The sequence below is a fragment of the Cupressus sempervirens genome, chromosome 7, assembly GCF_028749045.1.
Source record: "Cupressus sempervirens isolate cs-2001-9-10 chromosome 7, ASM2874904v1, whole genome shotgun sequence".
Lineage (NCBI taxonomy): Eukaryota > Viridiplantae > Streptophyta > Pinopsida > Cupressales > Cupressaceae > Cupressus > Cupressus sempervirens.
Genome location: NC_143124.1, coordinates 927,133,892 through 927,205,980, shown reverse-complemented (window position 1 = coordinate 927,205,980; position 72,089 = coordinate 927,133,892). Strand labels below are relative to the sequence as shown.

At 34.6% G+C, this 72,089-nt stretch overlaps 1 protein-coding gene across 3 annotated transcripts; it reads right to left on the bottom strand.

Moving 5' to 3' along the window:
* Positions 1–16,133: 16,133 nt before the first annotated feature.
* Positions 16,134–51,474, bottom strand: LOC149550595 (dual specificity protein phosphatase-like protein). 3 transcript variants are annotated; one of them, XM_089793584.1, is made up of 3 exons: positions 51,329–51,474; positions 16,827–17,133; positions 16,134–16,706 (listed from the first exon to the last, which is right to left on the bottom strand). In XM_089793584.1, the coding sequence occupies exons 2-3, from the start codon at positions 17,062–17,064 to the stop codon at positions 16,552–16,554; spliced, it is 393 nt and encodes a 130-aa protein (XP_089649710.1). In that variant the 5' UTR covers positions 17,065–17,133; positions 51,329–51,474; the 3' UTR covers positions 16,134–16,551. The 3 variants fall into 3 exon arrangements, with proteins under 3 accessions (XP_089649710.1, XP_089649712.1, XP_089649711.1); XM_089793586.1 differs by lacking the exon at positions 51,329–51,474 and adding an exon at positions 51,290–51,313; XM_089793585.1 differs by lacking the exon at positions 51,329–51,474 and adding an exon at positions 51,173–51,310.
* Positions 51,475–72,089: the final 20,615 nt, after the last annotated feature.

The window sequence follows — 72,089 nt, the reverse complement described above, 5'->3', positions numbered from 1 at the left end:
TCTTAGAGACAAGTCATACTAACAAGGTAAGGTTGCAACCAAACATCCTCTCTACTCCCATCCTAGCCTGTACTAGCAGTCAAGGCATAAGCAATGTAAGAAACTGACTCCTTTTAATTCATTTTAATCCCATTGTTATCACTTATTAATACAACTTACAATGGGTTACCAAGGCAACCTCTTTAGGGATCCAACCTCTATTGCGAACTACTTCCCAACAAACACATAGATAACCTACCCTAACTCATAAAAATATATCTTATACAATCACAATAGCCACATTAGTCCCATATGAGCAACTGGAAAGCACTGACAAATAAATAATTGAAAAATCTTAGGTTATATTAAGAAAATCACAACACATGAGCTTAGAAAGAAGAAGTGGATCTCATCACAGAAACATGTGAGTATAGAACATTGGTTGGGAATGAGATAATTGTGGCCAAACAACATCACATAAAAAGCCATCATAAGGAAACAACTATTTCTCAAGCCTTTGGTAAACATTCCTATTTGGCCTACTACTGGGTTTCCCCAAAACCCATCACAAGATAAAACATAACATCATAACCAACATTAAAACAAGTTCATTTATTCAACCATTTTAGTTTTCAATAATATTTCACAAAGATCGATTTAGAATATAGTTCAAGTTTTCATTTGTTAAAGTTTCCTAGTAGATACAATTCAAAGTTTAATTCGATCATAAAACCCTTCCTAGTTTTCGTAGTTTAAAATAATCCATTTCTAGTAATACTATATTTTATATTTAATTCATGATAACAATCATTATTATTTACTTTTAAAAAAATGATATTAAAAATTGATGTTATAGAAAATTCCCATTTACAAAATAATACTTAATAAATACTTTGTAAACTATGATAATATTTAACTAATAACTAAATTTAACAAATTAAATCTTCTTTAATACTAGACTAAATTTCATTACTAATTAACATCTAAATTAATTTACAATAAAAAAACATTTAATAAATTTTTTAAAATTTAAAATATATTAAATTTAATAAAACAAAACTTAAAATTTTTTTTTATAAAAATACCCCTAAATAAGGGGAGGTTGTTGTGTGTGACCTTTAAAACCACCGCAACGGTTAGGCTTCCTTGGTAGCCTCTATTGCTCGTGGTAGCTTCAACTACCACGAAAACCTTTAATTGCCATGTGCGAAAAAGGAAGGAGTGGGTGGGGGGGTGATGACCCCCGCCCCCAATAAAAATACATTTGATTATTATTTTAAGTTTATAAAAAAAAATTCCCCAAACCAAAATACAAACCCCTCAACAAAGTTACCAAAATACTCTTTTATTACTGTGGTAACACACACACACACACACACACACACACACGTGCGTGCGTGCGTGTGTGTGTGTATAAAAATCAACCAATCGAATTTATTAAATAATAATATTTTCTCGATTTAAATGCTACCCACGAATTGAATCCTAAATTCAAGCTTTTCGATTAAGGGTTTCAATTTCATTAGGGTTTTATATTCGAATACATTTTCAATAAGCAAAATTGATATAACAGACACAAAGAAGACATAAGTTTTCGAAAGATTTCCTACGATGGTTCTACAAAACCCTACCTCAATCTGATGCTATAAATCTGGTGATTACTCTATGCTTGCGAGATTCATGCCTCTGATAAACATGGAAAATTCTCGTCTTTCAATTCTAAAATTGCTCCTCCAAACCCGTGTGTCTAGAAATGAGCTCTAATATCTTAATAAAGAGTCTAACCCTACCTAGGGTTTTTGGTTTCACAAACATACAAAAGCCTCTCATTAAAATAATCTTTTACTACTTTAATTTATTTAATTTTTTTGTGCCAATTTTGTGCTTTTAATTAGAATAAACTTTATTTAAATTATTCTCACTTCGTTTTTAATTAGTAAGATGTTTTTAGAAAAGTATATTTATTATTTTAACTAATAATAATATTAAAAGCTCATTACTTAAATGGAACTTCTAAATTTATTATTGTTCAATTAAATAAATACAATTACACCAAATATGGTTTTTAATAATTTTAAATGTTTTAGTTATCAAGATTATACTTTTAATTAAATCTTTTAAATTTAACTCTTTTATTTAATTAATTTATCAATTAACTAAATATAATAAAAGTGAGTTTCCTCCTATAATTTTTTTGTTTAATTAAATCATTTTAATAATAATTTTGGATGATTTAATTACACTTTAAAATCACAAAAGACCCACATATTAAAATAAGAAACTCGACTAAAAGGCAAAGTAAGAAATCAAACTCAAAGGTCAAGATCTCGAATTCACGTCACTTTGATGAATTCAGAAAGGTAAAGAAATTAGATACATGCCCTTTATCTTAGAACAATTAGGCTCAGATTTAGGATTTGGACTTGAGAACTATCTCCCCTCTTTTAACATTGAGATATTGTGATAGTGCACGTTCATTTTGACAATTGGGAAGACGGTGCTCGGTACTTGTAATTTGCATAAAAGCCAAACATCTACATATGCGTGCGTGCGCACACACACATAAAAACTTAACATGAAATGACGTAGAGTGGTACATCATGTAGATCCCGACTAGCAGGTGACTACGAATCCCTCTCTCAACCACATTCGACATGTCAATCATAAAGTAAAACATACATGTACACCATACAAATGTTAGTATGGGGTAAGTAACCAAAATCTATAAATAATCATCATCGTGAACCTACTGTAATAATTTTATGAAAGCATTTAAAACAACATCATTAAAAAATAATCATGATCAATGATAACACATGAAATATCTAAGTAAGAAGTAGCTCATCAAATATATAAATCAAAACATATAAATAGTAACAACAAATTAGGTAACCAAGTACCACTAAATCAAATCACAATATCATGAAAATTGGCCTAAAAGAATTCAACAAATATAACATAAAGCAAACTAGGGGTAGGCACTACACTTTAGCACTACTTATAGACAATCTAGATGGTGATTTACCAGTACTCATGTTGACAAAATTATTGTATGCAAATTCTTTCTGTGGTAAAATCATATCCCAATCTTTCAGTTGATCTCCAACCAAGCATCTTAGTGAATTTTCCAAACTCCGATTCACAACTTCTATTTCTCCATCAGTCTATGGATGATGGGATGAATTGAACTTCAAGTTTGTCTTCAATTTCTTCCATAATGTATGCCATAAATACCCAAAAAACTTGGTATCTCGATCATAAACTATGCTCTTTGGAAGATCATGTAGTCTTATCACTTCTTTGAAAAACAAATCTGCCACATGAACAACATCACTAGTCTTCTTGCAAGGAATTAAATGTGTTAGTTTTGAAAATATGTCAACCACCACAAATATTGAATCATGCCCTTACTGTGTCCTTGGTAAACCAGGAATGAAATCCATGCTAACATCTTCCTATGGCTTCTTAGGTTCAAGTAATGGCTGGTATAACCTGCTATTTTGCTTCACTCCTTTCGTCATTTGACATACTCTTCAACATAGTACAAACTTCTTCACATCTTGTTGCAACTGTAGCCAATAATAATTTTCAGTGACTAAAGCAAGATTTTATCTCTACCAAGGTGTCTAGCCAATCCTCCACTATGCTTCTCCTTGATGAAATTCTTTCTCATGGAACTTCTATGAATTCACAACTGACTTCCCTTGAACAACATAACATCTTGGATTATGAAATCCAACCATTTTGTCTTGTCAAGTGTAACATGTTCTGTGCAAGATTTCCAAGCTCAACCAATATCAGGATCCTCCATATACAAATTCTTGAGTTCCTTGAACCCAACCACCTCAATTTGCATTTTGGTCAGAAAAACTAGTCTTCTACTAAGAGCATATGCAACTCTATTAGACTTCCCATTCCTATGTTTCAAAATAAATGTATAATTATGCAAAAACTCAACCCATTTCAAATGCCTTTGATTCAATTTTCCTTGACTATTCAAATATTGCAAAGCTTGATGATTAGTATATAAAATAAACTCCTTAGGAAGAAGATGGTGTCTCCACTTCTTCAATACCTAAACTATAGCATAAAATTCTTGATCATAAACATAATAATTCCTTTTGGCATCATTTTATTTCTCACTGAAATAAGCAATAGGTCTACCTTCTTGGCTCAAAACAATTCCTATTGCAGTATCACTAGCATCACAATCTACTTGAAACACCTTATTAAAATCTGGAAGTGCTAAAACAAACTACTCTATAACTTCTTGTTTCAACAGATTAAAACTCTTATCTACTCCTACAGTCCACTTGGATTCTTTCCTATCTCCTCTCATTGTTCCAGTTAAAGGTTCACAAATACTACTAAAACCTCTTTTAAACTTTCTATAAAAACTAGCTAGTCCATGAAAATATCTTACCTCTGTTGCACTCCTTGGAGTAGGCCATTCGAGGATAGCCTTCACTTTTTTAGGATCCATTTTTAGACCTTTTGTTGATACCAATAATCCCAAGTACACCAACTCCTTCACAAAACTACACTTCAAATTCATCAAAAAATTTTGCTCCCTCAACTTGTCAAACACCTTACAAATGTGCATCAAATGCTCTTCTAATGTCTTACTAAAAATTGAAATATCATCTAGGTAAACAATGACAAATTTACCTAGAAACTCCTTCATTGCCTCATTCATGAGCCTCATGAAAGTGTTCGGTGCATTGGTTATCCCAAAAGGCATGACTAACCACTCGTACAATCCTTTCATTTCTTGAACCCAGTATTCCACTCATCTCCTTCTTTGATACAAATATGATGGTACCCACTCTTTAGATCTATATTTGTGAAATATATAGCTCTGCTTAAACAGTTCATAATATCATCCATTTGTGGCAATGGAAATCTATACTCAATTGTGATCTTGTTGATAGCTTGAGAATATGTACACATCCTCCATTATCCATTCTTCTTGGGTTCTAATACTACGGGTACAACACATGGACTTAGACTCTCTTGAATTAACCCCTTCTACTAATCTTATGTATTCAACTCTTCACTTTCTGCTGGTGTCATTCCGTGCGATGCCTTATTGGGCAAACTAGCTTTTGAAATCAAGCCCATCTGGTGATTGATCTTCCTCATCGATGGTAATCCATTAAGTACATTATCTAGCACAATATTTGAAAATTATTCCAACGAATTTGCAAGTACCTCATTTACTTCTTCTTCACCATCTTTTGGGATTACAAAAAAACACATATGATCACACCTCATATCCTCGAGGAACTCCTTTTCATCAACAAAATATATTCTAGCAACACTACATACCTTTTCTTCCTTCTCCTTTAATAACTTCAACTTATGTTTCACTCCATCCTTTGTTGGAGTATAGGTATTTGTACGCCCATCATGTACAACATGTATGTCAAACAGCCACAACCTACCTAATAACATATGAAATATGTCCATAGGTATGATATCACAAAACCCATCATCCCGGTAGCTTCCAATCTTGAACTTCACTAGGTATTGCTCATTGACCATGACCTTGTAGTCATCCTGAACCTAGGCAATACTGTATTGACACAAGTGTTTCTGTCTCTTGAGCTTTAACTTTGTGACCATATTTCTAACACCATATTGTTAGTAATTCCACCATCAATGATCATATCACAACACTTATCTTCACATTTGCACCTTGTGCAAAACAGACTCCTCCTTTGATCAAGCTCATTCTCACTACTTAGCAAGACTCTTCTGTTAACTATGACTTCTCCTCTTTCCACATCTTCATCATGTGAGGATTTGACATCTTCATCAATATGCACTACTTTGGTCTGATCTTCAGTTCTTCTATTAGTCCTTCCTTGGCATTGGGAACACTCAAATGCTCTATGCCCTTCTTCTCCACAGTAAAAACATTTTCCATGTAAAGCCCCTCTTCCAGATCCTTTGCCTCTTCCTCTTCCTCTTTGATCTCTATTGTTATGATCATGGAAACGATTGGAATTATTTCCCCTCTAGTTCTGACTACTACTACTAGCCTCATCCTTTTTTTTTTTTTGATCATCATTTGATCTCCATAAGATTGTCCGCCATATCTTCCACCACGACCTCTTCCACTATTCTTGTTATCAAACTTCTTATTCAACTTTTCCTCAACTCTTAGAGCAAACTGGTATGCCTCCTCAATAATGGTCATTTAAACCAGACTCATCTCCTCCTGAATGCTTGGCCTCAACCTATTAAGATAACGAGAAACTTTCTCCTTATCAGCTTCCAAATGGTTGGTTCTCATGAGAACTCAGTAGAACTCTGTAGTATACTCTTGAACAGATCTTCCTGCTTGCTTTAAACTTTGCATTTTCTCCAGTAGATCAAGCTCATAATCCATGAGAATGAATTACCGATTCAATTTAGCTATGATTCGGTGCCATCTTGTGATTTTTTCCTCCCCTCTTCTATCTCACTCCAACTGAATCTCCTACCACTAGATCTTCACATGACCCTTCAGTTTGGCCTGTGCAAATTTGACCCTATCTAGATCTTCAATATTTCCATACTCAAAGTATTCCTCCAATTCATTGATCCAATCGATCAATTCCTCTGGGTTAAGATTTTCCAAAAATGTGGGAATCTCAAACTTAGGTTTTTTTTCCAATCTTGGAAATGACCCTAAAAAGCCTCTCTTCTTCTAGGTTTAGAATTGCCTCTTCTTCAACATGTGCTTCTTCTTCTCCTTCATCCTCACTTTCATCTCTTATGATAATATTTATTCCTCTACGCATTTTTTCTTCTAGTGCTTGCATCTATCTTTGGAGGGCTCTAAAACTCTCAGGCATAACATCTATGACTCTTCAACCATGCTCTCTTTATGGAGGCATTTTTTCACTTTTGCTAAAACCCTAGTTAAAATTGCCTCACAATTGGTGATCTATCCACATGCTTAGCCCAAAACACGGTCTTGATGCAAACTGCCTCCCAGTCAGTGATCTATTTACACACTCAGGAACTCTCGCTCTGATACACTAAGCCCTAACCCTTGAGGCCAACCAAACTCTTATTATATCATTTCATTACACTTTATTACATAAGATTGGTTTAAGCCAATTTACAACTTACATTTTAAAATGGGTCCACTTCTAGAGACCATAACTAGCAAACCGTTGGCCCGATGGGCTATTATAGCCCCATTCTGAAATCCTTGGCTAGCGATCTATAGTGATAGGTCAAATAAGTTATTCATTAATCTATCTTTCACCTCGTTTAGGAGCCATTTAGGCCTTCATCGTTCTACTTGAAGTTTGGATAACCAAAATTCATACCAAGAATCTACAATAACTGCACCAATACATATGATATGACAATAAGACGCATCTGGCAGACTGGTATGTCAATGATGAACCTCCACATATGAGATTAGAACAATTTGAGCACATAATACCAACTTACTAAAATTAGCAAGCTCCCACAAATAAAAAATTTGTATAGGAATAACCCTTATTAAAAATACAGAAACTAGAAAACTGGAAATATAAATATGATACAAGATTGCCCTTACACCCAGGATGTTCCTGCATCACATCTCTACCATAATGATAAAAAAAACATAGGGAGATGAGATCTCTCTTCCTTAACACTTTGATGCTTGGAGAAATCCTCTTGGCTTCCATTTACTAGAATTGAGAAACAAGGGCCATCATACAAAAATTTAACCCACAAGATCCTATTTTGATAATATCCAAAGCAATCCATTGACTTCAGTATAAATTCTTGTCAACTTGATCATAAGCTTTCCTTATGTCAAGATTCTTAGAAATCTTCTATGTTCTAGCATTCCTTACTAAGTAAATAGCTTCATGTGTAATGATAACTCCCATCACACAAAAAATTATTAGGGGAAAAGCCATTTTGTTCTTTCAAAATAACATTATCTAAAACCTTTTTTAGTCTATTGGTCAACATTGCACAAAGAAATTGGTCTAAAGTCTTCAAATGTATATACCTCTTATTTTTTTGGTATTATAGTTATTGCAATATTGTTCAAGTCTTTTAACTTTTCACACTCTTGCATTGGCTCTTCCATACATCCTAGATCTCGTTCCTAAATAAGTCTTTAGTGGCGCTTAAAAAAGATAGCATGAAATTCGTGCAAATCTTGTTCCTTTCTCCTTCCATAAAAAATAGAGCCGCTATCCTTTCTCTTGACTCATTGCAACCTACAATATATGGTTTTTCTCTATATTGATGATTCTTGGAATCACAAAGAGGGTCATATCTTCTTTGACAAAATGATTGATTTTTGTTGTCAATACATTCTTGAAATATCCTTCCACCTCCTTGTCATTTTTTGATTCATACCTAACCCATAGCCCATCACTCTTCTTGATTGCATTAATTAGACTAATTGATCTCCTTGTCTTGACAAAATTATGAAAGAAAATTGTATTACAATCATTGTCTTTAAGCCAACATCCTTTTGATTTATGCCTTCAATATGTTTTTATCCTTGGTTAACACCTTTGAATATCGAGAATAGAAAACCTTTTCTCCTTGAAATCAAACTCCATACATTGTTGGATAACCTTACAATAAATTTCTAGTTTCCTTTCCACTTGATTTTTTTCTTCAAGAATTTTTTAAATTTTTTTAAAAATTCCTTCATTTAAAATTTCAAGAATTGTAAGTACTTTAAGGATACATAGACCTTCATTCCTTTTTAGTTAGGTGCCATCTTCTATCACTGTGCAATTAGATCTCTGAAGCTTTCATCTTGAACCACATTTTTTCAAATTTGAAATCTTATGAGAATAGTATTATTTTATAGAATCAATGAGATGTGATGTTGATTTGAACTTGTAATAGTGAGAACCTTAGCTTTAAAAAGACTCATAAATCTACCCATTTTCCATCTAGAAAGAGCAGGTCTACTTTTTTCGCAATATTGAGGAAACCATGTTTCTTGTAAATGTTCCATTACTATAGTGAATATCAAAAAGTCTCTTCCTGTCACATAATTTTGAGTTTGTTTGGATTGTTCCATAAATTCCAGATACATTATTTTTAACAATTACAATGAGGGTTGCATTCTAATCTCCTTCCAAAATAACCAATTCATTACCGAATTCTTTTAGTTTTGCAAAGGCATCTTACTAGACTCTTTGTTTCTATACAATAATAGTCAACCCATAGATAGTGAAAATGTAGAGTTTTTTTGCAAGGCAAGCGAAAGAAACTTGAGAAATTATAATTTTTTAACAAAAGACTAGCTTCACTTTCATTGTGTTTAAGTTCTAGACCACCCCCAACTCTCCTAAAGCACCTTCAACATCTACAAAGGGGCATTTCCAAAGTTTCTAGTTTTTCATCACTCTCTAGTTTGGTTTAATTTATTTATCAGAGTAATACCACCTATTATTGCACCTAATTGAAATCTTACTTGATCAAAATCCTCTTGTAAAGGGCATTGTTGCCCATGATGTTCATGAAAGAATTTTTGTGGTGTCTAGACAAGGGAAAAATCCTCCTTTCATCTCAGTTTATTATGACCTTTAGCTCTTCCAACCATCTCCAGTTTCAGTCTAGTCGACTCTAGATCCCACTTTTTCTTTTCTTTGTTTGTAACCTTCAAGGAAAAGGCTTTAGTTTGGTAGATGGTTTAGGTTTGCAAGCTACCTTCTAAATCTTTTAATCCCAGAAAGTTATCATCATTTAAAAGGGAGTCTGAGATCCCTCTAGATCTAGCTATCAAAAAAGAGGTCTCATTTCCAATTTCTTGTACAATGGTATTCTCTTTAACCAAAGAGACATGTATGCCTTTGAACCACACCTTTAATTAGCCCTCTTCCTCTAAAGCATCTATATTTTTTTACAATTCTAAGGCTTCCAATTTCTCGAAGGCTCATGTTTTATTTAGTTCTTTCATAAAGACCTTGTCCCATATCTCCTCTAGTAGTTTACTATTATTCTAAACTTGGGCTCCCTCATTCATATTTCCTAAGCTCCCTATAAGGTTCTTCACTTTTGTTCAATCTTTCTTTAACATGGGGGCATATTTAAAATCTCTTTTGTTGTTCTCCACTACCTCCAACTTGAGCTCATCATTAATCTCAATGACCAAATCATTTCTATGCTAAACTATTTTCTTTTTAACTCAACCAATTTAACCCTCACACATATGACCCTTTTGGATAGTGTTAGAAATTGAGTCATTATGGGTTGTTTGTATCTCCCATTACCAGCTCTTGAGTTACTTCTATCTCCATTGTCTTTGGTATTGTGTTGGCCTAACTTTTAAAATCACTTCCTTAGACAATTAATCAATTTTCCTCATTAGCTTTTTCATTTTTCAAAATTTTAGCCTTATCTTTCAGGAAGTCCTCCTTTGAATGACCCACTTCTTTGCACACTTTGCAAATTTCAACAATATTTTCTTCTTCAATCTCTTGCCACCTAATTCCTCTAGGGAATTTCAACAACATGAGGAAGAGGGGGTAGGGTTTCAAGTAAACACAAATTCTAGCAAACACACTATGATTTTTCTATTCAATTGCCTTATTTACTAAATTTTCCCTACTTATTATATATACTTTCAAGGATTTTGATTGTTATAGAGCCGAATCCACACATACACTTCCTTTCTTGTTGTCTTTATTGGGTCAAAATTTGGAGCCCAATCTTTAATTTAAAAACCCATCCCACCTATATAAAATGGCCCATTATGCAAAATCCATTTTTTTCACAAGTATTTTCACAAATAACTAAGTAGAACCATTTGGAAGATTGTTGAGAATGAAGTTCTTACGCCACTAATCATCGCATCATTTCCAAGCCCTTGAGAATGCCAAAAAATCTCTTGCCCATTTCATAACCACTGATTTTTCGCCTCATCTTCTCTTTGCAAAGTGACCACTTTGTCATGGACTATGTTTGTTTTTTACTATTCATCCATGGTTGTGGTTTTCCACATCTTTGATTTCCATAATTTACCTTCTAGTCCCTTGGAGTCACCACTTGATCCTTAGAAAATCTTAGATAATTCTTTACTAATTTTGAGGGGGTTGCTCATGCCCTAGGCTTTCTTATCTCCCAAGTTACCTTCTACCATTTATTTTTTTCTCCCACTTTACAAATCCTTCCAAGCCCAACCAAGTGGACACAAAAACTATTCCTAAACCTCTTCTCCTCCTAAAATACTTGAGATCGATATGCTAAACTATATCATGGTATGCCATATATTTCTAGTTCTAAATAGTGTATAATCTTCTTGTTAACGTTTCGAGTCACACTACATAAACCATCACTGAAACAAGAGAGCTCGAGGGGATGATTTCTAACATCAACACAAAAGAATATACATAATCAAGATTCATAAACATATGAAAAATTGTTATGGATTGCAAAAATTTGCTATCACATATATCATGGTTGTTGAAATCCTAATCTTCTCCCTCGCTCCACCATATTTTATATTTACTATTACTATTTTAATAAATTCTATAGTGGTAATAGTAATTATAATTATCATAGTAGTATTATAATTAATAATACTAATAATAATTATTATAGTAATAATAGTAATATCACTATTACTATTCCCATTTCTAATAATAATAATAATAAAAGAAAAAAAAGAAATTTATTTATTTTCAAATTGTAAATATTCAATACAAGGTATAATTACACAAATTTATGCAAGCACTAGAATTTTGAATTAATGAGCTTCATGTAAACATTTTAGAATAGTTGTATAATGCATTATAAAATGTCAAAGTTAGAAAGGTGCAATTCACATAAAAAACAAGACAAGCTCTTTTATTAGATTATGCATTGAATTTAAAGTTACAATAAGTTTTAAAAATTTCTTTGGTAATAGAACTATAAGTCTTGTTAGGCGCTTTTATTTGAAGATAAGTGAATATTGTCATTTTTTTAAAGCAATATTTAAATTCAATTTTATTAAAAATACACTTTCAAGTTAAAAATTATATTTAAATTTCAAATTAAAATTACTTAAATCTTTTATAATAAAATAAATAAATAAAAGAGAAATTTAGTTAACAGTTCCTGAGTTGGGATATATATATATATATATATATATATATATATATATATATATATATATATATATATATATATATATATATATATATATATATATATATATATATATATTATTTTTATTACTGTCTATTAGAAATATAAAAGTTGTGAATGATATTTTTATTTTTTAAATATTCAAAAAATATTTATTTTTATTAATGTTATTAGAAATATTAAAAATATAAAAATTGTTCTTGTTGATTGACATTCTTTTATTTTATAAACAAGAGCTCTTTGCAAGTGGGAGTCCCTGCCTTTTAGGGTTATAGTGGGGGTTGTAGTTGTTAGTGATGAGTTTGATGCAACCTCCCCAAAGTTAACTCTAATAATAATTTTATATTTTGGTGACCACAATAAAGCCAACTACAAGTATACAATTATTCTTAGAGTGAACAAATTTAATAATACTAATACATTTGAAACTTCATTAGTTGTATGAAGCCTCCACAACTTTGTTCATTGTAGAGAATAATAATTACAACCTCTTTGCATAAAAGAGCAAGGTCATATACAACTACTAATAATAAACAAACATCATAATGCACTTATTTTGTCAAATACATTTGATATTTATTAAACCTCAATACACTAATTTAGAAATAAAATATTATAATTTTTTTATTAGACTGTAGGAATCGGGTGCAGCACGACCCCCCCTATAAACGACAGTGCGCCGAGTAAACTTTTTAACGTGACCGGTAGCGTTGGTGCGACATGCCCACTAGTACCACGGGGACGGGGGAGACTAGAACCCGTGACCAACCCCCTGCAATAGGGAAGATTTAGCCAACTGAGCTAGGGCCCCCGCCCAATATTATAATTTTTTAATTAGCTATATCAAATTATTTAAAATTCGTTAAATTAATCAACATTGAAAACGAAATAGCTAGAGGCCAAACACGTATAATGGAATGTAATTTTTTTATTAATAATTCTTAGATTCTAATAAAACATGAAAAAAGATAGGCTAGACCACTAACTTTCGCTTGAAATTTTTTTTTAGACCAATTAGGGTTGTTAGTGCAATTGGCTAGGTCTAGCTTTGCTCCTGAACTAGCAAATCACCTCAAAATTTTGGGGTACGCAATTTGAACAAACTATAAGGTAAAGTACAAAGTCCTATACTTGGCAACTTCAACGAGGTTTTCTTGAATATCGACACTCTGACTTGGCAACGATCGGAAAATTCAAAATTTACGTTTCCATTCATTTAACATGTCCAATTTGATGAAAAATCTTTAACAATGAAGGTGTGGAATTCAATATCTTCCCCTGAAAATGCATTCTATGATTGTGAAGCTTTGAGTGCCGTTATTTGTGGCAGAAGACATTGAGTCACTGCCTGCAACTAGGGATACAACAAATCAAACCTATTCCAACATTAGCTACCATTTCGAAAATGTGTAGAATCTATTTCATGAAGACCCCTTCCTATTTATTTAACAACAAATTCTGAACAAAAGCAACGAGTGAATAGCAATGAGCATTATGTGCGGAACAATAGAGAGAATTATGCAGTGCCTCCTCCGTGAGAACAAAAGATTAGAATTTGCGAGCCCATTACAATTTCTAACTCAATTAGGATTTCCACTAAATATAAGGATGAAGGAACAAGTTGAAAAAAATTAATGACAATAAATAATTATATAATTCAAGAAATCTTTATATGTTTTTGTTTCAATCATATTGATATTAAATGGTTGAATTCTTTTTTATTTCTTATATTATATTATCTTTTGATTATTAAATTACAATTAGATTATGCATATAATGTCACTTTTAACACTTGGTAGGTTTTTTTAATCTAATATCACATACATTTAATTGAAACTTTTATTTATTTAAAATACTTCATATTTTTATATAACACCAAAGAGATTTATATTAAATAGAATTTATATCTCATAATTGATTTTTATAATTTTTAAAATCAATTATATGCTATTTTTCTTATTCTTTATTCAACAAATATCAAAATAATTAATTTTTTTTAGATTTCAAAACCATATAAAATTTAAAATTAGAAAACAAACCTAAATATTTAAAAATAGTAATATATTTTTTAATTTAATTAATAATTAGAAGAATCTAAATTAATTTTAAAAATATCAAAATTTTAACATAGTTGGAAAATTTAAACTATTATTCTTCATTTAAGACTTTCTTTAAATTTTACTTTAAAACTATTCATTCTCGTAAATAATAATTTTGCCAATATATGGACTCCCGCTCTTGCTTGGCTGTAGTATTGAAAATGACTATTTGAAGAAGATGCAATGGCTATATAGGGCTCCCTGCTGGGCAAAAGGCAAACGCTTGCAGTACATCCCAACAGACGCCTAACGCCAGAAAGCAAGGGCCATTTACTCCAAATTGGCTGAACACCTTGTTCAATTCAAATGGGGATTCGTACATTAAAAAAAAATGCAATATGATTCAATGCATATGATGCTCGGCCACGTTGCAACGATTTTGGGGTTGGGTTCAACTTCCGGTGGCTGAAGTTTCCAGTAGTGCGATATCTCATTGACGACAAACTTCTACAAACATCTGTGAAATTGACAGACGACATGTGGCGGAAGTTTGTAGAAAATATTAAATAAATTCTGACAACAATATTAATTGCATTCTTATCCTTTACATGTTTTTTGTTCAGATTTTTCAATTCAGAAAAATAGGACTTATACCCCATGAAATTTAAAAATAATCAATCTAAAACTTTAGACATATGATACTTGCTGAAAAAAAAGAAATTAAGAGGGGTCAAACAAAAACATTAGTTCCTAGAGGGGTCAAACAAAAACATTAGTTCCTTGCCTAGGACTAATAAACAAATAAACAAAATCATTGATCAAATCGCTCGTCATGTAAGGTTTGCATTGTAGTGTAGCCGATACCAGACATCTCTCCATTTTTCTTAATAAAAGTGGATAGCAAGGCACAACTACCAATTGGATGTAAGAGGTCACTTCATATTATTATATTCATTTCCCTTTTGCACATGATAACACATGGGAAAGTTTCTAGAAAATATCAAATAAATTCTAATAAGAATATTAATTACTTTTTTATCGTTTAGATTTTTTCTATAATTTTCAATTGGAAAAAATATGATATATGCTGAGGAAAATAGCCTTTGACCAATCGGAAAAAAAAAAGATTTTGACTCTGATAAATGAATAAAAAAATATATAGCTCAAACTTTAAGGGGGTGGTCAAACAAAAACATTAGTTCTCTCGACTAACAATTAGAACATGGGTCAATAAGTTTGACTCAAAAATCAGACAATTAAATTCTAATAGCAATATCACTATATAAATATTGTCAATTTTAAATGTGAACCTTGTCTATCTTTCCTCAGGGAAACCCGCACAATGCACAAGTACACATCAACACACCCAAGCACATGCATGTTTGCATGTACCTGCACACCCCACACACATCTACATACTCATACATGTACATGCAAGTGCAGTCAACGTGAACAAAAAATACTAATTTGACATTTATAGTCAAAATGATAAAGTCCATAATAAAAAGTCCTTCAAATCTTTAAAAAAGAAAGTACCTAGCAATCATATATTTACTTATTTTCAATTAACTTATACATTATTAATAAAATATAATAATTAAAATTCTTTTAAGAAAAAAATTATATTTTCAAAATGATAATTCCCTTATAAACTTAATCGAGTGTCAAATTCACTTATAATTATATCTTTGTAATCTTATATACACCATCATGTAATCTCACACTCAGAAATAATCTACATCTCATAATTCAATGAATACATTAAACTTAAATTCAATAAACTAATATTATTAACATTTTTTAAATAACACCATTAAAAATTGTCAGGTGAGCTTATTTATATGTGGGATAACTCACTTAGTCAAACAAATAAGACTACAGAAGCCTTTTTTTCTTTTTGCATGATTTCGTACGAGTTAATAGCACAAGGAAATGCCTTCAAACTAAAAGCAGAGTATTATCACCGAATAAATACGCTTTTTTGGTTTTCGGAAAAAAAATAGTAAGCCTCATGCCAAATAAAACAAGGCAACTCTTCTCATGTCCTTAGCTGTGTTTGAACTTTACAGGAAATGATAGTACAGAAATTGCAGAATTGGTCCACAATCTGTTTATCCAGTAACGAGTTAAATGTGACTCCAGAAAATTAGACTCGGCCACATAGCTTACCAATGCATGGCATGCGTACACAAACTTGATCACCTAAAATAACACGAGATTTCAAGAAGAGCAGAAAAATGGGCCTTTTTCCTTCGGGCATTTTTCATGATTTTAAGCACTTATAGTCTTATAACCACAGTTATAAACATCCAAGCAACCTTAAAACAGCCTTAGTCATGCTCTATAGCTTTTTTTCAGTTTATTTTGACACAGGACTATATCTCAGGATTTTAAGCTATATAACAATTGCATGAATCGAAGTATGCAAACAAAATAACTAGACTGTACAAGCATCCAATCGGCTCTTATGTAGCTGAAAAGCAGGGTTTACCCAAGTTCCACAGCTACACTGCATCCCTGCCCAATTGAAATAGCCTAAACGGGCATTACAACCCTTACACGTAAGTTTGCCTTCAGTAGCTCCTTCTTGGACTGTTCAAAGCATTATCAACTTTTTACCAACTCGAACTAGAGCATCAAAGATAAAAATGGCTACATGGCAGAAACTTATAGAATGTATTCGTCAAGGTCTAGCAACTCAAGGATAAATACCTGCCTCCATCCATTGCATTGGTTCAACAAACACTGACGAGCACGCTGGTTTACTCTCTACATCAATCAAATCTCTATCTCTAGCACTCCTGTTTTTCTTCTTGAAGCACTTTTGGCCCTCCCCTGGGATATGAGGAACTTCATTTTTCTGAGATGCCACAATTCTTCTACACTTCTTGCAACGATGTAATATACTTGCCTTCTGTTCTACCTCCACTTGGGACTTGTCTAATTCCATGGCAACAAGTAAACTATCTGCAGAAGCTTCTAGCTCTCGACTCTACGTCCCTTGCTGCACAGGTGTTTCCTGCAATCAAGAGGTTAAAATTAAAAATACGTTTAAGAATGTGGCATCACATAAAGTAACAGATTGGTTTTTAAACCTTGATTAAGAAGACTACAGTTACACTTTGTTTGGAGCAACCGCTGGTCTTGGCATTAAAAATGGATCAAAGCAAGGAATCAAGAGCCATAAAATGATGATGGCAACAAAGAATGCTTGCATAATCTAAAAGGTGGTCAGGCTCTTGTCGCTATCTCATAAAATACTTAGCATAGCAGCCTGAATTTAAAAAATAATTGAAAACAAAGACACTTGTATCCCCAACTTCAACAAATTTTTCCCGATAGCTTAATCGACTATATCTAGTTTCTTTACTATTGTTTCAAACAAGATATGAAACATTGAGATAACACATGTCATGTCCCTTCCAGTTGCATAATAGACGTTACCCATACTTAGGCAGGGGTTCTATGGGAGGGGCTTGGGCTCTATTTTTGTGGAGTGGGTGGCTTCTTGATAATTTTTTAAGAGGGATAAAAGTTTATTTGGAATCTTTTCCTATAAAATAGGAAGCTCCGACATTTTAGCCCTCTCAATTTAAACGGGTGCAAATGAGGTGGGGCTGCAAATAGCCTTACCAGCTTAGGGAAGAATCTTACCATTTGTCAACAACCTACTCTTCATTTTTCCACCCAAATGAAATAATCCCACCAAACAAATTTATGAATTTTTATTTTTAAAATTAAAGAGACAACCAAATTCCTTGAGTTTAAGAGTCAATTTTTTAAAAAACAGATTCACATACAAAATTTATAAAACCACTTCTCTTTAAATATTCTTAAAAAATTTAAAAAAATATCCGCTCTATTTTTAAGGAAGCGGGTGCCCGTGAGACCCCAGCCTTAGCCTATTCTTTCATGCATTCCGATAGGTTAAGGGGTCCTTTTGATTAAAAGGGGTGATACGTTGAGTTGGAAATTAAAATTTCATTGTGCGTGGTCAAACTTTCCCCTCAATGGCCCACGTGTGCTTTGTGGTGGCATTCCTAATTTAAATGTCTATCCTACTTGGCGCCATGTCGGATGTCAGCTTGTCTTGGCTTGGTTGGCATACCACGTCTAGCATTTGGAATCTGTAATGCTTGCATGTCTGAAGCTGCTCTGCCTGTGCCGTTATGCACTGAGTGGATCGCTCTGCCATGTAACATGAGCTGGAAATGGAAGATGAATATATAGGTGGGGGAAAGGTAGTTCATTTGGGGAGAAGAAAAAATCACTTCCAGAATTTGCAAAGAAATAGGCAACTGTAATCGTTTGCTAGCACAGGACGACAACCCTGTGAAGTGTTTGGAAGTAGCCCCAAACCTTTTTCATTTAATTCTCGGCAGAATCATTGACGGACGAACTCCTCCTGCTATTCACATAACTTTAAGGTGATCGGATGTGGTCTTTTAGTTACAGAAGAATGGAGTGCAGGTATTAAGCATTTCACGGAAGCGATTGCGTTGGCATTGGAGGAGCACAGTTCAAATACAAACTGTGAAATATACAACCACAAGATGCCTTGCCAGGTGACGGTGTTATCAGTGTTGGGAGTTGGGTTTGAACAAGGATTGATTGTTTGCAAACACGGTGAATGCTCAGGTCGCCGCTGGACTGTCCAGCTGTAGAACTGGGTGATGGGAAGTAGCAGGAGTCTATTCCTCATGCTTACATATGCTTAGGTGATCGGGATTGTCACCACAGAGATGTTTGTGGCCTGGAAATTCCATACATTAGGTGATTGGACAAACCTTCCGTGCTTGTCGAGGCTTACTGTGCTGTTGTATACAGTGGGTCAAGTGTGTCCCAATGTGGGCATCAATCTGGATTTGATATTGAAGTGTTGCTACAGGTGCCATTGTTTTTAAGATTTTTACTCAACTCATATTCTGCAGCTTCTGCTTTGATATAAGTTTAATCATTGTCAGTGAACCCATGTTAGCTTGTAACCTTGGAATTCTGAATAATATATCTGAACAGTGCATGGTAGTCATATCATTTGATAGTCTTTAAACTGCAAATATATTTGAGTATATATATCTTGTAACAACTACCCACAACGAGGCAACCAGACATCTCCAAGCAGCTTGGCAGTGACTGCAATTAAATTCATCAGAGGTCTGGCTTGAACTAGATAACAGGAGGTTATTATCAGGGGCAGTTCACTCATATACTATACCGAGGTTTAAAAATTATTCAGGGGATATCACAACACAGGTGTATCAGTTAGTATTAGTTATGGCAGGCTATAGCACCCACTAGAAAAATATGAATAGATCAATGTATTAAAATTCCTGTATATCAAATGATGACACAAGCCAAGATGAGCATGACATTCCAGACCATAAGTTTCTAATGGATAGGGTGTTGCCCTGTTTTTATTTTATATTAAAAAAATACTATATAACTATAATTTCTTCTTTGTATCACTTATAGTTAATTTTATTTAATGTAATTATTAAACTTGGTCAATAATCATTATTATATTACATATTTTATTGTAATGGGGAAATTTGCATACCCATACAATTTTCCATTCAGTTTTGTGCCCACTTTAGGAGTATGTTTGTTGTATTATGATGTGTAAGAATATCTAATGACACGTAAGATGTGTCATAGCATCTATGCAAATGTAAAAGGCGTCGAGACTCTATTACCCATGTTTTGGTCTCAACCTTTCGCCCTTATGTTTTTATTTTGTTATTTTTCTTTTCATGATGTTCTCCATCCTGATCTGAACCTTGAACATGAACTCTTGAACCAATTGGTTCGAAGTTCAAGGTTCTAAGGTTCAAGTCACCTTGGTCTTGTCGAGACACCTATGGTTGCACATTATTCTGCATTATTTTCCCTTGAACCTGAATTGATTGGTTCAAAGTTCAAAGTTCATTGGTTAAACCCGCATATTGTTTAAATTCCGACAGCACCTAAGGTATCATTGGATTTCAGTGCTCTCCTTGAAGTTGAACTTTGAACCGTCAAGTGGTTCAAGTTCAGGGTTCACCGATCTGAAAGGTTTGCACACAATGACAAGTGACAATACGGAGATCGTCAAATCTTTCCCAAGAAGGCAGAAAAGATGTGCGTTAATTACTAATTGGTGTGAAAGGTGGTAGAGTGATTTGGTATGTGGGAAGCCAAGCAGTGATCATTAATGATTAAGAACCCCTGTCAAATCGGTACTTTCCATCGCCAGATGAGGTAAGAGTTCTGATTTTTCTTGGAGACACAAGGAGCTGCAACATAATCTTTCATCACGAGATTTGTTGTGTATTCCTCCTGATGAGTTTCATTTCCTTCCTCATTAGCTATTGTTTTATTCCAGCTTAAAGGTAAAGATAAAATCTGCTGGTCCTCTTTTATTTTGTCTTTTCCTTGCGGATAAAATCGAACTCTTTCACTCTGTCATGGCTACTTTCCACCCTAAATTACCTAAAGAAAAGACGATCACCACCCTTACCAGTTTCTTACCTGAATTGGCAGATATTTTCCTTGCTAATGAGGATATTGGGAAACTAATGGTGAGGTTCTCAAAACCTAAGCCTAGGTCAATTGCACAGAAGGTAGCCGTGAGTGGATTATTGCAGGCTGGAGTTTTTCCTGAGGCAGTTCCTTGTTCAGAACTGGTTTTGGAATGTAGAAACAAGTATGATGCCACCGAAAGGTGCATTAGAAAGCATACAGGGGAAGTGTTGGTGTATGTAAACAGAGTTGTGGTCATGGGTGCACTTTGAATCCCTCCACATGAGGACTATGAAGTTTGGGCCATCAGCCTGTATGATTCCCAGTTTGCCACTGATACCAGCAAATTCAATAATGCCATTGCTAAAAATTGGTTGCTCAAGCCTGAAAAAGGAGGTTCTCGTCTTCCCCGCCTCCTGATGCGAGAACATATGATTCCCGAGGTTAAAGACATAATTACTCTCCTAAATAGAGTCAAGGGAAACAAGAATGCATTTTTCTAGGAAAATTGGATGTATTTCTTTGTTCAAACCATCCTAAGTGAAGGGAAATATATTGACTAGGCTGAGATTATAGCAGATAAATTACACGAGGAGCTTTCACAAGTGTCCGAGGTTTTTGGTTTTTATATGGCTTCTTACCTGTTTTATATTCTAGCATGGTGCAAAGAGTGGGAGGGTGTAATGTCCCCATTTTAGTAGTTGACCAAGTGTGTGTGCGTTAGCCTTGTTCTACATGGTCCCAAGGGCTAACGAAGGGTTTAATGGGATCCTGGAGTGTTTTGGCCTAGTCATTTCCAATTTGGGCCAAAACGAAGTTGATTTACTCAGTTTCAGACATACTTACTATTTTTAGTAAGTCGGCAGGACACAGTGCAGGTCAATTTTGGTAATTGGATTTGATACTCCTCGGTGAGAGCTTTCCGATGAGCTATCACTCGCATTATTCAGAGTCCGATTGCTAATACATTTTAATGCCTGAAGTTTTATTAAAGTAACGTCCAATTTAATTGTAAAATATTAAAGTGTTACTTTAATATTTATTTTATGGGGATGTGTACCCAAGGGAGACATAAGGGGTATTTTAATATATGTTTTATATATTACACATCTTTTATCCCACATTGTCCATATGAGTTGAGCAGACCCTTGGAAATAGAATAAAAGGAAGCATTTGTGGCTTCATTAGACAGGTCGAATATGAGAAGAAATTGGTGTGTGAGTTGCAACTCCGTTCTTGGCATTTGAGGACGTTTATCCTCTCTTGTAACATTCTAGACATCATTCCCTTGGGGTTTGGCCTTTCGAATTCTTTGTTATCGGCTTCATTATCAGGCAGTTTAGTTGCATTTCCAGCTACAGGCAAATTTGGTATTTTGCTCATATCTTCTTCACTACTTGTTCAACGCTTATGCCGCTTTGAGGGAATGATATTACGAAAGTAGTGGACTGATTGAAAGACAAAGTACTGTAGCAGCAAGTTCGAAAGCATGGGCTGGAGTATTATGTCAATAATGCTGAAGTAATTAGTGAGTTGATAAATCCGCCATCTATTTGGTTTTATGAATTTTGAAAATAACATTTTATTGGCAGCAGTTCATTTCCACTTTGCATATTATTGTAGTTTCTTTCTCGTTTATGTTGTATGATACCAATTCCATGCACAAAACACAACAAACAAATAAACGTTTGATTTCCGGAGTTATAAGGGGTTTAAAACATTAAACGGAGAAATAAGAGGTTGAATGCAAACTGTTTGACATAATTCCTTTCAGCAATTTGGTTTAGTTTTTGGGACATTCAGGGGTGCCCATTACAGTGGTATCAGAGCTATAAGTCCTGCCATCCTGTGGAGGTCTTATAGGGAATTTGGAACAGCCGGATAGAGGGAAAAGTGTTTGACAAAATGTCAAAACACTAAAATCAGAAATAAATAAATAAAAACACAGGCTAAGCATTTATGTTTGAGCATGCGACAGGGGCCTTATAATTTCCGCGATACTAGAGCAAGACAAAATAGGATTTTCGACTTGCAAAGCAAACAGTCTAGTACATTCGTGCAGGTGGACATTGAATCCAGCCATACAGACACAGAGGAGATATTCTTTGATCAGGACAACAATATGGGTGATCGAGATGACAGGAATACAGGATTAGACGGAGGCGGGAATGCCGGTCCAGATCAGGGGGAGGTAATGTTCAGACAGTTACTGGATACATTAGAGTAGGGGCAGCATATGCAGCAAGAGCAAAATAGGTGAATGGACATGATGTTGCAGCTCATGGCTAGACAAATGGGTGTCAATATTAATCTAGGTGATGCCAACAACAGAAACAATAACAATGGGGTAAACAATAACCATGGAGGCCAAGGCAACAACAATGGTCTTGAGAATAACATTAATGGTAATAATGGACACGGCAACAATGGGAATGAGGCTGATAACTTTAGACACGTTGCACGCCCAACGTGGACTGCGAGCTCGAGACCTCTTCTACCCACTTTCCCACCTAGAGATCCGGTTCAACCAGTAAACAAACCGCAGATTACCGAGTTACAGGATCAGTTCAGGAGGGACTGGGAGGCTAGTGGATCGGAGTTTCAGGCGGATATTTCCCTCAGAGATTATATGGACTTGAGGATGAGACACATGCCTAGAGCAGGAGGGAGGAATCAAAACTTTGAGTTGAGAAAGAAAATTGAAAAACTTTCTTTACCTTATTATGATGCTTCAGGGAAGATGACTGCACGAGCTTGGGTGCAGAAGGTAGATACATACTTGCAGCTAAATCCTATGCCTGAGGAGGAGGCTATCAAGTATGCGGCTATGCACTTGGATGGCGTTGCACATGAATGGTGGCATCATGGCATGGTGACTTTGGGGCATAATCAGATTACATCTTATGAAGAATTCACCGAAACATTGATTGAGAGATTTGACACTAGGGATCCCGAGTTACATTTCAAGGAGCTAGCACAGTTAAAACAGACAGGTTCTGTGGATGCTTACATTGCTGAGTTTCAGCGCTTGTCTGTACTTGTTACTGATATCTCTCCTAGGAGATTGGTGGTGTTATTTTGTGATGGTCTTGCTGATCCATTACGAGGTTGGGTGAAGGGACATGATCCACTCACCTTAGCTGAAGCAACTAAAAAGGCACGAGATTTAGCCCCTTCGGTATACAAAGGAAAAAACCATTCAACAGATTCTTCCTACCGCAAGGACAAAGACAAAAAACCATTTCAGAAAGAGTATAGCAAACCCAAAGAAGGATCAAAAGGACTAGACAATGAAACCTTGAATGAACTTCGAAAGAAGAAGCTGTGCTTCCATTGTAGAGAGCCTTGGGACTTATCTCATAAATGTTCTCTCAAGGCTAAGGCAAATCAAATGGAGTATTTTTCAGTAGAAGAGTCAGAGTCAGAGGGGGAGGATCAGCACTCCAATTCAGATGAGGGTGACACTATAGAGGAGAGCAGCATTCCTAAGGATGATAGATCGTTGGCACACTTGACAGGGGCCCAAAAGGCAATCACATTTAAGGTCAGGGGTACTATCCAGGGGCAAAAAGTGATATCTCTTATTGACACTAGGGCTACACATAACTTCATAGATGCACAGTTGGTAGCCAGGAGAGGGTTACAGACAGAGGAGCATGATGGGTTTAGAGTCATGGTGGCTAACGGTGATAAATTATTATGCACTTGGAAGATATCTAATCTTCGCATTAGGTTTGGAGATGGCTACGAGTTGGAGGATGAGTTCTATGTTGTGGACATGGGAGATTATGATGTCATCCTCGGCATGACATGGATGGCTTCACTAGTTGAGTTCACACTCAACCTAGCAAAATTGAAGATGAGATTCCAGCATGAGGGCAGAACTGTGGTACTTAGAGGACTTTCAGATGGAGGTTGCAGAGTAGTGTCCTTGAGGAGAATGCAGAGACTTTTTCATCATGATGACATAGAGTGGGTGGCAGAGTGCTACATTATGCCAACTTCACCAGAGCCACAAGAAAAGAGTCATCCACTAGATATCCAGAAGATACTTGATAGACACGCTAAAGTATTTAGCGATATTCCTCATGGGGTTCCTCCTGACAGAGGGATGGAACATGTTATTGAGCTCGAGGAGGGAGCCAAACCAGTTATGATTACTCCCTATCGTCATCCTAAGAAACACAAGGATGAGATAGAGAAGGCGATTAAGGATTTGTTGGAGATGGGGCATATCAGGCCCAGTAAGAGCCCCTTTGCTTCAGCAGTAGTATTGGTAAAGAAGAAGGATGGGACGATGCGCATGTGCATCGATTACAGGGCACTGAATAAGAAAACAATTAAAAACAGGTATCCCATTCCTAGGATTGATGAGCTGATTGATGAGTTGCATGGGGCATGCTTCTTCACCAAAATTGATTTGCGATCCGGATACCATCAGATCAGGATGAGAGCAAAGGACATTGAGAAAATAGCCTTCCGATGTCACTATGGCCACTTTGAGTTCATGGTTATGCCATTTGGTCTAACCAATGCACCCGCTACATTTCAGAGTTGTATGAACTAGGTATTCAGGAAGCAGCTGAGGAGATTTGTCTTGATCTTCTTTGACGACATCTTCGTCTTCAGTAAGACTTGGTAGGAGCACTTACATCATCTGGAGGAGGTGTTATCTATTCTGGAGAGAGAGAGTCATTGTATGCCAAGGAATCTAAATGTGAGTTTGGCATGACTGAGCTCCTTTACCTTGGGCATATCATTAGTGCAGATGGCGTTCGGGTTGATCCCGAAAAGATTAGAGCTATTGTAGAGTGGCCTACTCCCACAAACCTTACGCAACTTAAGGGATTCTTTGGTTTATGTGGTTTTTATAGGAGGTTTGTTAAGGGATTCTCACAGATTGCTACACCCTTGACAGATCTTACCAAGAAAGAAGCCTTCGTGTGGACAGGGGCAGCACAGAGGTGTTTTGAGCATTTCAAGCAGGTAATGTCTTCATGTCCAGTTCTAGCTCTACCGGATTTCACGAAGCCTTTTGAGCTTAATTGTGATGCGTCAGGTGATGGGATTGGAGCAGTATTGATGCAGGAGAAGCATCCCATTGCATTCGAGAGTAGGAAGCTCCGAGGAGTTGAGAAGAGTTGTTCTATCTATGACCGGGAGATGTTGGCCATAATGCATGCATTGGCCAAATTTCAATCATATTTGGCAGGTGGACGTTTTGTGATCAAGACTGATCACAACAGTATTAAATACTTCATGAGCCAGTGTGATCTCAATGACCGGCAACAGAAATGGGTGACTAAATTGCAGGCTTATGACTTTGACCTAGAGTTTGTCAAAGGTAAGAAAAATGTGGTGGCTGATGCCTTATCTCGGAGACCTCACTTATGTGCTCTGGCAGAGATTTCAGGAGATTGGAGAGATCGGATTATAGCAGAGTATGTCAGAGATGCTTGGGCTTCTGGATTGATTTCAGGTACCATACAGGATGATTGCTATGAGGTGATAGATGGATTGATCAGAGTTCAGAACAGGGTTTATTTGATTCCGTCATCACATTTGAGAGAGGCGATACTGAAGGCATTTCATGATGCACCCACAGCTGGACATCCGAGGGTCTTCAAGACCTACAGGCAACTCCGAGAGCGGTTTTTATGGAAAGGGCTCAAGGATGATGTTCAGAAGTATGTCAGGGAGTGTGTGGTTTGTCAACAGAATAAGGGAGAGCACACATTTCTTGCAGGTTTATTACAGCCCTTGCCCATTCCTGATAGGAAATGGGAAAGTATTTCGATGGACTTCATCACTAGTTTACCACGAGTGCAGGGAAGGGATTGCATCTATGTGGTGGTGGACCGCTTGACGAAGTTTGCTCACTTCTTTGCTATTCCGTCCACTTACACAGCAACACAGGTGGTAGATCTTTTCTTTAGAGAGATATTCAGGTTACATGGGCTGCCCAGATTCATTGTCAGCGACCGGGATAGTAAGTTTATGAGTGTTTTTTGGCAAGAGTTGTTTAGGTTGTGTGGTACAAATCTTACACCTAGCACTAGTCATCATCCGCAAACAAATGGGCAAATAGAGATTGTGAATAAATGGGTGGAAGGATATTTGAGGAACTATGTAACTGCACAACAAAAGGCTTGGATCAAATGCTTGCATATGGGAGAGTATTGTTATAACACCACTTATCATATGTCCATCAAGATGACTCCTTTCATGGCACTCTATGGTTATGAAGCACCTAGCTTCATGGATTTAGTTTTGGGGGACAATAGAGTGCCCAAAGCCAAAAACTTATTGCAGGATAGTCAGGACATCCTGAAAGTGCTCAAAGAGAATATACAACAGGCCCAAAATCAACAGAAATTGTATGCTGATCAACACCGAATAGAGCGTAGCTTCGAGGTAGGGGATATGGTTTACTTGAGGCTACAACCATATAGACAGTCATCACTCAAGAAGAGCGGAGCTGAAAAGTTGAAACCTGGATTTTATGGTCCCTACAGGGTGATTCACGAAGTGGGCAAAGTCGCCTATGAGCTTGAGCTTCCAGAGGGCAATCGAGTGCACAATGTGTTTCATGTGTCTAGGCTTAAGAAAGCCATTGGTCAGAGTGTAGTGCCTTCTGCAGATTTACCCCCTTTGGATGAGGAGGGGAAGCTTGTGTTAGTACCCGAGGCTATTCTGGACACCAGAGAGAGGAAGCTTAGAAACAAGATAGTGAAGGAGTATTTGGTTAGATGGAAAGACTTGCCGGAGGAAGATTCTACATGGGAGAGTGAGCAGGTTATTCAGCAGGCTGGACTAAGATTGCTTGAGGACAAGCAATTTCAAGGGGGGCGGAAGAAAGCCATTGGTCAGAGTGTCGTGCCTTCTGCAGATTTACCCCCTTTGGATGAGGAGGGGAAGCTTGTGTTAATACCCGAGGCTATTTTGGACACCAGAGAGAGGAAGCTTAGAAACAGGATAGTGAAGGAGTATTTGGTTAGATGGAAAGACTTGCCGGAGGAAGATTCTACATGGGAGAGTGAGCAGGTTATTCAGCAGGCTGGACTGAGATTGCTTGAGGACAAGCAATTTCAAGGGGGGCGGACTGTAATGTCCCCATTTTAGCAGTTGACCAAGTGTGTGTGCGTTAGCCTTGTTCTACATGGTTCCGAGGGCTAACGAAGGGTTTAATGGGATCCTGGAGTGTTTTGGCCTAGTCATTTCCAATTTGGGCCAAAACGAAGTTGATTTACTCAGTTTCAGGCATACTTACTATTTTTAGTAGGTTGGCAGGACACAGTGCAGGCCAATTTTGGTGATTGGATTTGATACTCCTCGGTGAGAGCTTTCTGATGAGCTATCACTCGCATTATTTGGAGTCCGATTGCTAATACATTTTAATGCCTGAAGTTTTATTAAAGTAACATCTAATTTAATTGTAAAATATTAAAGTGTTACTTTAATATTTATTTTATGGGGATGTGTACCCAAGGGAGACATAAGGGGTATTTTAATATATGTTTTATATATTACACATCTTTTATCCCACATTGTCCATATGAGTTGAGCAGACCCTTGGAAATAGAATAAAAGGAAGCATTTGTGGCTTCATTAGACAAGTTGAATATGAGAAGAAATTGATGTGTGAGTTGCAGCTCCGTTCTTGGCATTTGAGGACGTTTATCCTCTCTTGTAACATTCTAGACGTCATTCCCTTGGGGTTTGGCCTTTCGAACTCTTTGTTATCGGCTTCATTATCAGGCAGTTTAGTTGCATTTCCAGCTACAGGCAGATTTGGTATTTTGCTCATATCTTCTTCACTACTTGTCCAACGCTTATGCCGCTTTGAGAGAATCATATTACGAAGGTAGCGGACTGATTGAAGGACAAAGTACTGTAGCAGCAAGTTCGAAAGCATGGGCTGGAGTATTATGTCAATAATGCTGAAGTAATTAGTGAGTTGATAAATTTGCCATGTATTTGGTTTTATGAATTCTGAAAATAACATTTTATTGGCAGCAGTTCATTTCCACTTTGCATATTATTGTAGTTTCTTTCTCGTTTATGTTGTATGATACCAATTCCATGCACAAAACACAACAAACAAATAAACGTTTGATTTTCGGAGTTATAAAGGGTTTAAAACATTAAACAGAGAAATATGAAGTTGAATGGAAATTGTTTGACATAATTCCTTTCAGCAATTTGGTTTACTTTTTGGGACATTCAAGGGTGCCCATTACAGAGGGCTTACTCCACCAAGATTGGGTAAATAACATGGCTATATATGATTATTTCCCTTTGCTACAGAAGGAGAACCCCAGAGACTTCAAAAGGGTACAAGATGCTTTTCTTGCTAAATTGGTTTTTGAACTCCAAGGTAAAGAGCAAAGGAGGTTGACTGAAGAGGCGGCCCAATTCATTACTGTTTATTGTGGCTTTTTCACCCAGTTCCCCAAATTCACATATATAAGAGTTGGTGGCTATGAAGGTAAACCCCTAAAGCTACCCAGATACTGTTTGGACCGCTATGTTCTGATTGAAGTTTGCAGACAAGTGGATAAAAGTTGCAAAGCTAGGAGAGGTTCTGGTTTCACCTTCCCCGTTGAACTTGGCCATTATCAGTGCAAAAGCATTCATGATGCTTTTGAGTTAGAGCTTGAATTGAAGACCATGAGCTTAGCTTCCTACCCTGCTCGCTCTAGATTTGATAGCAAAGGATTTGCGCAAGCTCAATTGAATTGCGCCCATCTTTTGTTCACATCCCTCAAATGGAAGATTTTGTGCAGATTGTGAAGAAGATTATGAAGTGAGGAAAAGGTGGTGGTCTAGGTTTACTTTGAAGCAAATCAAAGAACTCAAATTGCCGCTCAAGTTGAAGAAGATGAAAATGAGGAGGTAGTAGATCCTTTCTATGCCACTCAAGTTGAGGCTTTTCCCTTGCTTGAAGTAGGCTGGGATTTGCCCGAAGAAGATGATCTTCAAGCTAGAACTATCCCTATCATCGAAAGAACTAAGAACTGGCTGGCAAATAAAAGGAAGTCCGAGTTAGGATAGGTTGAGTTAGACCTCCAAATCTACTAGTTCCAAGTCAGCATTGCCTATTCAGTGTATTGATAAAGTTGTCACATGGTCCTTTGTAGGTGCCTTGAACCCTGAACCTGAAATTTAATCTATCGTTTGGAATTTAGTTCAACCTTCACCCTCAGCTAGGTGGACCCATTCACGCACTCAAAGGAAAAGAGCCCAACAAGCTACAGTGGTTAATGCTAGTATAGAACCAATTGATATTGAAGTCATGGCTGAATCTGTTGTTAATCTGATTGAAACCATGGAGCAAAGCAACCAGTAAGCCGTGGATGGAGCTAACATCTTGAACTCTTTGGCTATTGGAACTTCCCCTATTCTTCAAACTCCACCCAAGAGTGGTTCTTCCACACCAAATGGGTTTGACCTCTTAGTAAGCACGAAAAAAAGCATAGTTCTTGTAAATGTTTCGGTCGAAGACATGGTTGGAAAATGTCTAGGCAGAATACCTAAGAGCAAAAGGCCCAAGATAGAAACCTTGTTAGAAGTGGACGAGAAATCAAGAAATTGGGTGGCTGATGTGTACAAACCATTTGCGGATAAAAGCCTTGATGATATTACACCCCAGGATTATACTGTGGAAAAGACTGTTCTTGGACCAACATCTAGAGCTGCTGATATGAAAATCCTTGATGTCGGTCATGCAAGAGTCACTAGCCGAATTTGTAAAGATTGGAAAGACAAAAAATCGCTGAAACAGTTTATCCAGTTGTTAGTAGAATACATCCATACAATGTAGAACGCCGAAGTTGAAGCACAATCCAATGCCATTTCTATGGTTGACGTCACTTCCCTTGCAAATCAACAACTCAACGACCAAGTAAAGAGAGATAGGTTAGTCTCTCGTGCATTTGATGAATGGATTGAATCAATTATCTCTCGTGAAGTCAACTACATCTCCCACCTTGCTAAGACAAAGACAAAAGCTAATCAGATGATGATAGATCTAGAATCAAAGTTGAGTGCCTGGGAAGTAGAAAAAGAGAAATGGGATGAAGTTATCATCCATATGACTGAAGTTCAGGAGTATGGAACAGATAAGTTTCTGGCAGAGAAACCAAATCCCAGCATAGATGTTGATTTCCTGTACGTATCCAGGACTAATCTAGAATGGAAGAATATGGTAATTGAACAGTGCCTGCATGAGTATTTGGAGCTAGTTAAAGAATTAGAGTGTCTAAAACAAATTCTAGATAACGACATCAAGTGTATCGATGCCGAGATCATGGAGAATAAGGATCAGCCAGATAAAGTTTTGAAAGATATAGGTTTTGTCTGCCAAGATAAGTTGAAGGCCATGAAAGAAGCCAAGGAGGTCTCTATTGTGAATTTCGTTATCACAGCTCGGGCAGATTCCATGATGATAATCTATGATGATCACCTGACAGTTCAAGACAAGAAGCTAGAGCATGCTCGTAGGGTGATCACTGCTTGGCAATTAAGAACAGGGCAACTAAGCGTCCCACAACAGAAGGAGACCATCGAGTTTGAAGTCGTCTACAAGGAATGTAAAGGAGGGCATGAAAATGCACCCACAGACAAAGGACATCAAACCGATGCAAGCATCATTGTTGGTAGTTAGATCAAAATTAGGGGCCCTTGGCTAGTAGTTGTTTCTAATTTTTGATTAGCTATGTTTAGGCTTTAAGTTTTAAAACTTTTTTTTAGTTAATAGCTCCATACAAAGTTAGTTTTAAAAACTACTTTCAAAAGCCCTGCAAGGCTATATATGTTGTTTTATTTGATAAACTGAGGGTCGATCCTCTAGACATAATTTTTGAAGACAGGTAGTTATGATACTTTGTTGAAGAAGATACCTTGATAGTGTTATTTTCATATGAATTAAAAGGAAGATAGTGATGAATATATTGGTTCCTTATGTGGTGTTATCAATGACTTGAAATCTTATGGTTTTTGGTAATCTGGATTGATTTCATAAGTAATACAGTCTTGATTGTGGTAATTGATTTCTTATTATCTCTATGAATGGCATTTGAATTAGTTATCTTTAGTGAATGATCAGCTTATGTGATCCATCATTCTATGAGTCTTAAGGTTCATTCGTGAAAATCATCTCATCTTTAGCGATGCTTTTACATGTTTATGGAAAAGTATATTGAAGGCCTTTAGTTCTTTCTCGAAAAAAAAAGCAGATTCCATTTTATTCTTTTAAAATAAAAGAACTTGTTGCAAAACCTATTTTGGAGGGAGTTGTGTCTCTAAACACAGAGAGTTAAAATTAGAGAACTCATTTGTTGTAAAGTGGTTTTTCTTGTTGTTAGAAAATACATCAGTGAACAGGAAAAATTGTTCATTAACAGACTCAATCCTAAATGTCAAATTTTGCAAGAATATCCCCTCTTGTGTTTTGAGCCTATTTGGCCCAACCATTAATAACCAGTTTGAGAAATCTCTTTGTGGATCCTTAGTCATGAAAATTGCATAACTATTGTCTCCTATCATTCTCCACATGCCTATAATGTCACACAGATGCTAAAATCCCAAAATATTTCGAAATGTTAGATTGTAGGTTTAAGTCTCTGGAAATGATTAGAGTTTCCCTGCCACACATCTTTTTGTACACCTTCACTTCCCTTTGTTCCTGTCAAGCTAGCAAATTTCCCCTTCCCCACATGCTTTCCCCATAAACCCGAAGGTTTGATCTTCCATTGGTTCCGCTGGACTTTCAGACTTACCTCTCTGGTGCAGGGGCACCTCAAACAAATGTAATCAACTTTGTGTTTTAGTCTTGTTTCAGTATGGTTGACCTAAATAAGGTCATTTGAGACCATGGAATGCCATCTAGGACCATTTTTGGTGTTTTGGTGCAATTGAAGCAAAAGATGTAAAAGTTGCTCAAATGTTGTCAAAATCATCAATATTCTAATGACAACATTTTTCAAATGTTGTTAAAGGATAGTTGTGGATTGGCTTAATCTAAGGAACTGATTGAAATAGCATAAATAGGCCTTGTAAACACAACCCTAGGGGTTGGTGAACATTGAGATGAAGATTTTCAATCATTTTGGAGCAATTTTCTTGCATTTTCCCATAATAGTCCTGCTCTTTCATGTTGTACAATTCAATTAATGTCCTGAAACCTATTGGAATTGATTTTTCATGCAAATCTACTCTTTTTTGCTTTTGGTTTTATCCAATAGTTTGAAAGATATTGCATTTTTCTTGAAGACTGGTAAAAACCCTACCTAGGGTAACCAGTGAGAAGAATTTATTTTTTGTAGCCCGATCTTCCACCAAATTCCCATAATGGGTGGGAAGGCATGTACTATACGTATTTTCATATCCTGATTTTGCAGGGCTCCGATTTGAGGTTTCCACATGCTCTTGAAGGACTATATGTGACAGTTATAACTAGTCAATGATCAGTCAAAATTGCATCAAGTGTTGTTTGTCATCACAAAACACACTTGAATACAAACTGTAGGAGTTCCTCAAGTCATTGGTTGAGGTTGACTCCATTTGGTCTTTGTTTGGCCTTGTTACCATTAAGTTGTCATTCCAAGTCTTAATAAGACAATAGAAGTAAAACCTAAGTATTAATGCATGGTTGAAAGCCTTCATGAGGAAGTTGTACACTGGCCATTATGCCATATTATAAGGCCCGTCCAATGTCATTGCAAAGCAAGTAAAGTAGGTTCAAATGTCACATAGTGAGTCGCAAGACAAGGGTCTAGAGGGAAGCTCTGAGAGTCAAGTTCTTGTTTTAATGGAAGAAGCCCTTACCATTTGATTTGAGAAGCCAAAGTGAGCCCTTCCTCTGCATCACCCTCTCAGTATGCCTTCCACCTAGAGTCCAACTTTCCCTTCATACCTATTGGCCTGTCAGACTTCTACCTCCCCAACATCCTTTCCTTGATTCCCCCCAATCCCAATTCCCCAACCATTTGCACTACAACTACCTTTGTTGGAGTTGGTCCTTTGAACTTCCCTTTCAAAGGGATAGCATGTTCCTCACTTGTATTTCCAAACATTTCAAAACCTATAGCATTTTTGTTGAGATTGCTCACTTGGACTTTTAACATTCCATGTACCTCAATGACAATAGTCCCCTACCATTACAAACTCCTCAACCAAAGGTAAGCGGTATCAGTATTCCCAACCCCCAACAATTCAATACTGGTGTTTTTTGCCATTTGACATCACCTACCTCTCTGTTTGCTTAGAAGACCACTTTTTGACAAGGGCTGATGTTATAATCGTAATTTGCAAACTCTCTGAGTACTCTCCGGGTTGCTGAGTACTCTCTATACTTTTTGTTGGGCGAGTACTCACAAGCTTAACTTTCGTGATTTTATAGACACAAAAAAATCATGGGTAAAAATGTTGATGCAGGTAAAATACTTGATAAAATATGTTTTAAATGTGTTATTTTTGCTATAAAACCATGCATTTTCTCTTTCAAGATGTCAATTTTTAATTTAATACATTTTGTAATTGAATTTTACAAAAAAAATACATCTCTGTAAAAGATTTTAATTTGCAGTTCTTTCTAAATTGCCGAGTTGAAACTTTTGTGCTTGCCAAGTACTCTCTAAGTTTGAGTCTGTGACCTATGGTTATAATGCTTTGGATTAGTGTTTCTCCCACCAAAAACCTTTGTTCATAAAAAGGGCACAAATTTTGCATGCCAATTGCAACAACAAAGCCTGAAAATCTTTGCAAACATTGGCTCGAATCAGATAATACTCAAAGATCATTGTTTAATCGAAAAAGTGCAGATTTCAAGAAAATAAAAGATACTAAATAGTTTGTATTACATTTAATATGGCAGATAAAGTTTTTTGAACTTGCTTTCTCCAGACCATCCCACAACATCTGTATTGGATTTCCAAGAGTATCCCGCACAGTTTTACTCCAGATCCAGAGGCATCCCTAATGTTGCAGCAATCTGCAAGTCAGAGCAGAGTTCCTCTGTGATACCCATGCAAATTTAGAACATTTTCCAGCAACTTTCACGTGATTCAAACTCGAACTGCGAGGCATTAATGTTGGTGGGCAGTGGATGAGTTTTCACATGCCATCTAAGTTTTTGCCATCGCAAAGTTGACTACCAAAACATCAAGTCTACATGTACTAGTTGGTTGCTCATGCAAAGTATGGGTCATGAACCAAATTTCTAGTCTAGTAAAGTCTATATATAAATGTCCCAAGAATCCAAGATATCAAGCATTGTATGCTTTATTTGCAAATGATGCAATGCATCTTATAGAGTGTAAAAAGGATCTGCATATGCACATCTTTATAGTGGTAACTGGTATGTCTCCATGGTTGTTGCAATGATTTGGGGGTATATTGTAATCGCAGTTCTATACTTCCTCTTGCAACATTAGTTGGCATGAATGTACTTAAGATTTGGACTGTGCATGACAGAACTTAATCTATGGCAAATTTTTTCTAAACATCATTCATTTATTATTTCATGCAAGTCTAATTCTGGTTATGGCTCATTAAGTATGTCAATTATATAAAAGATAATCTCTAATTTAACTCATGGTGTTTCTTTCATCTTTGCTGTTATGACTTTGTTGCCCACAGTTGCTGACACCAATCGTAATTGGCTCGAGATCAAACAATCTCGTTTAAACATCTACGTGTTAAAGTGTAGCTTCAGTAGAAGTGAAGTACACAATGTTTAAGTATTTAAATCTGTGATTTCATCACATTCATATATATAGTTGACTACGGTTATGTGCTTACTAATTGTCATGTAATTACATTGCAATATTGTATTGCAAGCGATTGTATTACTTATCGGTTTAACAAACCGTCGGCACTATTATATGAGTTCATGGACCCGTAGGGCCATGACTCTACTTAGCCTTTGGCCACATAGAGTCATGTCCCTATGGGCACATGACTCCCCACCATTATACATATTGCCGATCGCCAGTGGTTGAGTAATCATCAATCACATTGATGCAAGAGCATCTTAGGCTTGCTTGCAATCCTGCATATTTGGAGGGATTTTGGTTCACTGTTGAGGAGCATCGAGCTTGGATTTCGGTGGAGTTATGTTTTCATGTTTAGGGATGTATTGGAGACACATTGGAGAACCTTTCCTCATGATTGCATAGAGATTGGATGGATTGAGTTGAAGTTTGAGCAGTTTTTACCTTGCTGTTGGAACTGTGTTTTTTCTAGTTTCTGGGTGCCTGTTTCAAGCTGTATAACTAATTATCCTTAATGAATGAGAGGTTGCGCACTTCAGTGATTGAAGAGGGCCTAGAGTACTTCCTTGTGTCAAGAGCGCAAGTCCTAATTCATTATAGGTTGGGAGATATGGCAATTCTCCCAAAGTATCAATTTCTGGCAGTTTCGTGCGACAGTTTGTTGTATGTGGCTTTCGGGATGGATGCGCACTTTTCCCTGAGGAATCAACCTTTGCACATTTAAGGGGTTGTAGAGGACCTAAATTACTAACTACGGTTCAAAGCACGAGTTCTAATTCAATCGGAGCTAGGAGATATCACGATTTTACTCGGATATCGAATTCTGGACATTTAATAGTTATTGCAGGCCGACTTGTGGCATTTAATTTATGTATTTGTATTTAATTTGTGTTCTGGGCCGATTTGTGGCTTAGATTGGTATAAGTAGGGGTCTTGTGGAGTCTTTTAGTCATTATTGAGTAGATGCAAATTTGAAGAGTTAAAGTTGCGGCTTAGAACCTAGAGGATCTCTTGGTGGACCTGAGGGTACAAGTGTGGATTCTTCTTGGTGTTCTTATCCAGTTGTGTATCTAGACTAAATGAGATTGGTTGTAAGTTGGATCTTGTTGGATCTTGCAGAATTGATTTTGTAATTGCTATTTGTATTTGGCCCTAACCCAAAAGGCCTTACAGCCGGGCATATTGCATGTAATTAGTTATGTTTATGAACAAATTATTGTGAGTTGGTATCAGATCTTGCATTATTGTTTCTTGCTATTGTGTTTCCGTTGTGTGGTTATATTGTTGGGGGCTAGGACATCTCCTTTGGGGCTACTCCTGCCTTGCGTTGCATCAGGTGGTGTCAGAGCGAAGGTTGTTCCTGAGTGTGTTGATAGATCATCGAAGCTCAGGCAATTTACACTAGGATTTGCAAAGAAGGTTGATCTTATTGCTGATTGATCTTCTAGATTGGTGGATTTGTTGCTTAGGGTTTGATAAAATTTTGGAAGATGCCTCCAAGAAGATTGGACCCTAGGGCAATCAATGATTTTAGTGATGTTGTAAAAGAATGGATCTTAGAGAAGATGAGAGCAGAGTTCAGATCTGAGATTGCATTGATGATGAGTGACATGATTGTTGAAATTGTAAGTGCTTTGGGTGGTGTACCTAGACATGTGGGTACTGAAGATGGTTATGAGGAAGCTGCTGAAGACATTGAATTTGCTGAATCAAGTGGTGAGGCCAAAACTGATCGTGTGGAGAGACCTATTAGAATTAGGGTTGGTTAGTTTTCTAGAGTTGGATCTCAGTTGAAGCTGAAGTATAAGATGAAGGTTTCTAATTTTTCAAGTATTTTGAATCTTGAAGGCCTGATTGATTGGATTAGTGAATTGGAAGACTACTTTGAGCTTGAGGATATTGAGGATCCACTCAGAGTGAGGTTGGCACAAACTAAGTTGAATGGACATGCTGCTCTTTGGTGGAAAGAACTACAAAAAGATAGAAAAGAGGAAGGTGAAATGAAGATCACTAGATGAAAATCGATGGTGACTAAGTTGAAAGTTAAGTTCGTTCCTACTGATTATGAACTTGAGTTATTTAAGAGGTTGCAAAATCTGAAATAGAAAGATATGACTATGAAAGATTATACAGAGGAGTTCTACAAGTTGACTATTCGGTCTGGGCATAGAGAATTGTCAAAAGAGAAGGTAGCTCGAAATATTAATGGTTTGAGATTCAATATTCAGGATGAGGTTGGTATGTTGAATATTTTTTCAATTGAGGATGCTTATCAGTATGCTTTGAGAGCAGAGGAGAAACTAAAGAGGAAGAATCAAGGTAGTTCCCGAGGGAAGGAGAAGCAGAATAGTTCAACACAAGCTAAACCAAAAGTAGAAGGTGAACCAAAACCTGTTGAACAGAAAAGAAGGATAGGTGGAGGTGTGTTCATAGGTAATTGTTTCAAGTGTGGTAAAGAAGGGCATAGATCTTTTGAATGTCCAATTGGTAGGACAGTTGTTGTTGTGAATGAGGTTGAAGTCCAGGACAATCAGCCTGAGCAAGGAGAAAGTTTGTTGGCTCGACGAGTACTAGTTGGTGAGAGGACATTGGATTCTTGTCAGAGAACTAGTTTGTTTAGGACTTGTTGTAAGTCTAGTGGTAAAGTTTGTAAGGTGATTGTGGATGGTGGTAGTATTGATAACCTTGTTGCAAAGGAGATGGTTCGGAAACTTGGTTTGAAGAGAGTGAGACATCCTTATTCGTATAGGATTGGTTGGTTACAAGGTGAGCATGCTTTGGAAGTGAGGGAGCAATGCCTTGTTTATTTCTAGATTGGGCAAAGTATAAGGAGCAAGTGTTGTGTGATATTGTAGATGTGAACAGTTGTCATGTGTTACTTGGTAGACCTTGGCAGTATGATTGCAGGGCTATGCATGATTGTGTTAGAAATGTGTTTACTATTGAGAAAGGTGGTAGGAAGTTTTCCCTGATTCTTTTGGAGAATGAAGAACTCGATAGGAGGAACCTAAGTATTGGTAGCCGAGTTGAGTTGGCAGATTCCGAGAGGGTTGGAGATTAGCATGGAAAGTAAACTTATAGAACACCTATGGTGGATGTGAAGAAGAAGAAAAACAAGGGAAAGAGTGTGCAAGTTGAAGACTTGGAGGACGTGTATGTGAAGAATCAATGTGGGATTTATGTGTTGAATCCCAGAAGATGTTCTTCTAGTTACTAGAACATCTTTTCGAACCTGGGGTGTCTGATACAGGAGCATCCTAGGCTTGCTTGCAATCCTGCATATTTGGAGGGATTTTGGTTAAACGTTGAGGAGCATCAAGCTTGGATTTTGGTGGAGTTATGTTTTCATGGTTAGGGATGTGTTAGAGACACATTGGAGAACCTTTCCTCATGATTGCATAGAGATTGGATGGATTGAGTTGAAGTTTGAGCAGTTTTTACCTTGCTGCCGGAACTGTGTTTTTCTAGTTTCTGGGTGCTTGTTGCAGGCTATATAACTAATTATCCTTAATGAATGAGAGGTTGCGCACTTCAGGGATTGAAGAGGGCCTAGAGTACTTCCTTGTGTCAAGAGCGCAAGTCCTAATTCATTATAGGTTGGGAGATATGGCAACTCTCCCAAGTATCGATTTTTGGCAGTTTCGCGTGATAGTCTGTTGTACGTGACTTTTAGGATGGATGCACACTTTTCCTTGGGGAATCAGCCTTTGCGCATTTAAGGGGTTGTGAGGACCTAAATTACTACCTACGGTTCGAAGCGGGAGTTCTAATTCAATCGGAGCTAGGAGATATCGCGATTTTACTCGGATATCGATTTCTAGATATTTAATTGTTATTGCAGGCCGACTTGTGGCATTTAATTTATGTATTTGTATTTGATTTGTGTTCTGGGCCGACTTGTGGCTTAGATTGGTATAAGTAGGGGTCTTGTGGAGTCTTTTAGTCATTATTGAGTTGGGAGGGAATGAAGGATAGATGCGAATTTGAAGAGCTAGAGCTACAGCTTAGGAACTAGAGGATCTCTTGGTGGACCTGAGGGTACAAGTGTGGATTCTTCTTGGTGTTCTTATCCAGTTGTGTCTCTGGACAGCTGGATTGATTGTAAGTTGGACCTTGTTGGATCATGCAGAACTGATTTTGTAATTGCTATTTGTATTTGGCCCAAACCCGGAAGGCCTTACAGCCGGGCATATTGCATGTAATCAGTTATGTTTATGAACAAATTATTGTGAGTTGGTATCAGATCTTGCATTATTGTTTCTTGTTGTTGTGTTTCCGCTATGTGGTTTTATTGCTGGGGGCTAGGACATCTCTTTTGGGGATACTCCTGCCTTGCACTGCATCACACACGGCAATGCATTATTCACCATCAGCGACACAAACAATTTTCTGAGTATAATACAGTTGATACATATACAGTTCAGTTTGTCAGTAAATAATATATATTGTACTTAGAATCACAAGTATATATATTCAAGATCTTCATTGTTATAGAACTGTAATCTAAATCAGATTTAGTAGCATATATATTATACTGATGATTCTATATCAGTATACTGAAATTACTAACTAGAAGATTAAAGGAAGGTATCAGTATTTCTTTATCAGAGATCCTATAATCTTTTACACTAGGATTAGATTAAACATAAAATAGATCTTATGCATGTTGCTCTGATTTAGCAATACAAACCAAATAACCATTTTGAGCAAATCTTTCAGCCATATCATTTAAAAATCTGAACATGCACATCTACACCTTGCCAGTGTGTAAAATATAATAAAATAAACTATTTTAAGGAATTATAGAACTGCTGTCATTTACAGGTGCATTTGCAAGTTGTGTTAAAAAAGAATTAAATAATTAAATATATGGAAATAAATAATAGATAATAATAATAAAATATAATAATAATTACAATATAAAATAGTAATATAATATATATTATATTAATATTATTTATAAAGTAATATTCGCACAAACCAGAATATAGGTTTCAGATCAGAGTCATTCATATCACACCCACATCAACTAGGATATCAAGAATGGCATACGTATATTGCACGATCAATATAGTTTTGTATTTGATGATATACATGTGTCAATTCTTTTATTCTTACACATTGATTGATACATATATCAATGCCAGTTCCACAAAATATGTTCGTATTGAACAAGATGTCTTACCATCGCAAATACTATTGTTGCTTTATGAGGATCACTACAAATGTATTAGCGCTGCCTGCTCGGTATGCGTTTTCCAAGTGCAGATCTGAATGTATATATAGAGGAGTAGAAGAGACATGTCTCTATGTTAATCAATATTTGGTTATTTAAGTTAACTGCCATTAGAAAATATCAACACCATAAACACACGCGCACACACACACACATATAGATGTCTAATTGACAATTAATCAAATGCAATAATGTTTAACCAATTACCCTGGAGGGATTGTCACTAGATCAATTCAATCCGACTGAAGCTACAACATCAACACTCAATCTTAGCTAGGGAGGATAAACACATGGTTAGATATTACCTCAATGTAATATCAAGTTGGCATGATTAAGAATATCTTTGATTAGAAGATACTCACAATTTAGATATCATCTCATGATATCAAGAGTAACGGCCTCAGAATATCAAGTCACATGATATTCACCAAGTACTCAAAAAAATTGACCATAGTTAATGTATCCTCAATAATAATAGAAATATTCATGGTCTATTTAAGGAACTTAATCCACCACACAAGTTATCATCTATCATGATTTGCTTAAACATCATAAGATGTCCATCACAATAGAAGGCCATGGTTTGTTTAAGGAACTTAATCCACCATGCAAGTTATAATCTATCATGATTTGCTTGGAAATCATAAGATGTCCATCTGCTTGGAAATCATAAGATGTCCATCATAATAGAAGATTAAGTTATAGAAAGATTTTCACCTTTCAATAACTTCTACAGATACAAGTGGTAATCATGGAAATCGTCACTTTCTCATGATGTACACAGGGGGTAAGCCCATTAAAATCATGTAGTCACACAAAGACTTTCAGACTCTCTCTGAATATCAATCTTCTGGTCATCTAATGGAAGTGTCAGACTCCCTCTGAATCTGATATCAATTTTCCTTTCCCTGCAAGAACATCCCTAGAGAGAAAGGAAAAGATCAACATAAATAGCTCTTCTAGTACATATAGAAATACAAATAAGAGAGAGACTACAGTAAGTAGATAAATGAAATACTTAAGGATGATAAATACTTATATGTACAAAGTTGCTCCAATGAAGGTTCATATGCATCAAATCAGAAAATGCTGGGAGAAGAATAAATCTCCACTAGTTGGGAGAGAGACATTCCTTACCTTTTGCTTGATCCACACAACTCTCCTTAGTAGATTCACTCCTCTTAATATATTCACTCTACTTTACTTTAAGTTATTCATTTTAATATGTTTACTCCCTCTATTTTTAATTTCTTCAAAATCCTTTGTTCGCTTTTATAAATCAATGCTAAGAATTCTTAATTGCTGTTATAAGGAAATAAGAATGTCTTTATTGAATGCTCCACCTTTCTTATTTATTTCTTTGCTTTTCCTTACATCCCCGTGGCTAGCATGTTTTGTTTCCACTTATATTTATTATTCATGGGTAGATGTGTAATTAAACACAGTGGAGAAACAATCGGTTGTAACTGTTTTTTAACAACAAATAACGACAAACTATGAGATTAGTATTGTCATCGAATGTTGAGTTGGCACTTATCCCAACTCTGTCATTTTCTTCAAATTTCTGACTTGGACCGGGATAGCATAGTATCAGACTTGTCAGAGAGAGGTGTCAATTAATATCAAAAATATCTACAGGTTTGCTACCAAGAACTGCAACTATCAAACTGCCATGAAGTTCCAACATCTTTCATTAAAGATTAAGCCCTGGTAGTTCGACAGGCTGTGTTCACTGTATCACTTGTCGATTCACCACTCCAGCAAGTATGGCCAAATCATAATGATTTAACTAACCTTCTTATGTCTTATGTCCACCAGGATGGGACACATTTCATGTGACTAATAATTTCAGTCTTTTAATCGCACCATTTCCATATTAACCCCTGTGGAGAGATTTTGACTCATATGCACATTGTTCATCGATAATTTAACTGCTGGTTGTCTAACTCTCCTTTATCACCTTCTTACATTTGCAACTAGGCTCTGATACCAGGTTGATTTATGAGGATCGCTGCAAATGTATTAGCACTCCCTGTTCAGTATATGTTTTCCAAGTGCAGATCTGAATGTATATATAAGAGTAGAAGAGACATGTCTCTATGTTAATCAATGTTGACTAAAGTTAATTGCCATTAGAATATATATATATATATATATATATATATATATATATAGAAGTAGATGTCTAATTGACGATTAATCAAACGCAATAATGTTTAACCAATAAACATAGAGGGATTATCCCTAGATCAATTCAATCTGATTGAAGCTACAACATCAACAATTATAATCCTAGTTACCAGATTTCATACCTTGGAGGCCGGATCCAGATTCGGATTTGATCCAAGTCCATATTCGTGCCAAGACTAGTCAAGTAAAAAAGAGAATAAAAAATAATTTTATTTTTATTTTCTTTTTAATCATAGTGACTTCGATTCATAGATTCATACTATGAAATGATTTAGTTTTAGAATTGTGTATCTCTTTTTTTTTGTATATTTAATGTATATATAAAAATATTTTTATATATCTACACACACGAATCCTTACGAATCATAATACGAATGTTTTTTTTCCACAAATCCACGGATCTGATTTCCAAATCGGATTCATATTCCGAATCAGCAACTAAGATTATAATACATTAGATTTCAGCTTTTCAACCTTACTGCCTAAGCATTGAAGTTAATCTCCATTTGCATTACAAGTGCTATAAACCTTATCAATAAGAACATTATTACTACATTAGTTCTTTTGGGATAAACTAAAGAATGAAGCATAGGTTTTAAATGGAAATAAGTCTCTTGAAATTGGAAATCAGACACAAATCTGATAGGACTGGATGGGGTACATTAAAGTGGTATTAGAGTCTTGATCCTACCAACCTGAGGATCAAGAGGAAAAATATATACAAGCACAGCCGTGAATGTTTACAATGCCATGGATGTGAACAGATAGAAGATAAAATGCAGGAATAAAACAAGCAATGATTTATATGCAGCAATATAAATGTGGTTGGAGGCTGCGAGTTCATTAATGAAGGCAACAATTTGATTCAGAAGAGCCCTTATTCATAAACAAAGATAAATCTAACAGCAGCAATGGAAGACAGAGATCAAAAGATTAGTCTTAAAGAACAACGATATTGTCAAGCCTATACATATGCTAAAAGCAGTGATAATTTTAATTGATAGTAATTAATATGCAAGTGGCCTCTACTTGAATGGAAGGAGATTTACATGGCAAAAAATTGTGAGGTTGCTGGGATCAGAGATTGGCAAATGATGAATTTAGCCAGTAAAGTTCATCTACTCAAACCCGAATCTACTTTGGGTTAAAGTGGTGAAGGCGAAGTATTTGGAAGACGTTGTGGATAGTAGAATCATGACTATTAGAAACCCACCAAAGGGTTCAGCTGTTTGGAATCACAAACCATATTTCTTGGCAGGTTGGTAATGGATCTAAGGCTAATTTCTGGAAGGACTCTTGGAATAGTCTCTTGGCCCTCAAAGATAATGTTGATCTTCATGATCTGCGAAACTTCTTTCTACAGGTGTGGGGAGATAAAGTATGTGATTATGTGGAAATGAAACATGGAGTAGGAGCACAGGAATGGGGCTGGAAATCCATGGAGGTGATGAACTCCATTTTGAGGTATAGACCTACTGTCCTCACCAACAAAGAGGATAAGCTTGTGTAGTGTACTGCCAAAAGTGCAAAGTACTCGGTGAAAGTAGGATATCAGATCTTAGACGGGAGAGAAGAGATAGATGATTGGCCCTTTAAGCTCTTTTGGGGATAGGATTGCTTGCCCAAAGCTGGGTCCTTTTGCTTGGTTAGTTGCTAAAGGCAGAATTCTAACTCGAGAGAGAAGGAAAAGATTTGGGTACCAAGGGCTAACTAGGTGTGTATTATGTGAAGAGGCTGAGGAGAATGTTGATGATCTTTTATAAAATTGTAAGGTGACAAGGGAGTGTTGGGAAGTGCTCTTAAGTAAACTTGGGCAGCAGAGCCCACTACAAAACTCATTAAAGGAGGTGTTAGTGAATTGGCCCTGCAAGCTAAAGAAATCATTGTTGTCTAGTGTATGGACTGTGAGCCCTTCTATTCTAGTTTGGGAGATTCGGAAGGAATGCAACCTAAGAATATTCACTGGTAAAGAAGAATCGGTGGAAAGGATTAATTATCGCATTAACAATTCAATTGAGGAGGTCATTAGTGCTTCCATGGCCCATCTTGACAAAGGGGTGCCTCACACATTATGGGATCAAAGAATTCAATCCAATTGGCCAGGAATCAGAATTAAAAGTGTAGAACAAATAAAGTAGGATAGTGCAACTCACTTGAGAAGGGAAGAGGTAAGATGGCAAAAGCCGAGTGAGGACTGGGTCAAGATCAATTTTGACGGGGCAGCTAAATCCAATCCGGGAGTTTCAGAGGCAGGGGTTATAATTCAGGATTGTAGGGGCGAGACTTTGGCAATTGATGCTCAAAAGTTAACATCAGGAAAAAAAATGTAGCGGAAGCAAAGGCAGCCACGCTTGCTGTTAAGATTAGGAGGCAAATGGGTTTTAAAAACATACATCTCGAAGGTGATTCATTGATTGTGGTTCAAGCAATAGTGAAAAGGATTACGGAAGCTTGGCATCTACGACCTTATTATATTGATGTCATCCTAGATGTGCTCAATTCTTTCGAAGATATTAAAATAAGCCACATTTTAAGAGGGGAACATTGAGGCAGACAAACTATCCAAATGGGCTGTATCATTTAATGAGGAGTCGAAATTTAAATTGGAAGACCTCAGAATGTGACAATAATTATTTGTATGGGCAACTTGATTTCATCATTAAAGACCTTGAAAACACGGCACAATGATGACAGTGTGTGAAGTCTGTGTTTCGATGTGATCCGCTCTTTTAATGAGATATTGGTTTAGCAAAGGTGAGGAATAATAATTATTTTCACACAATTGAGTAGGTGAAGCATGCAACGAGTAATGTCCAAATCGATTCTGGGCCCTTTTATGCAATAACAAAAAATGAATGGGAAGTGTAATTTGAAACTTCCCAAATTTGACATGACAGCTGGCAGAAAACATAAATGGGGAATGTCTTATCGGCATTCATTTCACATGTGCAAGCAGTTGGAAGTTTCTTTAAAAAGGCAGCTGTTTGTGGAAAGGCGATAAAATAGTGGGATTTATTTTTAAGTGCAGGTTACGATTGGGAGAGTTTTGTGAAGGTTTGAAGCAGCAACGGAAGCCAACTTTACAATGACAAACAAGAAGCAGCAAAAGGGCTTTCCAGGGCCAGCAAATAAGGAAAGAATCCATGGTCTTTTGAAGATCAAAATAGAGAAAAAGGTGGAATCAGTATTGGGTCCAAACTTTCAGGATAATAAACTTAGTTGGAGGATGAATTTTGATGTGATCTCAATGGTGATTGTGTGAAGTTTGGAGCTTGGAGAGGACACAGAAACAGAGAAATGGGTGCCAAACTCTTTGTTGAGGAAGACTTGCATCTAGGCCTTGACTTGGTCTTGGAATGGGTCGTTTCAGGGGTGGGAGCTGATATTTCAGAGGGAATAGCTGATGAAGATGATGTTAAATCTAAAGCCAAGAAATCAATGGTGATAAGCTGCAGTAAGAAGGAGCCAAAACCAAACCAATAAACACCAGAATTATCATAGGAAAACCCTTTGAGAATGAAGGGAAAAAACCTAGCCACACAACACAAATATATCTTTATTGATAATGAAATGTTCAAGTGTACAATGCCTATCGCTTGATGTGACATATATAACTTTAGGAGAGACTCTTCACATTATAACCGAAGGTCTCTTGAGATTCCCATAACTCCTATAATTAATTATAACTTCGGATATTCATGCCTCAATGCATGTGAATGACACATGTCATTTACATTTAATATTACAAATTAAACTTAAGTGACCTTTTCAGCTGAAGATGACAATAAAGGTAATAACGTCCAGTTTTCGAGAGATAAAGATCTCTATCGCAGCTATAATCTTTAACACTCCCTCTTAGCTAGAGAGAGATCTTTAGTTGAACAATCACACAAGACTGCAACCAAAATGTCAATAATTAAATCTCATTACATAGATCTTATAAAATTCATGGAATCACTCAACATGAAAACCTGTAATAATTACTCATTAATAATCATGGAATCACTCATCATGACAACTTGTAACAAATACTCATTGTTAATAATCATGGAATCACTCAACATGACAACTTGTAACAAATACTCATTGTTAATAATCATGGAATCACTCAACATGTCAACCAATAACAAATACTCATTGTTAATAATCATGGAATCACTCAACATGAAAACTTGTAACAAATACTCATTGTTAATAATCATGGAATCACTCAACATGAAAGATTTGTAAGACCCACAACTAAGCCATTAATCACGGAATCTCTCAACACGACATCAAACTCCCACAATGTGATGACATCATGGACTCTCTCAACATGATGTTCACTATTGCATAGTGAAAGAGTTATCATAATTGATCTTACAATCTCATTCACACAAGAACAAAAAAACATAAGACTTAGTGCCATTTAAGTCTCAAATTTAACATATCTAGCTTGTTTCCAAAATAAGAGAATTTCATATGCATAAACGCACAATTCAAACTCTTTTCCAACACGATTCTCAAAACTACAAGCATTAGTAGCATGTTTACTAAAGGTAGGGATTCCATAAATACTCCCTCTTAATCAAGAAGCCTCCCTCTGAAGTTAAAATCTCCCTCTAAATCTCGATGTATCTTGTAACCAAGAAAGATAAATAAAATTAACTTATCATAAGTAATGCTAAATCAAACAACAACAAAAATACTTATATCACCAATCCTTGGGATTTCCACATATTCCACTCTTAGTGCAATCCAAAACAACAACTCCTATCGGAGAAGCAAGAGAATGTCCTTATGAGTGTCAGAGATAAAACATACTATCATTGTCATCAAATTCAAGCTTCGGCTTGTGATCATATGACAGAAATGAGTGCTCAATAGAATTACCCAGAGAATATATTCCAAGAACATGACTGCCCGATAAAACCAACAGACCATGTACTCTATTCGAACCAATGTATATGCACCTCAGACAGTCGTAACTGAAAAATAATACATCATGGCAACAACAATAATGTGTGATCTGTCATAGAGTCTTCCGGTGGCAGGTAATTCACAGAATGATAAAATTGTGTAGAAGAAGTGATTAGGAGACATTAATTACAAGATATGCCCATGTAAACACAACGTGACAAGATTCTTTCATATTTGAACACACAAGTGCAGAGTGTAGAGTATTAGCCATTTTTATGATACAACCAGCAAGGAAAAACCATCAACGTCCCCTATCTTGGCATGAACGATACTTGTAGACACAAATATGAATAAGCATGTTCCCGATAATCCTCAGTGCTTTAATTTCAAAGACTTACTCCCTTATTACTGTTAAGTCGATCACAAAGACGCGTCACACAAAACTCGATCACCCTTGAATTTTATCCAACTCCCTCACTCCACGATGTTACACACATAAGACATTACACACATATGCAATCAGTATATCTATTAAGTAATGGGCCCAAGGACTTTTAATTATGCAAAGAAAAGACTCGCATAACGCCTCAAATTTATGGGAGGAAATATATCGAAGAAACACCATACAAAAGACATGAAAAACTATTACGAAAGATACAAAGAAAAGTGAATCTTTGTAGTTATCGAGATATGCATGCCTCGAAACGAAAACTCTCAGATAATCTAAAACTAAGACCCATGCAATCAAAAGATATTAAGGACAATAAGAAACGAGCAAAAGTTACCCCAATATATGTAATGCTTGAACTGCGGAGAGGAAAAGCAATGAATAAAACACAATCAAAAACAAATTTGAATACAAGTGACGGCATCACTAAAATATACTTATGAAAGCATTTATAGATGGCTTTCTAATAATACAAATCTCGACTTATGCCAAAGAAAACTATATCCAACACGGCAAAAATAATAAAACACTTAAATACACAAAAATCTAAAGAAATACAAGATATTGCAAACACACCAAATCAAAGAGGAAACTGCATAAGACAAAATACTTAAGAAGTCATAGCGAGGCATTACTTAGAAATGAAAAATAACAAAAATAAAATTCACTTAATCAAACTGGGCATCATTTACACACCTACACCCAAGAGTGTTAGATGGAAGACACAGAACCATTTGCCAAGCATGACACAATAGGAATAAATAAAATATAATAATATTTATGCAAAAGTTGATGGCACCACAAATAGGCTTCATTAATAAAATCAAACTAGGCTCTGATATCATGTTCAATCTAAAGCCAAGAAATCAATGGTGATAAGTAGCAGTAAGAAGGAGCCAAAACCAAACCAATAAACACCAGAATTATCCTGGGAAAACCCTTCAAGAATGAAGGGAAAAAACCCAACCACACAACACAAATATATCTTTATTGATAATGAAATGTTCAAGTGTACAATGCCTATCGCTTGATGCAACATATATAACTTTAGGAGAGACTCTTCACATTATAACCGAAGGTCTCTTAAGATTCCCATAACTCCTATAATTAATTATAACTTCGGATATTCATGCCTCAATGCATGTGAATGACACATGTCATTTACATTTAATATTACAAATTAAACTTAAGTGACCTTTTCAGCTGAAGATGACAATAATGGTAATAATGTCCAGTTTTCGAGAGATAAAGATCTCTATCGCAGCTACAATCTTTAACAGATGAAACATGAGAATTTGGGATCATTTCTTTAGTTAGATGGATGGGCAAATTAGACAAAGAGGAATATAAATTGCAGATCTTGATAGGTGCCATGACTTTGAAGCTATGCTCCACGGGGACGCGTCCCCTGCCTCTGTACCCTAGTACCCGTACCGGGTACGAAACGGGGACGCGGGTACGGATTTTGGCCGTACCCTGTGACGTCCCTTTTTTGAAAAATTCAGAAACGTCCCCGAAACGGCCAATTTTTTTGGGCAGGAAACTTGGGGACGGCCAGCAGTATCGGGGACAGTTTTGCCGTCCCCTATCCGTCCCCGAAACTGCTGGCCGTCCCCTTTTTTCCAGTCAATCTGGTAAAGGCAAAGCATCCCCAAAAAAATATTTTTTCCTAATTTTTGTTGTTCGTGTGGCCCCTAGTCATCTTAAAGACACAATAACAATATGCAACCCATATTTGGTCCATTAAAACACTAACTCTTCTACTCATTTTTCGATTTAACATACTTGCTAAGAGGAAGGAAGAAAACATAAGAGCAGTAGCAGCAATGAGCAAAGATTGTGTTTAGTGAGGCAAGACTGCGTTCGGTATTTACTATTTACTAACTATTTTAGTTGGACTTTTCTTTATTTCATTCTGATTTCAGCATGATACTTGAAGCCTTCAGGCATTTTAATTTTTGCTATATATGTATGTGATATTGTTATAATGGAAGCGCTTAGTATTTGCCATTTGATAATATTCCATGTATTTATCTTCTAAAATGTCTATGGTGAATGGTTTATCAATGTTATGATATACATATTTGAATTTTGTCTCTATATTAAAAAAAATCCACTATGTTTTTAATCGCCGTCCCCTGATGTCCCGTCCCCTAAATTTTGGCTTCGACCCGTACCCGTACCGGAAACACGTCCCCGTCCCCTAAAACGTCCCCGTCCCGGAAACTCCGTGGAACATAGCTTTGAAGTCAATGCTGCTGTCAGATTTATCCCAGAGGTGGTTCCAAGGAGGCCACGGACAAGGGCAGCTTTTTGAGCACACCATGGCAGACAAGTGTGAGAAGAAAAGAGGCAACTAAGTCTGGTTTTTGTGTAGTGAGTTTATGTTTGTGTTTTGAAAATGATGGTGAAGGACGGGTTTTTGAGTCTGTTAATAGCTATCAGCATTTTGTTAAAATGGGCTGATAGATTTTGATGGGATAGGTAGTGTAATGATCATCTTATCAGAATGTATATGATGTCCTTTGATTTGTGAGTCAGATTTGGTGTTAATCAGCATGTGATCGTTGGTGATAGATTGCGGTAGTGTGAAGCACTGTTATGGCAGGTTAGTGGAAAGCATATATATATATATATATATATATTCTCACAAAATAAACCTGATTTAGAATTGACAGAAAGACCAAAACGAAAGTACATACAGACTTTAAACAAAAGCTTTACACCACCTCTAACCTGTGGCAAACTACTAAAATAAATCGCAGTCCTATAACTGGCTTTTGCATTTAAAAACAAAGCCAAAATAGACTATCAATTTGCAGACATGATAACGATCACCCAAAACAGAAATGAGGGTTTCTCCTCGTACAAGCAGAAATTGGTTTTGTGCTATTGCTAAGCCCAAACCATATTCGTGGCATCGACCCATTATAAAAGACAATTTAGGACCAGTTGCAGTAATATCCAATGAGACTTTTTAAACGTTCTATAAGAAAATAATTGCATTGACAACCTTCGAGCGTTTTTTTGGCAGAAAATTAAGGACATCGCTATAAATGTAATAACGACAACACAGGTCGGATTTACGAATCTTTTAAACAATGTAAACAAAAATTGACAAAATTCTCACAGAGAGAGAGAGAGACGCCGTGTGCAAAAAGATTAGTACCTTGAACAAAGGAAACATAAACCCTCGGCAACTAACTTCCACGATATACTACCAACAGTATTAAAGCTAATAGAGATTAAGTGTTCAGTCTCCTTAATAAGGGTCTGTGGTTCCTAGAATTTTAAAAACCAGGATTTCTACAAACTTTGGTTTAGCCAAATTAAGGTTTTGCAAATCTTCATTTCGATTTTTGGAATTTTACTTGAACCGTTTATTTCACTCGGAAGATGAGTGTGAAGACACATTTTTATGAGTAAGCTTGGAGTTGAAGGCAAATTTTTAAAAGTAGTCCAATCTATTGTTTTTAAACTCCTTAAAAACATAACCTGGTTTTGATTTTCAATTCCTACTTGCTAGTAGGAAGTTGGAAAACCTAGTTTTGCGGCAAAATTGGAAGTCCAATATGCTAATTCCATTTTGCCAATTTTGAAACAAACGCAAAAAATTTCAAATCCGGATCTTGAAAAAGCCAATTCCTGTCATCTCCTAGGAACCAAATGGACATGAAAAGCAATGAATACAATTTGAAGTAAGGAAACAATATAAGTACTCAGCTGAACAAAACATACCTACTTGTTGATCAAAAGTATTTGTTGAGCTCCAATAAGGGTTAATCCTAGTCAAAATACAAGGCTTGAAATGAAATGAAATGAGTTTTACTAACATCCACGAGACCAAAGGTCAATGGGACCAAAAAAAAGGGGTCCACTAAATACTCTGCTGAGATTTTTCCAGGCTATCCCTTCTTTTGTGGAGCTGCATTAGCAAGGTGGCTGCCACCTTGTGAAGTCTTGGCCCCTCAAAAAGTTCTTTTTGATGACGTCGGATGGGAGAAACCGAACAGAGGTTTGGATCAAAATGATATTAAGAATTTATCAAAAGGGAATTGGGGCCTTTTGAGGTGGGGATGTGTTACAAATATTTTAGCTACGGCAATAAGGATTGGGTCTTGAGGAGGGGCTTCCTTCAAAATGATATTGACAATTTATCAAAAGGGAACCGGGGCCTTTTGAAGTGGGGGAGTGTTACAAATATTTTAGCCATGGCAATAAGGTTGTGGTCTTGAGGATGGGTTTCCTTCAAAATAGAGTAGGTGGTCACTGAGATTTTTTAGGAATATTTAATGATTAGCAGTCTCATGAATTTCTTAATTTGTTTCAGCTTAATAATTTGAGCTCCTAAATTTAAGGACATTGGTGGTCTCATGGATTTGAGAGTGAAGATAATATAAGATTTTAAATTTATTATTTGATTTTGGTGCAAAAATAATGAGCAAATATTGATATGTGGAAAAAATATTCCTTAAGCTAGTGGGGCTATTTTCACCCTATCCCATTTCCACTTGTTCAAATTGAGAGGGCTAAAAAGTTGAAGCTCCCATTTTGTAGAAAAGTATTCCAAATAAACCTTTAAACCCCCTTAAAAATTGATCATGAGACCTCTCGCTCCTCAAAATTGAGTCCAAACCCCCTCCATGGGACCCTTGCCTAAGTGGGTTTGAGGATGGAACAAACAATGATGTTCGGGCAAAGACAACTCTATTAATTATTGAATTTGTTAAGTGCAAGGTGCATGGATGGAAGATTGAAAAGATTGTTAATATAGATGTTTCCAATTTGATTATGTTTGAAAAAAATCAAAATCACATAAATTCTCCAAGAAGGAAACCAAATAATTGACACTCTTCCAAAGATAGTGGTGTCATTTCAAAAGGTAGGAGAGGTTTTCAAAGATTCAACGAGGCTTCATTTGTTAGAATAGATTTTTTTCTATCTTTTCAAATTTAAATTGATACCTAAAGCATCTTTGAATTATCATCATTTTTGCAAGTGGACTTGTGTGAAATGTACTCGGTCAATGGATATGTTGAACAAGAGACACATGATGTCATAGTTCCTACCATTAGTGATTGGTGTACAGGCATTTGAATGGATATGAAGTGGGAAAATATGAGTTAGTTTATTTTGATTAATATAGATATTTGCGAGAAACACAGTGCTTTTCCAAGACAAGAGAGAAAGAGTTGACGGTCAAAGTACAAAGTTACTTATAGGTTGAAATGCAATAGGAAAGAAATAACAAAAATTTAAGCATAAATATTGGTCTTTGTAGCCTAAAATCAGAAAGACAGAAAAAAAATTCAAATGATATAAACAAAGCAAAATGTCAGTACCACTCTATAGTTGTACTTGGTACGGTATGGTATGGTATTAACAAGCAATATACTTAAAATTATGTATTCAAGTTTTTCAAAAGAAAAACTAATTAATAGACATAAGTGAGGTGAGGAAAATGTTAGAATGGGGAAATAATCACCTAGCAAATTAAGCACATTTAGTTAGTTTAACACAAGCTATTTCTCACATGGTTGAAAATTCAATATAAATATTGTAGAGAATTAATTTTACATTTCTAGTAACATTAGGAGGCTATAGTTTAAGTGAAAGGATTCAATAGAAATTAAAGGGAATTATGGCATTGAAAATTGGTGTTGTAATAGTGATTATATTGCATAGATAAATGTAACAGAATTAAAATAATTTTATATTATGTTCAATAACATATCAAAAATAAAAATAACTTATATAAATAAATGTTTAATTTTAATTTTTATAACATGGTTTATATATGCATTGAAATTGAAAACACTCCAACAATTGGTAGGTGTTATGATAAGTAAGATATTAGAAACCATAATTAATAGGGCATTGTAAGCAAAAAAGAAAATATAATATCGTAGAAAATGGGTTGCATAGAGATTGCAAAAAAGAGACATTGTTTGTGGTTGCAATCCATCAGTGGAGATATGGGGAACATAGGAATTTTATCTAGCATATATTAAATAAGAAACATAAAACTTTTTATATATTTGCATGGCCAAAGGCCATAAAGTCATCAAAATATCGAAAATATAATTAAAAGCATGAAACTGAAATATTGATTTTGTATTGGGAGCATTTTCTCCCTACCAAAAATTTGGCTCCCTGCATGATTGTCTAATGGCTCCTTGTGGTGATGACACACCTAACTTAACTTGCCTTTTTATGGATTGCACACCTGGCAGCTCCATGCATTTCATACACTCGTTGCTTTTATCTCTTCATGCCCAGTCATTATTCAGAGCTTATTGGAATGTCAGTATAGCATATCGATAGTCATGGCAAAAAATAATGCTAAATTGTTCTTTACATCTGGGAATTATCCACTTCTAGTCCTTGCTATAAAGAAGAAGCAACTTAGCCTTTCACAAATAAAATCATTTGGATCCTTTCTAGCAATTTCAATTTTTGTAATTTGTGCTTTTGGCACCTTAAGATTGATGTTATAGATGATTTTGAGGTTTGATAGTAGAGGTTCAAATTGTTATTTTGATATATATATATATATATATATATATATATATATATATATATATATATATATATATATATATATATATATATATATATATATCTTCCCTAATATTGACTATACTGCATATGTTGATGCTCGTTGAATGTTAGTATATGTATTTTATGTTATTGGCATTATGTAATATTTCAACATGAATATTTTATTTTTAAGTACAATTGGCAATAGCTTGTACTACTATCTATTGCATACAAATTCTTCATTTGGTCATGTGACATTATCTTTTTTTTTGTATAATTATTTCAAAGGTTCAAACTTCTGACAAAATTGGACTTGATACAAAAGTCTCTTGCTTGTGTTTATGGTTAATGTTCATATTTATTAATTTTGACATTGAGCATTTCAAGTTACGATGAATGAATGACTATTTGTTTGGATTGAGCATACAAACTCTACGGCTGGCCCACAGGATTATTTGATAATTCATCTTTGAGCAATTATTTTTAAGGTTCAAACTTGTGATGAAAATGGAGTAAATACATGCCTTGCTTGCTTTTTTATGTTGAATCTTTATTTTTCTATATTTTAGCATTAAGCATTTCGAATTCTAACAAATGCATTTCAGATTTTGATAAATGAATGATTATTTGTTTGGATATGGTTGTAATTTTTGTTTGATACAATGTTTTAAAGGAGTCCAGTTCAATGATTCCATCTTTGTATTTTCTTTTGCAAATGATTTTTTTTTAAACTACCTTGGTAATTGATTCTTGTCACAAAAAATAAGGTAAGAACAAATAAAACCCAAAACACTTGGTAATTGAAAATTAAATTAAAAAAATGTAGGAGAGAAAAACCATTTTTATCTTTCTTCTGAAGAAAAGGAAAGGCATGTTGAAGTAGTGGACATGGAGTTGAATATATAACCTTGCTTTTTGATATTTAGAACTCAAAACATCTCAAATACCTTTGTCCAAAAAAAAACTGTGTATTTGTAAATTCAAACTCATTCGTAGCAAGGAAATGGTTGTTGTGCTTTTTACATTCGAGAATGTACAATACTTTTATTATTTATTTATTGTACTTAACTTTTGAAAGTTCCCATTCTTGTTAATTAAATTGTTCTGAAATTCATTTATCTCCTTATCAAAAATAGTTGCAACCAATCAAAAAGTGGAAAAATACGATTATTCTAAATTTTTAAATAAGTGAGAATTTTAGAACTTAAGAAATAAGTCACAAGTTTCATAAATTCTTGAATTTGATTGGTTAGTTTATTAAATATTATATTTAATGTGCACTAAATGAATGCAATAATTTCCTACACGACATGAACTAATAATGTCATGACATGTCATTAATATTGGAAGCACTTGTAATGATGTGTTATTTCCATAGGGTTGATTCGTAGGAGATAAGTCTCCTCAATACTAAAATATTTATGGGTTTTATTATTCATGACGAGTTAGCAAATGAAAGTCAAGTAAGGTGGATTTAAAACTATTAGAGTTGCACTTTTTTTTTCCCTCATGTTTCATTTTGTGTTACTTGTTTAAGGGGATTGCAATTAAAGCAACGAGGCGAATGTAAACATGGAGGCAAATTTCATGCTCCTTACTGCAAAGCAATAACAATGCTTCCTAGGGAAATTTTATAGAAAGAGAATGCCAAGTGTGTTCACTCCAGACAATCCAAAACCTAGCAAATAATCATTTTTTTGTCTAGGGAGGATTTCTTGAAATCTAAATATAGATACAAAGTTAATATTGTTATAGCATCTACGCTATTGGTGTGGGTTCTTAAGCTCAGCTCTAAGGAAGAGGCTTTATGAGTCATGAAGTCATGTGTTTGGTCAAAGTACAATGGTGAATTGCTATCGATTATTACAATCGTGGAGTCAGATGTGGGTTTCAACACACACCAGAGAAATTGGTGTAATATGGGTGACCAACAACAACTATTTCAACCTTTTATGATTTGGAGGGAAACATCTAACAAGGATGAAAGGCCCAAGGAAGCGACTTTTGGATGGGATTTTCTAAAGGATCACCAATGGGTGAAGAAGATGAATTGGTAGAAGGTAAAAGTGGAGACCACGAATGAGGAACTAGGTGAGGAAAAACAAGTAAAATTTGGCCCAAATGATTATTGGTTCAATGGACTAGTGGGAAAGCTCAAGAAGGGGTACGCTTGGTATTTTCACAACATGATGTTTGTTAGTAATGTTAATATTACCTTGTAATTGCATCTTTGTTTTATACACATTTTGATGTCAATGTATGGGCTTCGAGTAGTTAGGTCTATGCTCTTTTGAGCCTTTTGTATAGGGATAGTCTTAGTTATATGTGCATTTATGCATGTTCATTTTGTTATTGAACGTATGCATTGCTTATGGGTAGGATGTTAGTAAGGTGGTGGCTTTTTTTGCATGAATTCTTTAGGGCTAAACCCATTTTCTATACCACCTTATGTTAATAAGAGTTCTATTAGAGCTAGAGTCCTTAACTATTGTTAAGGAAAAATGCACTTAGATAATACATTTTGAAAACTATTTGAAAGATAGTAATTATCAATACTGAAACAAAAATGGCATGTTATCAAAGTGAAAACAAGAAGAATGTATATAACATAGCTAGTTGCATTAGACATTAAGAAGCTCAAGAACAATACAAACTCAAACAAACATCTAGCACGAATATGAAAGTATTGTATTGTGAAGTTGCTCATAGTAGAAATTTAAAACTAATTAACATGGAATCACAAGTACCTTAGTCAACATTTTTAAAATATCACCATGCAAATTGAATGTGCCACATAAAAAACTAAATCTAAACAAGGAAAATTTGTCTGATTGAATAAACAATCTAAAATGTTGATATTCATGTTTAAAATGAATAATGATTGACAAGAATCCATCTTTCGTATTTTATTTATACTTATTGAATAAATTTCATAATATTAAGTTACTAAATATTTAAAAAAAAAATTGGCCAAAGATTATGTGTGATTGTGTCTTTAATTAAATTAATTCTTATTATAATAATTAAATAATGAATAACATTTAAATTATAATATAAATGTAATATATATTTATTCTATTGTATAAAAGTATATATTTAAATTCATATATAATTTTACAATAACAATAATGTATATACTAAATCATATTATAAACTTAAAATATATTCATACTAAAAATGATATATTATAATTATGTTTAAGATATGGACTAATTGAAGCATAGTTGATGAAAATCAAGGTAGTAGAAATATAATTCATATGGCTTTGTTTATGAGGATGTCTACTATTCAAATCCCACTTAAAATATCTAGAAGAGAATCTTTTCACCATGTTGCATGATCTATTGATTTTGATTTTGATTTTTTTTGAGATTTAAAATTCTAGTATAGTCTAACTAGCAGTTGCATGCTTTTGTACATGCAACGAGTGTGTCGATATGAGATGAAATTTAAGAGAAAAATGTAGAATGAACATTAAATAATGTAAATATAATTTTTTTAATGAAAATACAAAAATAAAAATGTTGAAGATTAAAACATAGATATAAAATTTACAATAGATAGGAAATTTGAATATTGCTTAAGAAAGGTGTTCAATTATTTCAATATTTTACAATTAAATTGAATTTATCAAATATGAAAAAAAAATCATTTAAAAAAAACCTATCACGAAAAATTAATAAGAGAAATACAAAAAAAATAATATGAAAAATAACGACATCTCTAAAAAAATATTCTATTGACTAAATAAATTATAGAAACTGAAAAAACAATATTTAAAGAAAAAAACTAAACTAATATAAAAATAATAATTTAAAGTAATTTAAAAACTAAAACCTAAATCAATTTAAAAAATCAAAAGTTTGATAAATAGAGATCACAACATAATCTAATGTGGAGGTCACAAGTAATTATTTTTTAAATAAATAAGAAAAGAAAAACAATAGTTAAAAGTGGGTATTTAAATTATAATCTTATGTGAACAAATTAGATTATTAATAATTTTTTATTTAAATAACATAATATTTACTAAAATCTTTTAAATAGATAAATAAATATCATTTATTTAAATAAAATTTATCAATATGAAAAAATAATCATTTAAAAAATCCATCAAAAACTCTATTATGAAAAATTAATAAGGGAAATACAAAAAAATAATATGTCTAATAAATATTCTATTGACTAAATAAATTATAGAAACAAAAAAATAATATTTAAAGAAAAAATTATTTATTAATAAAAAAATTTAAAAAATTTAAAAACTAAAATCTAAATCAATTTTAAAAATCAAAAGTTAACTGAATAGATCACAACATGAGCTAAGGTGGAGATGACAACTAATAAATAGAAAAAGAAAAACAATAGTTTTTGATTAAGGTAAAAACAGGTTTTGAAGGTGCCTCGAAACCCTTTACATCAAAAAGAAAGATATACCATGAAGCACTACCAAGTTTGAAAAGGACCTAAAACTAGCTGAACATCTAAACCAGGTTATACAGGGACATGAAACCAACAGATCTATCCAGAAAAAGCAACCAGAAAATACATTGGAACCTGGAAAGTAAAAAGACTGGAAGGCAAGGCAACCAGTAAAACCTCCCAGACCAGTAACCAGTGAACCAGAGCCACAACTCGCTCACCATCACAAAAAAACTAGTCAGAACAAAGGAACTTAAGATTTTCTTTTTGATTTGAAGTTCCCCTTACGCGACCAAAGGTTCATATCTAAAGGGGGAGTCGAAGGCTTAGTTCGCTTACTCTTTACCGCTATCCACCCGTCCTCAAAGAAAAACAATAGTTAAAAGTGGTGATAATAACTAATAAATATCAGAACAAGATTTAAAAGTAGAGGGAGATAAAAATTGGTTGGTAAATGATTAATGAGAAGGATTTTCAATTTTCTGGCCAAACTCTTACAAATTTTCAATCAAAAAATTAATTTCCAGGAACAAAGTTCCCACAAATAGCCTATCGGCTAAATTAAATCGAGGAAATTTTGTATAATCTATCTAGATTCATCAATCAATATAATAATAAAATTATAAAACTATTATCTATTATAATTAAATTTAATAAATTTAATATGTATTTTTTTCAAAACATTCAACAATAAAAAGAGATCACATACTCAATAAAGATCAAAATAAATTTATATGTCAATATATATTCAAATAAAAATATGGAAAACAAATTTTAAATATTAAATTAAAAAACTATAAATAATATATTACAAAAATATTAGCCTTACATTATGTTATATAATATTTCAAATGAATTAAAAGAAATATATAAAATAGTTATGTTATAATACAATACACAATTGAAAATTAAAAATAAGAAAGAGCATTGTAATATTTGTATTAGTAATAAATCAAATAAGAACTATTTAAAAACATAAGAGACCCAAGTTTTACATGTGTTCAAGCTACAAACATGGTCGACCCTCTTTTATGTAACATTTGAAAATACATAACTCATGGAACCAAATGTAGACAAAACTAGGATTTAAACAAAGATACGATTTAACTAAATTAGCATTTCCACAAAGTAGGGGTGCAATTTCAATAAAGTTAGAATTCTAACAGAAATAGGGTTTTGACCAAGTTAGGGTTTGAGATTGTGTGTCCTTGCTATGCAACAATTAACACATCCTCTATCTAAAATTCTAGAGCACAAACAAATATTGCCTTTGTATCCTTATCAACATGATGAAATATGAAATTTTGATCTTCAATGGAATCAAATGATGCAATAAAAAAGCTAAGAACATGGGTATATTTCCATGTCATATTTTAGGTGTGGTTGCCAAATACTTTTACAATCCATTTATTGAGGTCTGGAAAACTTGCGAGAGATGAGAAAAATGAAAAATCAAGCCATCACAAGCAAAGTGCTATCAGATGGCAAAATAATTTAGAGGAGTCTTAAAAGGGAAGCAACAAAAGCTAGAACTATTTGAGCATGAGCATGATCAACAATCAATAGAAGCTTCTAGATATTATTATTGCTATTTAAAATAAAAATAAAAATTGATGGAATTAATGTTAGAATCTGATAAGATTAATAACCCAAAAAATTAGTGCAAAGAATAAATATCTAAACTATGAATGCAAATGATACAAAATCAAAATAGCATCATAGAGTTAGTCTCCAAGAGAGTAATACAAATGCTGGAAGCAAAATAGCATTAAGAGGATGCAAAAACAAGAGATACAAATACAAGCCAGGTAGCATGCTTATATAGGCTAGGAAGAGGGAGAAGGTGGCAACACCAACCAATGAGGAGCAACCATCTATCGGACTAAAGATAGCAAAGTATCTTTCCAAGATAGCTAATGGATGCTCACATGTAGGAAGGTGACACCTCACAACCATTCACCTAATAAGACATGCTTTATTAACCTAAGCGAGATTATTAAAAGTGTAGGAAAAACCTAGCAAAATAGGAAAAATAAAAAACTACACTAACACCCCCCCATAAGTGAAGCTTAGGTGGATGTAGAAATGGGTTCCGACAAGTCAAGCCTGATGAGGTACCCATGTACATAAAATTCCCCCAAAAGAGAGAAAAGAGACTCCCCAAAGAAAATTAGGACTCCAAGTGAGAGGAAGAGCGCCCCCCCAAAATATGAAGCATCCCACACCCCCAACAAAGCTTGCAAATTTTGTCCGGTAGATCCACTTACATTGAACAAGTTTTCTTCCCTTAGGAAAACGAACAAGATCCCAAGTGTGGTTCCTCATCAAGGAACTATACTCTTCTTGCATAGTTATATCCCACTCAAAAATACCAGAAGCCTCATGAAAGGACTGTGGATTTGAGGCAGTAGCAATGGAGATATGTAGAGCATCCTTGAATTGTGAACGAGTCTGCTTGGTGTCTGATGGATCCCTAACCCAATCACCTGCAAACTGCAAGGTCTGTCTAGCCCAAAGTGGACCAGAAGATGGAGAATCTAGAGGAGAATCATCAACCTGTGAATGATGACTAGGAGAGGAAGGAGGTGAGTCCTCTGAATTACTCTCTGCATCAGAAGTGGAGGTAGAAGATTGCTCAAGTGAATCTGACCCATTAGAAGATCTATCATGTATTCCAAGTGACTCCAATGTCAAAGTAGAAGGCAACCCTGTGACCATGCTCTGCTGGTTAAGCTGATGGAAGTAGTGGAAGTTAAGATGGCCAAACCGCTCATGCCATAATCTACTCACATCATTAGAGTGAGTGAGTGAAACAGTCAAAGGAGGATCAGGAACAAAGTGAGAAAACATATAGAGTCATGACTGATGATCTGCTCTCGCAACTGCAACTGTAGAATCATTGTGCAACTCACGTATCTCCACTGAACTAGGAGTGAACTCAACCCGCTTACCTAAACTTGTGTGAGTGATCTGGTATACTGATAGGAGATTAGTTGACAATGAGGGTACATAAGCAGCATCATGGAATGTGCCATCCCCCACATCAACAGACCCTCTCTCACACACCTCAACAGGAGTGTTATCACCCATCAAAATAGAAGGCATAGTACACGGCTCCAAGGATGCAAGTTCTTTCTTAGATGAAGCCATGTGGTGTGAAGTACCCGAATCAAGAACCCAAGTGGATGGCGAGGAAGCAACTGCAAAAAGGGCCTTGCCCTTTCCTTTCCCCTTGCTATTTTCTTTTTCTTTGTTAGACCCTTCATTAGAACTTTGTTTGATAGACTCGGGAACACCGATATTATTCTTCTCAAGAATGTATGTCAAGTGATCAAGTTGTTTCTGCAAACATCTATGTTCATCATGACCAGGTCTTTTACAATAGGCACATTTGACCTTTTCTTTCTTAGGCTTATCGCCCTTGGAAGATGGTGTATCAATAGTTTCTTTTGAAGAAACTGGTATCTGATCCTTTTTCTCCTCGCTATTCTTTTTTTTCTTGTCCTTACTATTGTTGTTACTACTTTGTCCTTGTTGTTCTTTTGTGCCTTGGTTGGCAGCCAAGGCATGTGACTTAGAGGACTTAAGAGTGCCCATCTGGATTAGCTTGTCCTATTCTTGAGTGAGATTGACAACAAAATCATCTAAAGATGGCATGGTGAATTGAGTACCAAGTGCACCCTTAGTAGCATAGAAGGTAGAGACAAACATAGAATATTCTAAACTTAGCTTAGAGAGAATACTAAGAATCAATTGTTCATCTTTCTTTTCAATTCCACATTGTTTTAACTGTATCCTTAGTGATTTTAATTTGGTGAAAAAATCTTGAATTATGTTGAAATTGCCTGGACTCAAACTAATTAATTCATTTTCCAACATATGACCCCTCATTGAATCTTGTGTGCCAAATAGTGTTTCTAGCTTTGTCCATACTTCATTTGGTGTATCCAAAGACTCAATGTGAAATAGCAAGTCAGGAGAAACAACCAAACACAATGTTCCATATGCCTCATCACATTTGTTAAACCACTTAGGCTTGTCTTCATCTTTAGCAAGTTCAGTTTCAAGTCCCATAGTTATCCTATTTAATCCAGCTTTCCTTAAGTGAATTGTCATGCGTGATTTCCACTCAAAGTAATTGTATGGAGTTAGGATGGGCATATTTGTTTGATCCATGATGAAGAAATGCAAAGAAATGCTAAAAAGAAGAGAACCCAGCCACGACAATGCCCCCCCCCCTTTTTACTCAATCAAAGAACCCCCCCAAAGAAATATGATTTGACACTTTATTTTAGTGCGTTTACAACTACCACTAGAAAGAAATACTTAGTGGTCTTGATTTCAATGCATTACAAACCCTCATGAAGAGCATATGCTAAAAGTGAAACTTGGGCACAATAATCAAGAAAAAAAATAGCACCACTATGATCTACTTGAAAAATCATGCACTTTCAAAAAAAGAATCACCTCGATACGAGGTCGTATGAGAAAGTTATGATCCTCCGAAGTTTTCAAAACGAGAACTGTGCATAGTCACGGCTGAGAATCTGCAATTTCTGAAGAATTCATGCATGAAAATCAAAAAACAACTCCACTAGTGGATAGAGTACCAAAAAATAGCCAAGTTCATAACAAGAATCATAAAAATTAGAGTCCGTATGAGCAAGAACGAGACATTTGAAAACTGCATTCAAATATGTGATTGCCAATGGAGAGGGGTATGGCTGTAGCTTTTCATGCTCAATTTTGCAAAATATACAGCTTGCATGCAAAATCTAAAAGATACCTAGATGGTTTTTCGGGGTTGCAAACAAAACCCAGAAAGCGTTTTTCTTTTTGATGTACAAAAGATGTTGTTGTAGTGTAAATTAAATGCTTTTAACAGTAAAAAATAGCTCCAAAAATCAAAAAATGACTCCAACAACCAGAATATGACATGCAAATGCTAGATCAGCTTCCTAAGTCCATCAATGGCATGCTGGAATCTGCAAAACTGATTGAAAACTCTAAATATGCAAGTTGGTTGTCAGATTTGAGATTGAAACCCCAGAGAAAAATTGTTTTTGTCAAAAATTTTCTAATTCTCAAGATCATCCAAAGATGCAAGAGAAGAGCATACTTCATTTTTCAAAAAACTACAATAAAGTTTATTAGCCCCCCCCCCCCCGAATCTCTCAAATAAGGAAACTAAAATCTACTCTTACACATAGAAAAGCTTTGATACCATGTTAGAATCTGATAAGATTAATAACCCAAAAAACTAGTGCAAAGAATAAATATCTAAACTATGAATGCAAATGATACAAAATCAAAATAGCATCATAGAGTTAGTCTCCAAGAGAGTAATGCAAATGCTGGAAGCAAAATAGCATTAAAAGGATGCAAAAACAAGAGATACAAATACAAGCCAAGTAGCATGCTTATATAGGCTAGGAAGAGGGAGGAGGTGGCAACACCAACCAATTAGGAGCAACCATCTATCAGACTAAAGATAACAAAGTATCTTCCCAAGATAGCTAATGGATGCTCACATGTAGGAAGGTGACACTTCACAACCATTCACCTAATAAGACATGCTTTATTAACCTAAGCGAGATTATTAAAAGTGTAGGAAAAATCTAGCAAAATAGGAAAAATAAAAAACTACACTAACAATTAAAAGGAGCCCATAAAAAATAGATTAATTAATTAATTAATAATTATATATTTACCAATAAAAAAATTTCTTTGTTGAAGGGCAGATCAAAGGAGGAGGTTACAAATTGATTACATTGTCACGTTATAAGATTGTGCACTATCTTGGTTCTATAGATGATTTCCACCCCATCGATGTTATTAAAATTCTTCCATTTATTAATTCTTTACCTTTTATTCTTCACAATTAGGTTATTTTTGTACAAAACAAAATAAACAATAAGTGCCCACTAGATCTATAAACTCAATTGTCTGGTAAAATAAATGAAAATTTTGAAAATTTATATCATATTATTTTTTATTTTTTAAATAGTTAATTATATATGATGATTGGTAATTTTAATCTTAAATAATTTTATTTTATTTATTGAAAATTAAAAATTGTAATAGAGTTGCAATAGTTTATGATGTTTAAGTGTGTCCATATTGGTGGCAACTTGTTTCTCACAACTCATTAAATTAATATTTACATTTTACTTAATGTTACATCTTGTAACTGTAAATTTGCGGTGTAGGAGTAATAGTTGATTTCAATTGCAAGTTTTTGGTTTCACATATTTGAACGTTTAAAGGAACTCACATTTGATTGTCAAAGCTTTACACAATGAGGATGCACTAGTTAGTTTCATTTTATATAGTTGTTCTATTCATTTTGATGTTACAAATATTTTTAGATGAGCTTACCTTTACCTCCTTAGTGAAGATCCCTTATCCTTAAAGGAAAATAAAATATATAATATTTGGGACCTACTAGAACCATGTTCTTCAAATTATCTCTACATTGCAAGATCACTTTATAATTAGGAACCTTAGCTTCTTAAAATTGCACACATGTATCAACAAATTCTTCACTATGTAGTGCCCACCCATAGTTTATTTTTCCATTATATTTAGTAAACTCTTTTATGCCTTTTTCATGGATGTGTTAGTTTCAAGGATATTGGATTTATAATTATGAAATTATTTCATGACTTGGATTACATGTATATCAATAAAGAATTACTTAATCGATTATATTTCACATGTTTATTGATGATTATGATTACTAGCGCATTAATGATGCTTTAATGATAATTACTTCATATTTGTAATGATGCATAATTTTATCTGAGCATTTGATGTTTGACTTATAATTATTATGATACTTACCCCATACTTACATGTGTTTGTTTTACTTTTTTGTTTGTTGTGTTTGATGTTGTTAAGGGAGGGAGTTGTAGTCACCTGCTAGTCGGGATCTACACGATGTACCACTCCCTCCCATTGCCTGTTTAGTTTAGATATATTTATATACATGTACATGCTCGTCTTTTATTGCAGAATGTAGGTACCGGACATCGACTTCCCTAAATTTCCAAGATGAGCGTGCCTTATCACAATAACTCAATAGTAAGAATGGAGAGATAATGTTCAGGTCCAATCCCAGCCATAGCCTGAATACTTGTCTTGCAAGGAGGACTCGTAATTAACTTTCCACCTTTTGTAAAACCCGTGAGTTTATCTTTGTTTGTCTTGTTTGATTTTGAGTTTTGGTCTGTTTTGGTAATGTTGCTTTTATGTGGATTTTGCTATGTGATTTATTTGGTAAATAATTTAATTATAATATTTGGGTTAATCATATAATATTAAGAATTATTAAATATTATTTGATTAAAAAAAGAAATATTAAAGCATGAGAATATTTAATTAATTAAAAAACTAATTAAATAGGTGTTTTAATTTAGAAGTTTAAATTTAGAAAATTGGTTAAAGAGATTAAAATATGATGATATTTAATTAATTATTAATTAATTAAATATGTACTTTAGTTTAAAATATTTAATTTAAAAGTTTGATTTAAGAAGTTGGACAAAAGAGATAATTAAAATATTAAAATATTAAAGATTTAATATTACTTTATTATAATTATTTATTTAATAATAATTAAATTAGAATTGCACTTAAACAATGAGCTTTAATTATTATTATTAATTTAAATAATAAACTATGCTTTAATTAGTGCTTGCACTAATTAATAAGTGGAGGAGAAATAAATATAAAAGAATATTTTACTTTAAAAATTCTTTAAATTTGCCTAAAAGAATTAAATTTAAAAGATTTGATTAAAGTTATAATTTAGGCGTATTTATATTAATTTAATAATAATTTATTTAAGAGTTTTATTTTTAATAAACTCTAAATAATATTATTAGTTAAATTAATAAATATTATATTAAAAACATCGCATGATTTAATAAGGGAGATAAAACTTTAATTTAATAAAATTTATTTTAATTAAATTGCATAAAGTGTGTGCATGAAAATTAAAATATAGTAATTAAAGACAAATGGTTTTCATATGATTGCATGATCAAAGCCTTGATTTGGTAGAAAAACTCTTTATTAAGGAAATTAGAGCTCGTTTCTAGAGACATAGGTTTTGGGGAGCGAAATTCAGAATTGGATCTAAATTTGCATGCATTCACATATTGTTTTAGATTTTAGTTGTGGTTTTGAGGTAGGGTTTGAAAACCCATTGTAAAATTTTATTGAAAGATCTATCTACTTCGTATCTTCCTAGATGTTTGTATATTGCTTATTAATTTACTATATTGATTGTTGAATAAAGAATTATGTTATAGATTTTTAAAAAAGGAAAACTAATTAAACAAGAAAATTTGACTGCAGAAAATTATAGAAAAAATGTAGAAAATTATTGTGACTGTATTCTTATAAACTCCTTTCTAATACAACGAAAATTTGATTATTGAACATTGGAAGAAAAATAATAAATTGAACAGTTAGAGTTTCAACTTTAAATTTGTCTTTAGAACCATGAGATTATCATGAATTTTCTAAATATAGATACATGTTATTCTTATATCTAAAATAATTTAATTACAAAATTTATTGGAAAAAAAAAAGATTAATTGAGAGGAAAGTATGTTGTAATAAAACTTATGCATGCATGTGAAAATAAATATGCTAAAAATAGAAAGCTAAGTATAATATGGTTACATGTATGTGAAAATAAATATGCTAAAAATAGAAAGCTAAGTATAGTATGGTTACATGCATGTGAAAACAAATATTCTAAAAATAGAAAACTAAGTATAATATGCTTGCATGATTTGAGAGATTAAAGACATGCAAAAATACTAATTGCATGTTTATTTTTATTTTATAAAAATATAATATAATTTTAGATTTATTGATTTAAAAATAATTAATTAATTAATTAAAAATAAATAAATAAATAATTTATTAATTTCAAAAAAATAAAATAAATATTATCTATTTAGTCATAAAGTGAATGTTAGTAATATTAGTGATTCTTTAAATCTAATTAAACTCTTACTTGCATATAAATAATTTAGTATTTATTAATGCAAGAGGGAGTTAATAAATAAATATTTATAATTTTATTATATTTTAAGAGAAGTTGTAGTTGAGTTCACTTTATAATAATTTAGTTAATAACTATTTGACTTTATGAGAGAAATTATAAATAATTAAATTAAATTTATAATTTTATCTCTAGTTGCATTATGAATTAAACGAAAAATAAATATTAATTACGTCGAGAGGCGTTCTATACAATCACTACAAATACCCAGCACGAGAATATGCCAAAAAAGATTTTTCGTCAATAAAAAAGAATTGGGAGTGGTTACAACTTCCAAATTAAATATTAAAAAAAAATCTGAAATAATAGCTGGCCAAAATAATAGGAAGCCAAATGGAGGCCGAAATAATAGGCCCGAAATAATAGGGCCCGAAAAAGTAGGACTCGAAAAAATAGGGCTTGAAAAAATAGGGGCGAAATAATTTCAATATGATTTTATTAGGCTTAAATAAAAGTCATATTAATATTTTAGAAATTGAAATTAATACTAGCTTATATATACCTCTATATATATTACGCCGAGAGTAATCGTTCTCGAGGCACCTATTTTCATTTAATTTCAAGGTTATTTTAATCATAGTTGGGATTTATGAAAATGAAAATAGGCGCCTCGAGAACGATTACTCTCGGCATAATATATATAGAGGTATATATAAGCTAGTGGCAATCGCAACGCAACATGAAAAGTATTTTTAATTTTTTTTTCTATTTTTTTAAGGTTAGTGCCGAATTATTTATTTCTTTTTAAATACAATTGTATAAACTTACTATAAAAATGTAATAGTGTAAAATTACTATAAAATTATTCTTGGATATTTTATTTTTAAATTCTATATATGGTGTTTATTTGCATCACTTTAATTTAGTTTTATTTTAAGCATATTGTTACGTAAAATGTTATATTGAAGAGTAGAGTTATAGTTAGGGTTAGGGTTAGTGTTAGGGTTTGGGCTATTGTTAGGGTTTGAGTTATGGATAGGGTTAGAGTTATGGTCAGGAATAGAGTTACAATTAGAGTCAGGATTAGCATTAGGGTGAGGGCTAGGGTTATTTTTAGGATTATGAATCTTGTTAGGGTTATAGTTAGGGTTAGGTTTAGAATTAGAGTTAGAGTTAATGTTAGGATTAGGGTTAGAATTTAGGTTACAAATATAGTTAGGGTTAGAATTAGAGTTAGGGTTAGGGTTAAGGTAAGGGCGAGGGTAAAAATAAGGGTTTAGGTTACAAATATAGTTAGGGTTAGGATTAGAATTAGAGTTAGGGTTTGAGTTAGAGGTAGAGTTAGAATTGGAGCTCGAATAAGGGCTAGAGTTAGAGTTGAAATTAGGGTTTAAATTAGGATTAGGGTTAGGGTTAAAATTAGATTTACGGTTAGAGTTAGAGAAAGGGGTAGAGAAAGGGGTAGAGAAAGGGTTAGTTTTAGGGTGATGGTTAAGGTTAGGTTTATATTTAGAGTTAGGGTTGTATATAGAGTTACATCAGGGTTAAGGTTAGGGTAAGGGTTTGAGTCAGGGTTAAGGTTAGGGTTAGGGTTAGGGCTATGGTTTTCGTCTAGATTAAAGTAAGGGTTAAGGTTAGAGTTAGAGTTTTGAGTTAGGGTTAAGGTTAGAGTTAGGGTTAGGTTATGGTTTTAGTGAAGGTTAAACTAAGGATTAGGGTTAGGATTAGAGTATAATTATAGTAGAGTTAGATTTACAGTTAGGGTTATATTTAAGGTTAGAGTTAGGGGTAGGATTATGGTTTAAAAAAAAGTAATTTTCTTTTTGGCATATTGTAATATAAAATGTTATAGTCAAACATAGATATATGGTTAGGGACAAAGTTACCATTACAGTTAATGTTAGCCTTAGGGATAGAATAAGGGTTAGGGCTGGAGTCAGGGTTAGGGTTTGAGTTATGGTTAAGGTTAGGGTTAGAGTTATGGTTATGGTTATTGTTAGAGTTATGGTTAAGGTTTGGGTTAGAGTTATGTTTATGGTTAAGGTTAGGGTTAGAGTTATGGTTATGGTTATGGTTAAGGTTCAGATTAGAGTTATGTTTATGATTAATGTTAGGGTTAGAGTTATGGTCATAGTTAAGGTTAGGGTTAGAGTTATGGTTATGATTAGGGTTAGTGTTATAATAAGGCTAGGGTTAGGGTTTGAGTCAAGGTTAAGGTTAGAGTCAAGGTTAGGGTTTGAGTTAGGATTAAAGTAAGGGTTAGGATTAGGGTTAGAGTCAGATTATGGTAGAGTTAGATTTAGGGTTAGAGTTAAGGGTTAGAGTTATGCTCATGGTTAAGGTTAGGGTTAGAGTTATGGTTAGGGTTAGGGTTATTATAGGGCTCGAGTTAGGGTTATTGTAGGGATGGGGTTAGGGTTTGAGTCAGGGTTAAGGTTAGATTTAGGATTAGGGTTAGGGTTTTAGTTAGGATTAAAGTTAGGATTAGGGTTAGGGTTAGAGTCTAATTATGGTAGAGTTAGATTTAGGGTTAGATTTAGGGATAGAGTTATGTTTATAGTTAAGTTTAGGGTTAGAGTTATGCTCATGGTTAAGGTTAGGGTTAGAATTATGGTTATGGTTAGGGTTAGGGTTATAGTAGGGCCAGAGATAGGGTTAGGGTTAGGGTTAGGGCTTGAGTAAGGGTTAAGGTTCTAGAGTTATGGTTAGGGAAAAGTTTTGAGCCAAGATTAAAGTTAGGGTTAGGGTTATGGTTAGAGTCCAATTATGGTAGAGTTAGATTTAGGGTTAGAGTTAGGGACAACTTAATGTTTATGGTTAAGGTTAGTGTTAAGGTGAGGGTTAGGGTTAGAGTTAGAGTTAAGGTTAGGGTTAAGGTTAGAATTAAGTTTAGGGCTAGTGTTAAGGTTAGGGTTAGGGTTAGAGTTAGAGTTAGGTTAGCATTAGGATGAAAATTAGGGTAAGGGATAGGGTTTGAATTAGAGTTAGGGTTCTTGTTAGGGTTAGGTTTACAATTAGAGCTAGAGTTAGGGTCAAGGTTAGAGTTACAGTCAAGGTTAGAGTTAGAGTTAGGGTTAGGTTTAAAATTAGAGCTAGAGTTGGGATTAGGGTTAGGGTTAGAATTAGGGTTAGAAATATAGTTAAAATTAGAGATAGAGTTAGGGTTAGGGTAAGGGTAAGAATTAGGGTTACAAATATAGTTAAGGTTAGTGTTAGGGTTCGAATAAGAGTTAGGGTTAGGGTTGGAGATAGAGTTAGAATTAGAATTAGAATAAGGGTTGGAGTTAGAGTTAGAGTTAGGGTTATATTTAGGGTTAGAATTAAGGTTAGGATTATAATTAGTGTTAGAGTTAGGGTCAGGGTTAGTGTTAGGGTTAGTGTTAGGGTTAGCATTAGGGTTAGGGTTAGGGTTAGTGTTAGGGTTATGGTTAGGATTAGCATTAGGGTTAGGGTTACAATTAGAGTTAGAGTTAAAATTAGAGGTAGTGTTAGTGTTAGTGTTAGTATAAGAGTTAGAGTTAGAATTAGAGTTAGAGTTAGGGTTCAAGTTAGAGTTAGAGTTAAAGTTAGAGATAGAGTTGTTTTCAGGGTTAGATTAGGGTTAGGGTTCAAGTTATCTGATTAGATTTAGGGTTAGGGTAAGAGTTAGGGCTAGGATTAGGATTAGAATTAGGGTTAGTGTTAGAGTTAGAGTTATATATAGTGTTAGGGTTAGGATTAGGGGTAGGTTTATAGTCAACGTTAGGGTTAGGGTTAATATTGAGGTTAGGGTTACAAAAAGAGTCAGAGTTAGAGTTAGGGTTAGAATTAGGGGTAGGGTTAGAATTAGGGGTAAAGCTAGAGTTGGAGTTAGGGTTAGAGTTAGAGTTAGAGTTAGATCTAGGGTAAGAATCAGGGTTAGAATTAGGGTTAGGATTAGAATTATCATTAGAGTTAGAGTTAGGGTTAG

What these genes read in the sequence shown, in the direction of transcription:
- LOC149550595 (XM_089793584.1), bottom strand. Translation starts at nt 17,064, where the DNA reads ATGGAATTAGACAAGTCCCAAGTGGAGGTAGAACAGAAGGCAAGTATA. An exon ending in AATGCAATGGATGGAGGCAG is followed by an intron (nt 16,707 to 16,826) that starts GTATTTATCCTT and finishes TGCTTTGAACAG; the next exon opens with TCCAAGAAGGAGCTACTGAA.